The sequence below is a fragment of the Ranitomeya imitator genome, chromosome 5, assembly GCF_032444005.1.
Source record: "Ranitomeya imitator isolate aRanImi1 chromosome 5, aRanImi1.pri, whole genome shotgun sequence".
NCBI classification, from domain to species: domain Eukaryota; kingdom Metazoa; phylum Chordata; class Amphibia; order Anura; family Dendrobatidae; genus Ranitomeya; species Ranitomeya imitator.
Window position 1 is genome coordinate 79,249,625 of NC_091286.1, and position 72,089 is coordinate 79,321,713.

The window sequence follows — 72,089 nt, forward strand, 5'->3', positions numbered from 1 at the left end:
GGTTCATTATGTATGAAGCATTATATGGGTCCATTATACTGGCAGCTTAATTAAATAGTGCACACAAAACGCCAGTGCCAACGTCTACAGTGAAGAGGTGACTCTGGGATGCTGGCCTTCAGGGCAGAGTGGCAAAGAAAAAGAGAAAAAGCCATATATGAGACTGGCTAATAAAAGGAAAAGATTAATATGGGCAAAATAACACAGACATTAGACAGAGGAAGATTGGAAAAAAAAGTGTTATGGACAGACTAATCCAAGTTTGAGGTGTTTGGATCACACAGAAGAACATTTGTGAGACGCAGAACAACTGAAAAGTTGCTGGAAGCGTACCTGACACCATCTGTCAAGCATGGTGGAGGTAATGTGATGGTCTGAGGTTGCTTTGGTGCTGGTAAAGTGGGAGATTTGTACAAGGTAATAGGGATTTTGAATAAGGAAGGCTATCACTCCATTTTGCAATGCCATGCCATACCCTGTGGACAGCGCTGGATTGGAGCCAATTTCATCCTACAACAGGACAATGACACAAAGCACACCTCCAAATTATGCAAGAACTATTTAGGGAAGAAGCAGGCAGCTGGTATACTATCTGTAATGGAGTGGCCAGCGCTGTCACCAGATCTCAACCCCATTGAGCTGTTGTGGGAGCAGCTTGACCGTATGGTACGCAAAGAGTGCCCATCAAGCCAAACCAACTTGTGGGAGGGGCTTCTGGAAGCATGGGGTGACATTTCTCCAGATTACCTTAGCAAATTACCTGCTAGAATGACAAAGGTCTGTAATTCTGTAATTGCTGCAAAGGGGGCATTCTTTGACGAAAGCAAAGTTTGAAGGAGAAAATGATTTCAAATAAAAATCTTTCTTTCGAACCTTGTCAATGTCTGGACCAGATTTTCAATTCATTTGGCAACTCAATTGATTAATAAAAGTATGAGTTTTCATGGAAAACACAAAATTGTCTGGGTGACGCTAAACTTTTGAACAGTAGTGTATGTCACTCATTATACTGTATGGAGCAATATATGAGGCTCATTCTGTATGAAGCACTATGTGGCTCATTATACTGTATGGAGCATTATACGAGGCCCATTACACTGTATGGAGCAATATGTGGTGCCCATTAGTCTGTGTGGAGCAATATATGTCACTGCTTAGTCTTATCAGTCTGTATGGAGCAATATATGGGGCTCATTATTCTGTATGGAGCACTATGTGGTGCCCATTATACTGTATGGAGGACTATACTGTCTGGTTTCTGAGCTATTGTAGAATTTACAATAGATATCACTGATGTAATGAAAGAAGTAAGTGAAATCTTTGGCATTGTACTATATCTATATATGTCTGCTGTATCTCTGCATCATGAATTGTGGTATGTGTTAAAGGGGCCCACTGAGACTTTTTTGACTGGTGTCCATGAAAACCTGGAGCCGGCCCTGTTCTTCCACATCAAACTCCCCCAACCATGCCTTTATTGATCTTGCTTTGTCCATTCAGGCATAATCATGCAGAAACAAAAGCAAACTGTAACTATAAAGGTGGAAGCTACAATTGTCCAAAAATGTTTTGGTATGCTGAAGTATTAAGATTTTCCTTCTACTGGAACTAAGAGCCAGTGTCAGTCAGGGCCCAGGGTGCGGTCCCAGCGGCGGCTCTGTATAATCGGAGCGGTGACTGAACCGGCACTGCCTGCGTGACTGAAACCGAATGCTGGCGGGGATAATAAGGAGCATTTTCTCCCCACTGCAATCGGCTGTGGGCAGGCGCCGGGCAGCATCTAATTACAGGGTGGCATTAGAGCGCTATTTTTTCCTTTTGGAGGAACGCTAATTTGCACTCCTATGGTGACAGGATAAAAGAAAGCAGGATAAGGTTGGGCACCACCACAGGAAAGATAAAAAGTGTATATCACAAATGCTTTAAACAATTTTCTCCCCCACATAATTCTGGCATTTGGCACATATTAATAATTCTGGTAATCCTAATTGACCTAAAACCGGAAAGGTTTATTTGGATTTCATGTCAGATATTGAGGAAAAACCTGCAGCTGTGTCTTTTTATAAAGTGTATGTAAACTTCTGGTTTCAACTGTGCACAATGCAGCAGTATATATAATATACCTAGATTATATACAATACTGCTCTATAAATTATCCAGGCCATTAGAGCCAAAAATCTCTACACCACTTATCAGAACAGTTGGAGCTGTGGGACTCCCAAGACATAATGGCCACTCGTGTGCCGAAAGGACAGGTTTGTGGCAAGCAGCTGAATGTTTCTGATTTTGGGCTCCCCAGCCGCCTATGGGTCTACAGGTATTGTGCAGTGAACAGAAGAAGAGTGAATTGAGCGGAAATTAGTCATGGCCGTTTTGCAAGGATGACCACTCCAAGCCTGACCGATCTGATATATCACCTTCCTGCATGTGGGTACATGATATCATTGGTTCTCGGAAGATGAAAACTTCTGTTTCGTGGATGATGGCGCCAATCATTTCTCTTAGTCGCATTCGTTAAATATAGAAGGATCCAGGTCCTCACTTCCTTCACAGTCATCTTCGTCCCCTATTAACTAGAAGAAATCAGCAGAGCAGCCTTGTCTGATGACGCCTGAGACAAAGGGGCTCCGATGACCCAAAATTAGAGCTAAAGCCTGAAAGCGGAAAATCCTAATCTGTGTCCTATGCAGACGCGTGTAGTCTGATCCCACAGTATCACGCCTACATTGTAGTCTATGGAAAGTATTTTAGCAATGAGTAGGTGACAGACAGAAGATAATAAGCAGCGCTGCAATGTTTTCAATCATACATGAATAATATAATAACAGCGTAAAATTCAATGTCAACACATAAACGCCAATAAAAGCGTTCTTCAGTTACACAACCATGAACATTATGCATTTTGGAGAATAAATCATGTCTAGAGTTGATCATCAAAGTTTATCATTATAGGATCATGACCCGTCTTTTTCAAAAAGGCGACAAACTCGTCTGGAGTCATCCCCATTGTTGCAGAATTGGTCATGGGGTGGAAATAGACCTTCTCATGGCCGCCTTCTAGAAACTTAGAATCCAGGACAAACTTGACGTCTCCTTTGGCATCACAGAAGAGGGCGAGTGGGGTGGCGCAGCCCTGACCCACTTTCAGTTTTTCAATCATGGAAGCTTCATCTGCAAACCTGAGATTTCCGCTTCCAACGTTCAACCTTTTTGCTAGATCGTTCAGGTTTACTTGGCGGTCGTGGAGCACGGTGACCAGCCACAGCCCTTTCTTCTTCTTATCTTTCAGGAACAGGTTTTTACTATGTGCCCCGTTGAGATGCTGGACATGTGGCATCATCTCTTCCACTGTGAAGACCTGGAAGACACAATTCAATATAAACATTGGGTGGACCAGGTTCCATCTATGTGGCTGCAGACTCGAGAATCAGGATTCTCCGGGGCCGGAAGCGTGCGGTCATGTGACCTCCAGTAAGGAATATGCATGCTCCCCGACACAGTCTGACTAGACATGCACGGCCTAGCTTAATACAAGTGAACGGAGCAAGGCCGCGCACGTCTAGTTGGAATGTGACCTCCAGTAAGGAATATGCATGCTCCCCGACACAGTCCGACTAGACATGCACGGCCTAGCTTAATACAAGTGAACAGAGCAAGGCCGCGCACGTCTAGTTGGAATGTGGCCGGAAGTAGAGTGGCACGATTTTTTCTCATTTGTCATCGGTATACAATTCAATTTTTACAGCAGGAGCAGCTATTAATCATTTACACGACCATTGTGTTTCCTATGTTACAGAACTGCAATGCATCCGTTATAATCAGACGCTAGACTGTAACATCCGATTTTTTTTTCTCGCACTCAGACTTGAATCGTCCCATTTGCATCCGATATTCAGATGGCACTTGGCCATGCAAGTCAATGGATCTGATTTTCATGGACTGACAAAATGGAGAAATTTCTTTTTCCATCTTCACATGTGAGAAAGTTCTAATTCTAAGTTATACCACAAAGCATCATCCATAATAGTAATTGAAGGTTCTGCTCTGCGATACCTGTGTGTTGCGCCATTCCTCTTATTTTCTGTGAAAACAAAACTAATAAATTGATAACTGGGTGTTCCCATCCCTTTGTCAGATGGTCGTGTACGTATGATTGGTCAGCATCAGAAAGTTCATAGACACACTCCTAACTAGTAACAGCTAAAAATCCAATTTATTAAAAACATTCCGGTAGGAAAAACAGAGGGAAAAGACTTGCAATCATTTTGTTTGGACAGGTGACAGCAGCCATTAGGACCAGCAGAGGGCGCTGTACACAGCGTAAACTTCATACAAAAGAAAATATAGAGATACAGCGCCCTCTGGTGGCAACATGTATAGCACAACGTGGCACAGACGGAAGAACCGACGCTCCATGTGTATACAGTACAGCCCCGGTGCCGGTGTATTAGCCGGTCACAACCATGCCTGCATTTTGTGAGGTGACCCCGTGCAGCCCTGACCTACCTCCGGGTGCTCCACACACACTGGCTGAATTCCCAGCTCCTGGAGATACTGCTGCAGCTCATCCCTTAGAGAAGACATGTTGTTGCTCTGCTGCCCCCTGCTGTTCAATCAGGGCTGTGGTCTTTTTTTTTAATTAAAACTTTATTATATCCAAAGTGCAAACAAACCCATTGTGTAGAATTTTGAGCAGTGCGTATACGGATAGTACGCGCGCTGCGTAGTCTGTATGTACTGCCGTATCATGGACACACGGTCGCTGTTCATATCTCAGTGCGGGTCTATGAGGTAAATCCCTAACAATAAGTCGGGGCTATATTGTATCTCTGGCCGCAAGGTCAGTCACAGCTTATTGTATCTGAAGGAGGCCATGGACGACCCATGAGGAACTGTGAGGCGCAAATTATTCAAATCATCCAAGTTTTTTGAAGCAATTTGCATCATGACCCCATTCACTTACACCGCGCTGGCGCTGGGATGTAGCAGCGGCAGAGCACGATTTTTTTTGTCTTGTGACATATTGTGGACAAAAATCACTGAGTAGCCCCAGACAACAAGAACAACTGTATACTTCCATGCCGCTCAGTATCTTGTATCCCTGAAAATCTCTAAAAGCGTTATTTTCATTATATTAAATGAACAAAGATGCAAAGTCCGTATAAAAATAAGCACCTTTGCAATTTACCAGCATCATAGCAGCGCTTCCAAGTTCTATAAGCTTGTAAGCACTGCGCTCATTGCCTAGGAGACTGGCCACCTCCAATACGCTACAGCAGTGGCCGGTCTCCTAGGTAATGAGCACAGCACTTACAAGCTCTCTTTTAATAATACAGCTTGCAAATGCTGCTCTGAAGCCGACTGGATCGCTGGATTTCCGGATCACTCCTCTGATGCTCCAAAGGAAAAGCTGCTGCTGCTTGCACAGGCCTGGAGCGCAACAACCCAGCTGCTCCGAACTGTCATCCAGGAGTGTATTGCTGCTCCGAGCTGTCAACCGGGAGTGCACTGCTGCTCCAAACTGTCAACCAGGAGTGCACTGCTGCTCTGAACTGTCAACCAGGAGTCTACTGCTGCTCCGAACTGTCAACCGGGAGTCTACTGCTGCTCCGAACTGTCAACCGGGAGTGTACTGCTGCTCCGAGCTGTCAACCAGGAGTGTACTGCTGCTCCGGTCAACCAGGAGTGTGCTGCTGCTCCGAACTGTCAATCAGGAGTGCACTGCTGCTCCAAACTGTCATCCAGGAGTGTACTGCTGCTCCGAACTGTCATCCAGGAGTGTGCTGCTGCTCCGAACTGTCAACCAGGAGTGTGCTGCTGCTCCGAACTGTCAATCAGGAGTGCACTGCTGCTCCAAACTGTCATCCAGGAGTGCACTGCTGCTCCGAACTGTCAACCAGGAGTGTACTGCTACTCCGAACTGTCAACCAGGAGTGTGCTGCTGCTCCGAACTGTCAACCAGGAGTGTACTGCTGCTCCGAGCTGTCAACCAGGAGTGTACAGCTACTCCAGTCAACCAGGAGTGTACTGCTGCTCCGAACTGTCAACCAGGAGTGTACTGCTGCTCCGAACTGTCAACCAGGAGTGTACTGCTGCTCTTAACTGTCATCCAGGCATGTACTGCTGCTCCGAGCTGTCAACCAGGAGTGTACTGCTGCTCCGAACTGTCAATCAGGAGTGCACTGCTGCTCCGAGCTGTCAACCAGGAGTGTACTGCTGCTCCGAGCTGTCAACCAGGAGTGTACTGCTGCTCCGAACTGTCAACCAGGAGTGTGCTGCTACTCCGAACTGTCAATCAGGAGTGCACTGCTGCTCCGAACTGTCAACCAGGAGTGTACTGCTGCTCCGAGCTGTCAACCAGGAGTGTACAGCTGCTCCAGTCAACCAGGAGGGTACTGCTGCTCCGAGCTGTCAACCAGGAGTGTACAGCTGCTCCAGTCAACCAGGAGTGTACTGCTGCTCCGAACTGTCAACCGGGAGTCTACTGCTGCTCCGAACTGTCAACCGGGAGTGTACTGCTGCTCCGAGCTGTCAACCAGGAGTGTACTGCTGCTCCGGTCAACCAGGAGTGTGCTGCTGCTCCGAACTGTCAATCAGGAGTGCACTGCTGCTCCAAACTGTCATCCAGGAGTGTACTGCTGCTCCGAACTGTCATCCAGGAGTGTGCTGCTGCTCCGAACTGTCAACCAGGAGTGTGCTGCTGCTCCGAACTGTCAATCAGGAGTGCGCTGCTGCTCCGAACTGTCAACCAGGAGTGTACTGCTACTCCGAGCTGTCAACCAGGAGTGTACAGCTGCTCCAGTCAACCAGGAGTGTACTGCTGCTCCGAACTGTCAACCGGGAGTCTACTGCTGCTCCGAACTGTCAACCGGGAGTGTACTGCTGCTCCGAGCTGTCAACCAGGAGTGTACTGCTGCTCCGGTCAACCAGGAGTGTGCTGCTGCTCCGAACTGTCAATCAGGAGTGCACTGCTGCTCCAAACTGTCATCCAGGAGTGTACTGCTGCTCCGAACTGTCATCCAGGAGTGTGCTGCTGCTCCGAACTGTCAACCAGGAGTGTGCTGCTGCTCCGAACTGTCAATCAGGAGTGCGCTGCTGCTCCGAACTGTCAACCAGGAGTGTACTGCTACTCCGAGCTGTCAACCAGGAGTGTACAGCTGCTCCAGTCAACCAGGAGTGTACTGCTGCTCCGAACTGTCAACCAGGAGTGTACTGCTGCTCCGAACTGTCAACCAGGAGTGTACTGCTGCTCTGAACTGTCATCCAGGCGTGTACTGCTGCTCCGAGCTGTCAACCAGGAGTGTACTACTGCTCCGAACTGTCAATCAGGAGTGCACTGCTGCTCCGAACTGTCAACCAGGAGTGTACTGCTGCTCCGAGCTGTCAACCAGGAGTGTACAGCTGCTCCAGTCAACCAGGAGTGTACTGCTGCTCCGAACTGTCAACCAGGAGTGTGCTGCTGCTCCGAACTGTCAATCAGGAGTGCACTGCTGCTCCGAACTGTCAACCAGGAGTGTACTGCTGCTCCGAGCTGTCAACCAGGAGTGTACTGCTGCTCCGAACTGTCAACCAGGAGTGTGCTGCTTCTCCGAACTGTCAATCAGGAGTGCACTGCTGCTCCGAACTGTCAACCAGGAGTGTACTGCTGCTCCGAGCTGTCAACCAGGAGTGTACAGCTGCTCCAGTCAACCAGGAGGGTACTGCTGCTCCGAGCTGTCAACCAGGAGTGTACAGCTGCTCCAGGCAACCAGGAGTGTACTGCTGCTCCGAACTGTCAACCGGGAGTCTACTGCTGCTCCGAACTGTCAACCGGGAGTGTACTGCTGCTCCGAGCTGTCAACCAGGAGTGTACTGCTGCTCCGGTCAACCAGGAGTGTGCTGCTGCTCCGAACTGTCAACCAGGAGTGTACAGCTGCTCCAGTCAACCAGGAGTGTACTGCTGCTCCGAACTGTCAACCGGGAGTCTACTGCTGCTCCGAACTGTCAACCGGGAGTGTACTGCTGCTCCGAGCTGTCAACCAGGAGTGTACTGCTGCTCCGGTCAACCAGGAGTGTGCTGCTGCTCCGAACTGTCAATCAGGAGTGCACTGCTGCTCCAAACTGTCATCCAGGAGTGTACTGCTGCTCCGAACTGTCATCCAGGAGTGTGCTGCTGCTCCGAACTGTCAACCAGGAGTGTGCTGCTGCTCCGAACTGTCAATCAGGAGTGCACTGCTGCTCCAAACTGTCATCCAGGAGTGCACTGCTGCTCCGAACTGTCAACCAGGAGTGTACTGCTACTCCGAGCTGTCAACCAGGAGTGTACAGCTGCTCCAGTCAACCAGGAGTGTACTGCTGCTCCGAACTGTCAACCAGGAGTGTACTGCTGCTCCGAACTGTCAACCAGGAGTGTACTGCTGCTCTGAACTGTCATCCAGGCGTGTACTGCTGCTCCGAGCTGTCAACCAGGAGTGTACTACTGCTCCGAACTGTCAATCAGGAGTGCACTGCTGCTCCGAACTGTCAACCAGGAGTGTACTGCTGCTCCGAGCTGTCAACCAGGAGTGTACAGCTGCTCCAGTCAACCAGGAGTGTACTGCTGCTCCGAACTGTCAACCAGGAGTGTGCTGCTGCTCCGAACTGTCAATCAGGAGTGCACTGCTGCTCCGAACTGTCAACCAGGAGTGTACTGCTGCTCCGAGCTGTCAACCAGGAGTGTACAGCTGCTCCAGTCAACCAGGAGTGTACTGCTGCTCCGAGCTGTCAACCAGGAGTGTACTGCTGCTCCAGTCAACCAGGAGTGTACTGCTGCTCCGAACTGTCAACCAGGAGTGTACTGCTGCTCCGAACTGTCATCCAGGAGTGTACTGCTGCTCCGAACTGTCATCCAGGAGTGTGCTGCTGCTCCGAACTGTCAACCAGGAGTGTACAGCTGCTCCAGTCAACCAGGAGTGTACTGCTGCTCCGAACTGTCAACCAGGAGTGTACAGCTGCTCCAGTCAACCAGGAGTGTACTGCTGCTCCGAACTGTGAACCAGGAGTGTACTGCTGCTCCAGTCAACCAGGAGTGTACTGCTGCTCCGAACTGTCAACCAGGAGTGTACTGCTGCTCTGAACTGTCATCCAGGCGTGTACTGCTGCTCCGAGCTGTCAACCAGGAGTGTACTGCTGCTCCAGTTAACCAGGAGTGTACTGCTGCTCCGAACTGTCAACCAGGAGTGTACTGCTGCTCCGAACTGTCAACCCGGAGTGTACTGCTGCTCCGAACTGTCAACCGGGAGTGTACTGCTGCTCCGAACTGTCAACCGGGAGTGTACTGCTGCTCCGAACTGTCAACCGGGAGTGTACTGCTGCTCCAGTCAACCAGGAGTGTACTGCTGTTCCGAACTGTCATCCAGGAGTGTACTGCTGCTCCGAACTGTCAACCGGGAGTGTACTGCTGCTCCAGTCAACCAGGAGTGTACTGCTGCTCCGAACTGTCAACCAGGAGTGTACTGCTGCTCCGAGCTGTCAACCAGGAGTGTACTGCTGCTCCAGTCAACCAGGAGTGTATTGCTGCTCCGAACTGTCAACCGAGAGTGTACTGCTGCTCCGAACTGTCAACCGGGAGTGTACTGCTGCTCCGAACTGTCAACCGGGAGTGTACTGCTGCTCCAGTCAACCAGGAGTGTACTGCTGCTCCGAACTGTCAACCAGGAGTGTACTGCTGCTCCGAGCTGTCAACCAGGAGTGTACTGCTGCTCCAGTCAACCAGGAGTGTATTGCTGCTCCGAACTGTCAACCGAGAGTGTACTGCTGCTCCGAACTGTCAACCGGGAGTGTACTGCTGCTCCGAACTGTCAACCGGGAGTGTACTGCTGCTCCGAACTGTCAACCGGGAGTGTACTGCTGCTCTGAACTGTCAACCGGGAGTGTACTGCTGCTCCGAACTGTCAACCGGGAGTGTACTGCTGCTCTGAACTGTCAACCGGGAGTGTACTGCTGCTCTGAACTGTCAACCGGGAGTGTACTGCTGCTTCGAACTGTCATCCAGGAGTGTACTGCTGCTCCGAACTGTCAACCGGGAGTGTACTGCTGCTCCGAACTGTCAACTGGGAGTGTACTGCTGCTCCGAACTGTCAACCGGGAGTGTACTGCTGCTCCGAACTGTCAACCGGGAGTGTACTACTGCTCCGAACTGTCAACAAGGAGTGTTGTTATGATAAGCAACTCAGTAACACAATGTACATAGCGATCAGAGCACATACAGTGATCTGACAATAACCCAAAATAATAGAACGAGCTCTGAGACGTGGAAACTCTGTAGACCGCAATTCCTGATCCTCTCCAAACACAACTAGAGGCAGCTGTGGATTGCGCCTAACGCTCCCTATGCAACTCGGCACAGCCTGAGAAACTAACTAGCCTGAAGATAGAAAAATAAGCCTACCTTGCCTCAGAGAAATACCCCAAAGGAAAAGGCAGCCCCCCACATATAATGACTGTGAGTAAGATGAAAAGACAAACGTAGGGATGAAATAGATTCAGCAAAGTGAGGCCCGATATTCTAGACAGAACGAGGATAGGAAAGATAACTTTGCGGTCTACACAAAACCCTAAAGAAAACCACGCAAAGGGGGCAAAAAGACCCTCCGTACCGAACTAACGGCACGGAGGTACACCCTTTGCGTCCCAGAGCTTCCAGCAAAACAAATAGACAAGCTGGACAGAAAAAATAGCAACAAATAGCAAAGAAGCACTTAGCTATGCAGAGCAGCAGGCCACAGGAATGATCCAGAGAAACACAAGTCCAACACTGGAACATTGACAGGAAGCATGGATCAAAGCATCAGGTGGAGTTAAGTAGAGAAGCAGCTAACGACCTCACCAGATCACCTGAGGGAGGAAACTCAGAAGCTGCAGTACCACTTTCCTCCACAAACGGAAGCTCCCAGAGAGAATCAGCCGAAGTACCACTTGTGACCACAGGAGTGAACTCTGCCACAGAATTCACAACAGTACCCCCCCCTTGAGGAGGGGTCACTGAACCCTCACCAGAGCCCCCAGGCCGACCAGGATGAGCCACATGAAAGGCACGAACAAGATCGGGAGCATGGACATCAGAGGCAAAAGCCCAGGAATTATCTTCCTGAGCATAACCCTTCCATTTAACCAGATACTGGAGTTTCCGTCTTGAAACACGAGAATCCAAAATCTTCTCCACAATATACTCCAATTCCCCCTCCACCAAAACCGGGGCAGGAGGCGCAACAGATGGGACCATAGGTGCCACGTATCTCCGCAACAATGACCTATGGAATACGTTATGTATGGAAAAAGAATCTGGAAGGGTCAGACGAAAAGACACAGGATTAAGAACCTCAGAAATCCTATACGGACCAATAAAACGAGGTTTAAACTTAGGAGAGGAAACCTTCATAGGAATATGACGAGAAGATAACCAAACCAGATCCCCAACACGAAGTCGGGGACCCACACAGCGTCTGCGATTAGCGAAAAGTTGAGCCTTCTCCTGGGACAAGGTCAAATTGTCCACTACCTGAGTCCAAATCTGCTGCAACCTGTCCACCACAGTATCCACACCAGGACAGTCCGAAGACTCAACCTGTCCTGAAGAGAAACGAGGATGGAACCCAGAATTGCAGAAAAACGGCGAAACCAAGGTAGCCGAGCTGGCCCGATTATTAAGGGCGAACTCAGCCAAAGGCAAAAAGGACACCCAGTCATCCTGATCAGCAGAAACAAAGCATCTCAGATATGTTTCCAAGGTCTGATTGGTTCGTTCGGTCTGGCCATTAGTCTGAGGATGGAAAGCCGAGGAAAAAGACAAGTCAATGCCCATCCTACCACAAAAGGCTCGCCAAAACCTCGAAACAAACTGGGAACCTCTGTCAGAAACAATATTCTCTGGAATGCCATGCAAACGAACCACATGCTGGAAGAACAAAGGCACCAAATCAGAGGAGGAAGGCAATTTAGACAAGGGTACCAGATGGACCATCTTAGAAAAGCGATCACAGACCACCCAAATGACTGACATCTTTTGAGAAACGGGAAGGTCAGAAATAAAATCCATAGAGATATGTGTCCAAGGCCTCTTCGGGACCGGCAAGGGCAAAAGCAACCCACTGGCACGAGAACAGCAGGGCTTAGCCCGAGCACAAATCCCACAGGACTGCACAAAAGTACGCACATCCCGCGACAGAGAGGGCCACCAAAAGGATCTAGCCACTAACTCTCTGGTACCAAAGATTCCAGGATGACCAGCCAACACCGAACAATGAAGTTCAGAGATAACTCTATTCGTCCACCTATCAGGGACAAACAGTTTCTCCGCTGGGCAACGATCAGGTTTATTAGCCTGAAATTTTTGAAGCACCCGCCGCAAATCAGGGGAGATGGCAGACACAATTACTCCTTCCTTGAGGATACCCGCCGGCTCAGATAAACCCGGAGAGTCGGGCACAAAACTCCTAGACAGAGCATCCGCCTTCACATTTTTAGAGCCCAGAAGGTACGAAATCACAAAGTCAAAACGGGCAAAAAACAACGACCAACGAGCTTGTCTAGGATTCAAGCGCTTGGCAGACTCGAGATAAGTCAAGTTCTTATGATCAGTCAATACCACCACGCGATGCTTAGCTCCTTCAAGCCAATGACGCCACTCCTCGAATGCCCACTTCATGGCCAGCAACTCTCGGTTGCCCACATCATAATTTCGCTCAGCAGGCGAAAACTTCCTGAAAAAGAAAGCGCATGGTTTCATCACTGAGCAACCAGAACCTCTCTGTGACAAAACAGCCCCTGCTCCAATCTCAGAAGCATCAACCTCAACCTGGAACGGAAGAGAAACATCTGGTTGACACAACACAGGGGCAGAAGAAAAACGACGCTTCAACTCTTGAAAAGCTTCCACAGCAGCAGAAGACCAATTGACCAAATCAGCACCCTTCTTGGTCAAATCGGTCAATGGTTTGGCAATACTAGAAAAATTGCAGATGAAGCGACGATAAAAATTAGCAAAGCCCAGGAACTTTTGCAGACTTTTCAGAGATGTCGGCTGAGTCCAATCATGGATGGCTTGGACCTTAACCGGATCCATCTCGATAGTAGAAGGGGAAAAGATGAACCCCAAAAATGAAACCTTCTGCACACCAAAGAGACACTTTGATCCCTTCACAAACAAAGAATTAGCACGCAGGACCTGAAAAACCGTTCTGACCTGCTTCACATGAGACTCCCAATCATCCGAGAAGATCAAAATGTCATCCAAGTACACAATCAGGAATTTATCCAGGTACTCACGGAAGATGTCATGCATAAAGGATTGAAACACTGATGGAGCATTGGCAAGTCCGAACGGCATCACTAGATACCCAAAATGACCCTCGGGCGTATTAAATGCAGTTTTCCATTCATCGCCTTGCCTGATTCTCACCAGATTATACGCACCACGAAGATCTATCTTAGTGAACTAACTAGCCCCCTTAATCCGAGCAAACAAATCAGATAACAATGGCAAGGGGTACTGAAATTTAACAGTGATCTTATTAAGAAGGCGGTAATCTATACACGGTCTCAGCGAACCATCCTTCTTGGCTACAAAAAAGAACCCTGCTCCTAATGGCGACGATGACGGGCGAATATGCCCCTTCTCCAGGGATTCCTTCACATAACTACGCATAGCGGTGTGCTCAGGCACGGATAAATTAAACAGTCGACCTTTTGTAAATTTACTTCCAGGAATCAAATTGATAGCACAATCACAATCCCTATGCGGAGGCAGGGCATCGGACTTGGGCTCATCAAATACATCCCGGTAATCAGACAAGAACTCTGGAACCTCAGAAGGGGTGGATGACGAAATTGACAGAAATGGAACATCACCATGTACCCCCTGACAACCCCAGCTGGACACCAACATGGAATTCCAATCCAATACTGGATTATGGGCTTGTAGCCATGGCAACCCCAACACGACCACATCATGCAGATTATGCAACACCAGAAAGCGAATAACCTCCTGATGTGCAGGAGCCATGCACATGGTCAGCTGGGTCCAGTATTGAGGCTTATTCTTGGCCAAAGGTGTAGCATCAATTCCTCTCAATGGAATAGGACACTGCAAGGGCTCCAATAAAAACCCACAACGTTTAGCATAATCCAAGTCCATCAAATTCAGGGCAGCGCCTGAATCCACAAACGCCATGACAGAATACGACGACCAGGAGCATATCAAGGTAACGGACAGAAGAAATTTTGACTGTACAGTACCAATGGCGGCAGACCTAGCGTACCGCTTAGTGTGCTTAGGACAATCAGAGATAGCATGAGTGGAATCACCACAGTAGAAACACAGCCCATTCAGACGTCTGTGTTCTTGCCGTTCAACTCTGGTCATAGTCCTATCGCACTGCATAGGCTCAGGTTTAATCTCAGGTAATACCGCCAAATGGTACACAGATTTACGCTCATGCAAGCGTCGACCGATCTGAATGGCCAAAGACATAGACTCATTCAAACCAGCGGGCATAGGAAATCCCACCATGACATCCTTAATGGCTTCAGAGAGACCCTTTCTGAAAATGGCTGCAAGCGCAGATTCATTCCATTGAGTGAGCACGGACCATTTTCTAAATGTCTGGCAATATAGCTCTATCTCATCCTGAGCCTGACAAAGAGCCAGCAAATTTTTTTCTGCCTGATCTACTGAATTAGGCTCATCGTACAGCAATCCAAGCGCCAGGAAAAACGCATCGATATCACTCAATGCAGGATCTCCTGACGCAAGAGAAAATGCCCAGTCCTGAGGGTCGCCACGCAAAAAAGAAATGACGATCCTAACCTGTTGCGCTGGGTCACCAGAGGAGCGAGGTTTCAAAGCCAGAAACAGTTTACAATTATTCTTGAAACTCAGAAATTTAGTTCTATCTCCAAAAAACAAATCTGGAATAGGAATTCTCGGTTCTAACAAAGAATTCTGAACCACAAAATTTTGAATATCTTGAACTCTTGCCGTGAGCTGATCTACACATGAAGACAGACCTTTAATGTCCATTGTAACACCTGTGTCTTGAACCACCCAAATGTCTAGGGGAAAAAAAAGACAAATCACAGTGCAAAGGAAAAAAAATGGTCTCAGAACTTCTTTTTTCCCTCTATTGAGAATCATTAGTACTTTTGGCTTCCTGTACTGTTATGATAAGCAACTCAGTAACACAATGTACATAGCGATCAGAGCACATACAGTGATCTGACAATAACCCAAAATAATAGAACGAGCTCTGAGACGTGGAAACTCTGTAGACCGCAATTCCTGATCCTCTCCAAACACAACTAGAGGCAGCTGTGGATTGCGCCTAACGCTCCCTATGCAACTCGGCACAGCCTGAGAAACTAACTAGCCTGAAGATAGAAAAATAAGCCTACCTTGCCTCAGAGAAATATCCCAAAGGAAAAGGCAGCCCCCCACATATAATGACTGTGAGTAAGATGAAAAGACAAACGTAGGGATGAAATAGATTCAGCAAAGTGAGGCCCGATATTCTAGACAGAACGAGGATAGGAAAGATAACTTTGCGGTCTACACAAAACCCTAAAGAAAACCACGCAAAGGGGGCAAAAAGACCCTCCGTACCGAACTAACGGCACGGAGGTACACCCTTTGCGTCCCAGAGCTTCCAGCAAAACAAATAGACAAGCTGGACAGAAAAAATAGCAACAAATAGCAAAGAAGCACTTAGCTATGCAGAGCAGCAGGCCACAGGAATGATCCAGAGAAACACAAGTCCAACACTGGAACATTGACAGGAAGCATGGATCAAAGCATCAGGTGGAGTTAAGTAGAGAAGCAGCTAACGACCTCACCAGATCACCTGAGGGAGGAAACTCAGAAGCTGCAGTACCACTTTCCTCCACAAACGGAAGCTCCCAGAGAGAATCAGCCGAAGTACCACTTGTGACCACAGGAGTGAACTCTGCCACAGAATTCACAACAGTACCCCCCCCTTGAGGAGGGGTCACTGAACCCTCACCAGAGCCCCCAGGCCGACCAGGATGAGCCACATGAAAGGCACGAACAAGATCGGGAGCATGGACATCAGAGGCAAAAACCCAGGAATTATCTTCCTGAGCATAACCCTTCCATTTAACCAGATACTGGAGTTTCCGTCTTGAAACACGAGAATCCAAAATCTTCTCCACAATATACTCCAATTCCCCCTCCACCAAAACCGGGGCAGGAGGCGCAACAGATGGGACCATAGGTGCCACGTATCTCCGCAACAATGACCTATGGAATACGTTATGTATGGAAAAAGAATCTGGAAGGGTCAGGCGAAAAGACACAGGATTAAGAACCTCAGAAATCCTATACGGACCAATAAAACGAGGTTTAAACTTAGGAGAGGAAACCTTCATAGGAATATGACGAGAAGATAACCAAACCAGATCCCCAACACGAAGTCGGGGACCCACACAGCGTCTGCGATTAGCGAAAAGTTGAGCCTTCTCCTGGGACAAGGTCAAATTGTCCACTACCTGAGTCCAAATCTGCTGCAACCTGTCCACCACAGTATCCACACCAGGACAGTCCGAAGACTCAACCTGTCCTGAAGAGAAACGAGGATGGAACCCAGAATTGCAGAAAAACGGCGAAACCAAGGTAGCCGAGCTGGCCCGATTATTAAGGGCGAACTCAGCCAAAGGCAAAAAGGACACCCAGTCATCCTGATCAGCAGAAACAAAGCATCTCAGATATGTTTCCAAGGTCTGATTGGTTCGTTCGGTCTGGCCATTAGTCTGAGGATGGAAAGCCGAGGAAAAAGACAAGTCAATGCCCATCCTACCACAAAAGGCTCGCCAAAACCTCGAAACAAACTGGGAACCTCTGTCAGAAACAATATTCTCTGGAATGCCATGCAAACGAACCACATGCTGGAAGAACAAAGGCACCAAATCAGAGGAGGAAGGCAATTTAGACAAGGGTACCAGATGGACCATCTTAGAAAAGCGATCACAGACCACCCAAATGACTGACATCTTTTGAGAAACGGGAAGGTCAGAAATAAAATCCATAGAGATATGTGTCCAAGGCCTCTTCGGGACCGGCAAGGGCAAAAGCAACCCACTGGCACGAGAACAGCAGGGCTTAGCCCGAGCACAAATCCCACAGGACTGCACAAAAGTACGCACATCCCGCGACAGAGAGGGCCACCAAAAGGATCTAGCCACTAACTCTCTGGTACCAAAGATTCCAGGATGACCAGCCAACACCGAACAATGAAGTTCAGAGATAACTCTATTCGTCCACCTATCAGGGACAAACAGTTTCTCCGCTGGGCAACGATCAGGTTTATTAGCCTGAAATTTTTGAAGCACCCGCCGCAAATCAGGGGAGATGGCAGACACAATTACTCCTTCCTTGAGGATACCCGCCGGCTCAGATAAACCCGGAGAGTCGGGCACAAAACTCCTAGACAGAGCATCCGCCTTCACATTTTTAGAGCCCAGAAGGTACGAAATCACAAAGTCAAAACGGGCAGAAAACAACGACCAACGAGCTTGTCTAGGATTCAAGCGCTTGGCAGACTCGAGATAAGTCAAGTTCTTATGATCAGTCAATACCACCACGCGATGCTTAGCTCCTTCAAGCCAATGACGCCACTCCTCGAATGCCCACTTCATGGCCAGCAACTCTCGGTTGCCCACATCATAATTTCGCTCAGCAGGCGAAAACTTCCTGAAAAAGAAAGCGCATGGTTTCATCACTGAGCAACCAGAACCTCTCTGTGACAAAACAGCCCCTGCTCCAATCTCAGAAGCATCAACCTCAACCTGGAACGGAAGAGAAACATCTGGTTGACACAACACAGGGGCAGAAGAAAAACGACGCTTCAACTCTTGAAAAGCTTCCACAGCAGCAGAAGACCAATTGACCAAATCAGCACCCTTCTTGGTCAAATCGGTCAATGGTTTGGCAATACTAGAAAAATTGCAGATGAAGCGACGATAAAAATTAGCAAAGCCCAGGAACTTTTGCAGACTTTTCAGAGATGTCGGCTGAGTCCAATCATGGATGGCTTGGACCTTAACCGGATCCATCTCGATAGTAGAAGGGGAAAAGATGAACCCCAAAAATGAAACCTTCTGCACACCAAAGAGACACTTTGATCCCTTCACAAACAAAGAATTAGCACGCAGGACCTGAAAAACCGTTCTGACCTGCTTCACATGAGACTCCCAATCATCCGAGAAGATCAAAATGTCATCCAAGTACACAATCAGGAATTTATCCAGGTACTCACGGAAGATGTCATGCATAAAGGATTGAAACACTGATGGAGCATTGGCAAGTCCGAACGGCATCACTAGATACTCAAAATGACCCTCGGGCGTATTAAATGCAGTTTTCCATTCATCGCCTTGCCTGATTCTCACCAGATTATACGCACCACGAAGATCTATCTTAGTGAACCAACTAGCCCCCTTAATCCGAGCAAACAAATCAGATAACAATGGCAAGGGGTACTGAAATTTAACAGTGATCTTATTAAGAAGGCGGTAATCTATACACGGTCTCAGCGAACCATCCTTCTTGGCTACAAAAAAGAACCCTGCTCCTAATGGCGACGATGACGGGCGAATATGCCCCTTCTCCAGGGATTCCTTCACATAACTACGCATAGCGGTGTGCTCAGGCACGGATAAATTAAACAGTCGACCTTTTGTAAATTTACTTCCAGGAATCAAATTGATAGCACAATCACAATCCCTATGCGGAGGCAGGGCATCGGACTTGGGCTCATCAAATACATCCCGGTAATCAGACAAGAACTCTGGAACCTCAGAAGGGGTGGATGACGAAATTGACAGAAATGGAACATCACCATGTACCCCCTGACAACCCCAGCTGGACACCAACATGGAATTCCAATCCAATACTGGATTATGGGCTTGTAGCCATGGCAACCCCAACACGACCACATCATGCAGATTATGCAACACCAGAAAGCGAATAACCTCCTGATGTGCAGGAGCCATGCACATGGTCAGCTGGGTCCAGTATTGAGGCTTATTCTTGGCCAAAGGTGTAGCATCAATTCCTCTCAATGGAATAGGACACTGCAAGGGCTCCAATAAAAACCCACAACGTTTAGCATAATCCAAGTCCATCAAATTCAGGGCAGCGCCTGAATCCACAAACGCCATGACAGAATACGACGACCAGGAGCATATCAAGGTAACGGACAGAAGAAATTTTGACTGTACAGTACCAATGGCGGCAGACCTAGCGAACCGCTTAGTGTGCTTAGGACAATCAGAGATAGCATGAGTGGAATCACCACAGTAGAAACACAGCCCATTCAGACGTCTGTGTTCTTGCCGTTCAACTCTGGTCATAGTCCTATCGCACTGCATAGGCTCAGGTTTAATCTCAGGTAATACCGCCAAATGGTACACAGATTTACGCTCATGCAAGCGTCGACCGATCTGAATGGCCAAAGACATAGACTCATTCAAACCAGCGGGCATAGGAAATCCCACCATGACATCCTTAATGGCTTCAGAGAGACCCTTTCTGAAAATGGCTGCAAGCGCAGATTCATTCCATTGAGTGAGCACGGACCATTTTCTAAATGTCTGGCAATATAGCTCTATCTCATCCTGAGCCTGACAAAGAGCCAGCAAATTTTTTTCTGCCTGATCTACTGAATTAGGCTCATCGTACAGCAATCCAAGCGCCAGGAAAAACGCATCGATATCACTCAATGCAGGATCTCCTGACGCAAGAGAAAATGCCCAGTCCTGAGGGTCGCCACGCAAAAAAGAAATGACGATCCTAACCTGTTGCGCTGGGTCACCAGAGGAGCGAGGTTTCAAAGCCAGAAACAGTTTACAATTATTCTTGAAACTCAGAAATTTAGTTCTATCTCCAAAAAACAAATCTGGAATAGGAATTCTCGGTTCTAACAAAGAATTCTGAACCACAAAATTTTGAATATCTTGAACTCTTGCCGTGAGCTGATCTACACATGAAGACAGACCTTTAATGTCCATTGTAACACCTGTGTCTTGAACCACCCAAATGTCTAGGGGAAAAAAAAGACAAATCACAGTGCAAAGGAAAAAAAATGGTCTCAGAACTTCTTTTTTCCCTCTATTGAGAATCATTAGTACTTTTGGCTTCCTGTACTGTTATGATAAGCAACTCAGTAACACAATGTACATAGCGATCAGAGCACATACAGTGATCTGACAATAACCCAAAATAATAGAACGAGCTCTGAGACGTGGAAACTCTGTAGACCGCAATTCCTGATCCTCTCCAAACACAACTAGAGGCAGCTGTGGATTGCGCCTAACGCTCCCTATGCAACTCGGCACAGCCTGAGAAACTAACTAGCCTGAAGATAGAAAAATAAGCCTACCTTGCCTCAGAGAAATACCCCAAAGGAAAAGGCAGCCCCCCACATATAATGACTGTGAGTAAGATGAAAAGACAAACGTAGGGATGAAATAGATTCAGCAAAGTGAGGCCCGATATTCTAGACAGAACGAGGATAGGAAAGATAACTTTGCGGTCTACACAAAACCCTAAAGAAAACCACGCAAAGGGGGCAAAAAGACCCTCCGTACCGAACTAACGGCACGGAGGTACACCCTTTGCGTCCCAGAGCTTCCAGCAAAACAAATAGACAAGCTGGACAGAAAAAATAGCAACAAATAGCAAAGAAGCACTTAGCTATGCAGAGCAGCAGGCCACAGGAATGATCCAGAGAAACACAAGTCCAACACTGGAACATTGACAGGAAGCATGGATCAAAGCATCAGGTGGAGTTAAGTAGAGAAGCAGCTAACGACCTCACCAGATCACCTGAGGGAGGAAACTCAGAAGCTGCAGTACCACTTTCCTCCACAAACGGAAGCTCCCAGAGAGAATCAGCCGAAGTACCACTTGTGACCACAGGAGTGAACTCTGCCACAGAATTCACAACAGAGTGTACTGCTGCAGTGATGTTCATTTACATATTGCAGCTAGGGCTTGTTGTATGCATGAACGTATTTTCAGTACGAGTGCGGTCTGTGAAAAAAATGGACTGTCTTTAGACCAATGTTATTCAATGGGGCAGCACTGATAAGTGATTATTTTTCATTGGCCGAATCTACATGTGAAATAAATCACAGGGTTCACAAGTTTCCACTGTAAATCGGATGAGTCACCGCCCATTCAAGTCTATGGTGTGTAAAAAAATGAGCTGCCGTATGGAGCCACAGTATAGGATCTGATTATTATGGATACATTACAATTCTGTAGCATAGGAAGCTGTAAATGGTTAAGCGGCTGCTGTAAAAAACGGATTGTACACGGATGACAAGTGAGAAACAAATCGTCGCACAAATGGGGATGAGACATCTCGGCATAATCTACCGAGATCGGACACTACGATAATCACAGTGCATCACGTAATCATGGAGCCAGACATGCGCTTCTACTTAGTAGTTCTGTACTTTTCTTTCCTTCTTTGGAATGTCCTTCGGATGTTCCTCTCCCATCCTGCAGGTCGGATGTTGCACTTTCAGAGGTAACCACAAGACTTCCTACAAGTATTTATGGATATATTCATATTGAGTTTTGGAGGCGGAAAGATCCAATGAGGTTTTCAAGAGGAATCTACTTCGCTGCCTTTTCATTTAGCTTTTTTTTTCTACACACAGGGTCGAATTCATCAAAACTTTTACAGCATAATTCTGGTGTAAAAAGTTTGTGAAAAGTCACAAACTTTGGCGTAACTCTAAGATGTGCTAAAGTTTTGCAGGTATGCGGACAGCGGATAGTCACATGTATTCTCTGCAGCACGAATGTTACTCCAAGGTAATAGAAGACGCCGGTATCCTGTGCTGCTGGTTGTGGAATGGAGAAAATCCAGTACACGGCGTGTGAGGAAGAGCGCAGTTTAATCTCTACACGTTTCTAGGTTTTGACTTCTTCATCAGGAGAACCAGAGATCTTTGAAGTCAGAGAACTATGAGGGTATGTGCACACGTTTAGGATTTTTTGCGGTTTTTTTTCGCGATAAAAACGCATACATATGCATCCTATCATTTAGAATGCATTCTGCAATTTTTGTGCACATGATGCGTTTTTTTCCGTGAAAAAAAACGCATTGCGGTAAAAAAAAAGCAGCATGTTCATTAATTTTGCGGATGTTTCGCGTTTTCCTGCTATTTAATGCATTGGGAAAAAACGCACCAAAAACTCGCAAAAAAAGTATCAAAAACGCAAAAAAAATGCATGCGGATTTCTGGCAGAAATGTCCGTTTTTTGTCAGAAAATTTATGCAAGAAATCCTGAACGTGTGCACATAGCCTGAAACACGTAGAGATTAAACCGCGCTGTCCCTCACGCACTGTGTTCGGGATCTCCTTGATTCTACAACCAGCAGTGCAGGATACCACCATCATCTATGACCTTGGATCCTCCAGCCTGGATATCATCCTCATTCTCTGCTGGTGCTGTGCCTCACACATCCCGTCCGGTGTGCAGTACCGCACTACTCCCCATACTGTTCTCTGGATAACAATTGTCCCCACGGCTTTTCCTCCACAAATCTTACCCCAGCAGAGACTAGAGTAAGATTTCTAGAAAGGCGCACAGCACTCGCCCTACGCCTCTTAATGAATCAGGAGCCTCGCTCTCCAGCACATCCCCGATCATGACCACCATTAAAGGGAATCTGTCAGCAGGTTTTTGCTATGTAATCTGAAGACAGCATGATATTGGGGCAGAGACCCAGACTTCAGCGATGCCTCACTTATCAAGCTTCTAGGTTTTGTTTGCCTGCAATGATTGTATTAGCCCCAGGAGGTTATCATTGCTGTGCCTCCTGGCCCGACATGCCCCCTCTTGTGATAAGCAGTAGTGATGGGTAGTTCGTGAGTGAGTAGTTCAAAATGAACTAATCTTCAGAGTGAACTAGTTCATCTAGTTCACCATCCTGACAGAGATTAGTTCATTATGAACTAAACAGCAAGTGGGAGGAGACAGAGTGATCCCTGACTGAAGATCCCTGCTCTCACACTTGCTCTTTATAGCTCCTGATGCTGGAAAAGAAGGTAGTAAAACACTATACCACACATCAAATAGGAAATACAAATATAATAGTAATAATAAAAACTGAAATTGTACAGTAGACAGACACAGCTCGTGTGTATGAGAGCGAGTGTTTCTGTGGTGGTTCATGCCCCTCACCAGTCTGTGTGATAAGATCCGCCTCCTGTAGAGGATCGGCCTCAATAGAGAACATCTAGTTCAGCAGTTCATATAGTTCATTAGTTCACAGGTCACATGACATGATGCATTTCCTATCAGCTCCTCCCAGGATAGGGTGGAGAATTATCAGGCTGTCTAATAGAAAGATTTTCTTTGCCCCATAGCAACCAATCACAGGTCAGCTTTCTGATACTGCAGTAGTGCCGTGCTCTGGCAAGTGAAATCTGAGCTGTGATTGGTTGCTATGGGCAGCCAAAGGTCCATTTACTGTGCGGCAGCTGGTAAATCTGTAGTTCTGTGTAGTTTCACCACATCTCTTCCATTTGCCGCCTATTGCAGTGGTGTGAAATGAATCCTGTCTGACTGCTCAGTGCTCAATACCAGAGACTGCAAGTGACCATAATGTGTGCAGATAATACACTGAAGAGACAGGAGCCAGGAATGGAATCATTTCACACTTAGGCTACGTTCACATTTGCGTTGTGTGCCGCTGCATCGGCGACGCAACGCACATAAAAACGCACCAAAACGCACGCAAAAATGCTGCATTTTGCGACGCATGCGTCCTTTTTTGCCGAAATTTGGACGCAAGAAAAATGCAACTTGTTGCGTTTTCTGCGCCCAACGCTTGCGGCAAAAAAAACGCATGCGTCGCACAACGCATGTCCATGCGTCCCCCATATTAAATATAGGGGCGCATGACGCATGTGTCGCCGCTGCGTCGCCCGACGCAAACACGCAAAACACTAATGTGAACGTAGCCTTAGTGGAGATCAGAAGAAAGCAAAATGTTCCTACTGCTCAAATGTGATAAGTGTAGCTTGCGGTTCTGTGGATAATCTGTCACGCCATTTAAATAATATTAATAATAATATATATGTCACAAAGAAAAAAAGAAATGACTAACTTGAATAAATAACTTTTGATTTTTTTTTCTCCAGACTGAGTACCCCTTTATGACCGGGGGATTTTTCGTTTTTCCGTGTTCGTTTTTCGCTCCCCTCCTTCCCAGAGCCATAACTTTTTTATTTTTCTGTCAATTTGGCCATATGAGGGCTTATTTTTTGCAGGACGAGTTGTACTTTTGAACGACATCATTAGTTTTAGCATGTCGTGTACTAGAAAACGGGAAAAAAATTCCAAGTGCGGTGAAATTGCAAAAAAAGTGCAATCCCACATTGGTTTTTTGTTTGGCTTTTTTGCTAGGTTCACTAAATGCTAAAACTGACCTGCCATTATGATTCTCCAGGTCATTACGAGTTCATAGACACCAAACATGACTAGGTTATTTTTTATCTAAGTGGTGAAAAAAAATTCCAAACTTTGCTAAAAAAAAAAAAAAAAAAAAATTGCGCCATTTTCCGATACTCGTAGCGTCTCCATTTTTCATCATCTGGGGTCGGTTGAGTGCTTATTTTTTGCGTGCCGAGATGACGTTTTTAATGATAGCATTTCGGTGCAGATACGTTCTTTTGATCGCCCGTTATTGCATTTTAATGCAATGTCGCGGCGACCAAAAAAACGTAATTCTGGCGTTTCGAGTTTTTTTCCCGCTACGCTGTTTAGCGATCAGGTTAATACTTTTTTTTATTTGATAGATCGGGCGATTCTGAGCGCGGCGATACCAAATATGCGTAGATTTGATATTTTTTTTATTGATTTATTTTGATTGGGGCGAAAGGGGGGTGATTTAAACTTTTATGTTTTTTTTATTTTTTTCACATTTTTTTAAACTTTTTTTTTTAACTTTTGCCATGCTTCAATAGCCTCCATGAGAGGCTAGAAGCAGGCACAACCCGATCGGCTCTGCTACATAGCAGCGATCTGCTGATCGCTGCTATGTAGCAGAATTGCACGTGTGCTGTGAGCGCCGACCACAGGGTGGCGCTCACAGCGACGGGCAATCAGTAACCATAGAGGTCTCAAGGACCTCTATGGTTACAATATACAAGCATCGCCGACCCCCGATCATGTGACGGGGGTCGGCGATGACGTCATTTCCGGCCGCCCGGCCGGAAGCGGTAGTTAAATGCCGCTGTCTGCGTTTGACAGCGGCATTTAACTAGTTAATAGGTGCGGGCAGATCGCGATTCTGCCCGCGCCTATTACGGGCACATGTCAGCTGTTCAAAACAGCTGACATGTCCCGGCTTTGGTGCGGGCTCACCGCGGAGCCCTGCATCAAAGCAGGGGAGCCGGCATCGGACGGTATAGTACGTCCGATGCCGGTAAGGGGTTAACAAGAGTTTGTTATGTAATGATCAGATGTATTAACTATTTCTGGTCATTTTAACAAAACTATAACTCATCCTAGGAGCCACAGCTTCTGTGTAACGAACTAGAACTGATCCATCTCTTCTCAGCAGAATCCAGAGAATGACTGAACTAAATGAACTAATCACCAAAATGAACTAGATTTCCCATCACTAATAAGCAGCTCACTGTCTATGGACTATGTACACTGACAGCCTAGAGTGGGCGGGGTTAGCTGTGATGTGGGCGGAGTTAGCTTTCTCTGCTCTGCTTCATTCTAAATCTAAAAGCTCTGATTGTGTGAGAACGGCTGCACCCAGTAATCTAAGTGATACATCGCTGGAATCAGGGTCTCTTTCTCTACATCAGGCTGCTGTCAGATGAGGTAGCAGAAACCTGCTGGCAGATTCCCTTTAAGATGGCCGGCATTGATGAATTGGGGCTAGGGTGTTTTCCAGCCTTCGGACAAGAGTATAAGGGTATGTGTACACTATGTATTTGTAAAGCTGGTCCTCCCCAAAACGCCACCTGAAAAAAGAGCCCTGAAAAGGCCGCGCATGCATCTGCCTGTAAAGTCTCGCTGTACGTGTGCCGTCCTGTCGCCATATTTTATTCGCTTCAGATCACATGAAGTCACTGATTTTATATATAAAAACCCGCTGAAAAGATGCCAATAACAGGCGCTTCACCAAATCCACCACCGGCGCTCTCCTGAGGGGACCTGCTGCTGGAAAGCCCTGGGGGCTGTGGATGGCCACCAGCAGGGGCCTGGCCAAATGTACAGGGGGTTAGACCACTTCTATCCCTGCCGTGTACGCTCTGTACCAGTGCCACTAATGACAGCTGACTTCTTCCTTCCCGCCCATATCCCCACACACAATTTCATCTTTATCCCCCAGTAACACAGCACAGCAGCGCCGCCGCCGCCATCTTGTCGTCGGAGCCTGCTTTTATATCCTCGTAGCAGTGACGTCATCGACTGCTCCATCAGTGCTGTTTGCATCTCACATGCCGATTGGCGGGTTACTAAAAAATGGGTGTGGTCAACATGCAGGAAGGAGTTCTTCTGGGTTACCGTATATCTCCTTCACTTCCGGTACGCACCGTAATCATCTGTGAGGGAGCGACACAGTGCGGCGCTGTACCGGATTACACGGTACAGCCGCGAGGTACGTGGTCACACCCCAGTCACACGGGCTGAGCTGTCAGCTGCAGGCGTCAGTGCGGGTGTCTGTGTGTGCGAGCCGCGCTACACCGGGGCCTATTGCTTGTGGCCGCTGATGTTCAGCCTCAGTGTACACATGACAGCAATAACAGCACAAAGCCTGGATCCTGCGGTCACGTGTCTCTGGAGGTCACATGATCTGGATTCTCTCTACTATGGTATCTGCAGTACTGAGCAAACAAAAGCCGCAGCTGCCCGTAGGCTGCGGGGGCTCTGCCCGTAGGCTGCGGGGGCTCTGCCCGTAGGGTGCGGGGGCTCTGCCCGTAGGGTGCGGGGGCTCTGCCCGTAGGGTGCGAGGGCTCTGCCCGTAGGGTGCGGGGGCTCTGCCCGTAGGGTGCGGGGGGCTCTGCCCGTAGGGTGCGGGGGCTCTGCCCGTAGGGTGCGGGGGCTCTGCCCGTAGGGTGCGAGGGCTCTGCCCGTAGGGTGCGGGGGGCTCTGCCCGTAGGGTGCGAGGGCTCTGCCCGTAGGGTGCGGGGGCTCTGCCCGTAGGGTGCGGGGGGCTCTGCCCGTAGGGTGCGGGGGCTCTGCCCGTAGGGTGCGAGGGCTCTGCCCGTAGGGTGCGAGGGCTCTGCCCGTAGTGTGCGGGGGCTCTGCCCGTAGGGTGCGGGGGCTCTGCCCGTAGGGTGCGGGGGCTCTGCCCGTAGGGTGCGGGGGCTCTGCCCGTAGGGTGCGGGGGCTCTGCCCGTAGGGTGCGAGGGCTCTGCCCGTAGGGTGCGGGGGCTCTGCCCGTAGGGTGCGGGGGCTCTGCCCGTAGGGTGCGGGGGCTCTGCCCGTAGGGTGCGGGGGCTCTGCCCGTAGGGTGCGGGGGCTCTGCCCGTAGGGTGCGGGGGCTCTGCCCGTAGGGTGCGGGGGCTCTGCCCGTAGGGTGCGGGGGCTCTGCCCGTAGGGTGCGAGGGCTCTGCCCGTAGGGTGCGGGGGCTCTGCCCGTAGGGTGCGGGGGGCTCTGCCCGTAGGGTGCGGGGGCTCTGCCCGTAGGGTGCGGGGGCTCTGCCCGTAGGGTGCGAGGGCTCTGCCCGTAGGGTGCGGGGGGCTCTGCCCGTAGGGTGCGAGGGCTCTGCCCGTAGGGTGCGGGGGCTCTGCCCGTAGGGTGCGGGGGGCTCTGCCCGTAGGGTGCGGGGGCTCTGCCCGTAGGGTGCGAGGGCTCTGCCCGTAGGGTGCGAGGGCTCTGCCCGTAGTGTGCGGGGGCTCTGCCCGTAGGGTGCGGGGGGCTCTGCCCGTAGGGTGCGGGGGGCTCTGCCCGTAGGGTGCGGGGGGCTCTGCCCGTAGGGTGCGGGGGGCTCTGCCCGTAGGGTGCGGGGGGCTCTGCCCGTAGTGTGCGGGGGCTCTGCCCGTAGTGTGCGGGGGCTCTGCCCGTAGGGTGCGGGGGCTCTGCCCGTAGGGTGCGGGGGGCTCTGCCCGTAGGGTGCGGGGGGCTCTGCCCGTAGGGTGCGGGGGGCTCTGCCCGTAGTGTGCGGGGGCTCTGCCCGTAGTGTGCGGGGGCTCTGCCCGTAGTGTGCGGGGGGCTCTGCCCGTAGGGTGCGGGGGGCTCTGCCCGTAGGGGTGCGGGGGCTCTGCCCGTGGCCCAAACACGGGGCGGCCCGGACTCTGGGCTCATGTCATATCTACAAATGGTTAAAGCGTTCACCCGGGATGTTTAAACTAGTTTTCAGCCTCCATATGGTAGCGGACACATGGCTGACCACTGGGGGTCTGACCACTGGGACCCCAGTCATGCCGCGACCAGTTGTCCGGCACTGATAATCTCATACAGCGAGTCTTTATAGGCAGACGTATGCTCCATCTTTTCAGCCTTTCCTGGGCTATTTCAGGTGGCGTTTTGGGGAAGACTGGCTTTAAAAATATGTGGCGTACAGCTGACACCCATGGGAATGGCAGCCGCCTGGCACCGCCATTCCCTTATTCCCGATGGCTGCTTTAAAATGACAAAGTGGTAATAAGGTCCCATATCGGCGGTCGTTAAGGGGTTAATACGATTAAGAAGCCTAGGGGTAAACATTTTGGTAAGGCCCTGTTCACACGGCAGCATTAGTAAACCAAAACCAGGGCTGTGGAGTCTGAGTCAGTATAAAATGGACCAACTCCTAAAATATATAATACATTGGGTATAGTAGTTCAGTGCAGGATGTGCTGTAAATGTTTCCATAATAATTTGGGAAAGTTCTGAAATGTCCTATAAGTGCCTGTTCTGTTCCTGAGCTAAGGATCTCGGCTTTCTGTGGAGATGAATCTGTGCTGCACTTTATGCACATGCTCAGTAGTGACCAGTGCTGTGGAGTCTGGAGTAGAGATGAGCAAACTTGTTTGGGGCCCTGCTTATTCGGCAAGCTATAGCGCTTACTGAATAAGCTGCAGAGGGAACCCGGATACCTGGAGCGCTCAGGCTGATGGGCGCCACAGCTGCATGTGTCGCGGCTGTGTCACTGTCACAGCACAGGCATGGAGAGCTTGTGCTGAACACCGATTGTTCATAGACCCTGTGCTGCCCTAATGATATGAAGCGAGTGGCGGCTGAGAAGCTATAACCTCACTTTCTCCCTGCAGCTGCACTTCCTAAAATACAGCTACACATGTTTAAAGGGACACTGTCACCCCCTCCAGCCGTTAGAAACTAAGAGCCACCTTGTGCAGCAGTAATGCTGCATTCTGACAAGGTGGCTCTTTTAGTTATTCGTGCAGTTAAAGCCAAAATAAAGCGTTTTATAATTTTGCCAAAATACCTCTCTTTAGACAGGGAGGCAGGTCTTAACCCCCCTGCTGAAAACGCCACACTGCCGTCACTCAAATCTTCTTCAGCGCCGCCCCCTCCACGCTGTTTTCCACTGAAATCCGGCGCCAGGCGCAGTGAGCGCTGCCCGTCTGACCTCGGATGCAGACTCGCAGACTGCGCCTGTGCGGCTGCCCAGCTTGTGAGTCCCAGCCCCGCACTCTGCATAATGCATAACACACTGCGGAGCTGGGATTTACAAGCTGGGCGGCCGCACAGGCGCAGTCTGCGAGTCTGCATCCGAGGTCAGACGGGCAGAGCTCACTGCGCCTGCCCCAGCCAGTACTAAACAGCGCAGGCGCCGGATTTCATTGGAAAACAGCGCAGAGGGGGTGGTGCCTGGCGCCGAAGAATATTTGAGTGACTGAAGTGTAGCGTTTTCAGCAGGGGGGGAAAGACCTGCCTCCAGGACTAAAGACAGGTATTTTGGCGAAATTATAAAACGCTTTATTTTGGCTTTAACTGCACCAATAACTAAAAGAGCCACCTTGTCAGAATGCAGCATTACTGCTGCACAAGGTGGCTCTTTTAGTTTCTAATGGCTGGAATGGCTCTTTTAGTTTCTAATGGCTGGAATGGCTCTTTTAGTTTCTAATGGCTGGAATGGCTCTTTTAGTTTCTAATGGCTGGAGGGGGTGACAGTGGCCCTTTAAATTGTATATTTACCTGCACATTATCACTGTGGTTGCAACTAAACACTTTTTTTTGTTTGTTTTTGCAGGCAGGTACCATTGTCACAGTTTTTACACTTTTGACAAACAACATTAAAATATGAATGATAAAGACTTATCCCCCCAAACCTATAAATGTTCTGTAATTAATCAAATAATAATGGAAAACCGCATGAACCAGATACACAAAGTGAACCATTGTGGTGGGGGATTAGATCTGCAACTGATCATTATCTCCCTCCTTGAGTGGAAAAAAGAGCCCCCTTCCTAAAGGTACCGTCACACTTAGCGACGCTGCAGCGATACCGACAACGATCCGGATCGCTGCAGCGTCGCTGTTTGGTCGCTGGAGAGCTGTCACACAGACCGCTCTCCAGCGACCAACGATGCCGGTAACCAGGGTAAACATCGGGTAACTAAGCGCAGGGCCGCGCTTAGTAACCCGATGTTTACCCTGGTTACCATCCTAAAAGTAAAAAAAACAAACACTACATACTTACCTACAGCCGTCTGTCCTCCAGCGCTGTGCTTCTCTGTACTGGCTGTGAGCACAGCGGCCGGAAAGCAGAGCGGTGACGTCACCGCTCTGCTTTCCGGCTGACCGACGCTCACAGCCAGTACAGGAGGAGTGCAGAGCACAGCGCTGGAGGACAGACGGCTGTAGGTAAGTATGTAGTGTTTGTTTTTTTTACTTTTAGGATGGTAACCAGGGTAAACATCGGGTTACTAAGCGCGGCCCTGCGCTTAGTTACCCGATGTTTACCCTGGTTACCAGTGAAGACATCGCTGAATCGGTGTCACACACGCCGATTCAGCGATGTCTGCGGGGAGTCCAGCGACCAAATAAAGTTCTGGACTTTCTTCCCCGACCAGCGATATCACAGCAGGGGCCTGATCGCTGCTGCGTGTCACACTGGACGATATCGCTAGCCAGGACGCTGCAACGTCACGGATCGCTAGCGATATCGTCTAGTGTGACGGTACCTTTACACTAAACGACTTACCAACGATCACGGCCAGCGATACGACCTGGCCGTGATCGTTGGTAAGTCGTTGTGTGGTCACTGGGGAGCTGTTACACAGACAGCTCTCTCCAGCGACCTACGATCAGTAGAAAGACTTCGGCATCATTGAAACTGTCTTCAACGATGCCGAAGTCCCCGGGTAACCAGGGTAAATATCGGGGTACTAAGTGCAGGGCCGCGCTTAGTAACCCGATATTTACCCTGGTTACCATTGTAAAAGTTAAACAAAACAAAAAACAGTACATACTCACATTCTGATGTCTGTCACGTTCCCCAGCGTCCACTGTGTCAGTGCCGGCCGTAAAGCAGAGCACAGCGGTGACGTCACACACGCCGATCCAGCGATGACAGCGGGTGATCAGCGACCAAAAAATTGTCCTGATCATTCCCCAATGATCTCCCAGCAGGGCCCTGATTGTTGGTCGCTGTCACACATAACGATATCGTTAGCGGGATCGTTGCTATGTCAACAATAGAGTGACGTTTCAACAATATCGTTAACGATATCGTTATGTGTGACGGTACCTTAAGTCTGACAGAGTGTATCTACCCCCAATCTGTAAGAGGGGGTGATAACATGTAGCAAAGTCCCTGTTTGTCCCTCCATCACTGTAAGACGTGAGCCCCCCATACACACTAGACTATTGGCCAAAGCCCTTGTCATTAGCAGGTTCAGTCGATATTGGTCTAATGTGTATGGGGGCTGGAGGATTTATAGGAGGACCGACAAAACCAGATACCATTTTTTTTTTTTTCTTGATTGTAAATGATATTCACCATCGTTGTCCTCCTTCTCCTCTATGCACAGGGAAGTGATTTTGTACTTTCAGCCTTCTGTAGGTGTCATGTTTGCTATGGACATGCCTAATAATGGTCCTGTCTCGATAGTTCAGCATTGTACACAAAGTATGGTCAATATCTAGATCTATCTAGACCAGTGGTCCTCAACCTTTATTACCGTGCGAGCCACATCCAGTGCCCTCCAACACACACCGTAGTGGCCCCCAGAACTCTCATTAGCAGTTTACTGACAACCTAATCTTCCCCACAGAAATCCCACTGAGATCTTCCACCCCGTCCCTTATCAGCTGTATACTTATATCCATTGGGTTATCACTCTACACTCGTTGCATATTCTTACATCAAGCACTCCCTCCACACTATTGTGTCCAGCTTTAAACTTCTTCTAAATGGTAGTAACATCCTATCTCCAGCTTACCCTATTTATCACCCCCTTTCCCCTCATTATATGCACACCCTGGTCTGTTCTGTGCAGGGCTATTCACTAGAGTCACCACCTGGAGACCTGCTCTTCATAGCGTTTTGCTCCATCAAGTACTGATGCACCAAGTTGTCAAGACAGGTGCAAGCCACACCATGGACCGTTGAGCCACATGTGATAGATGGGGAGCCCTGATCTAGACTGACAGTGCTTATGTCTCCCGATTGTCTCTATATACATTGTGTGTTATTGATTATGGTTCTTTTTCTACCAGGTTAGGACAAGTCTACTATGATGGAAAGCACGGCTGTTCTGCTTGAGTCCAAATCCTTGCCTGTCCGCCTTATGAATGAAATGCACCAACTTCGCATCCACGGTCATTTATGTGATGTGACCGTGATAATAGAACATCAGGGGTCCAGAGTGGAGTTCACTGGCCACAAATCTGTCCTCGCTGCCTCCAGCAAGTACTTTAAGGAGGTATTTATGAATGAGTCTGATGGTGGTGGCACCATTGTACTGAATGAGATATCCACTACTGACTTCTCCTCATTCCTGGAGTTTGTGTATACAGCGAGGATAGAAGTGTTCGAAGACCAAGTGCAACGGATGATTGATATTGCCGACAAACTGAAATGTGCTGACCTTGCAGAAACTTGCAGGCAGCATAAAAAGCAGCTGGACGATTCGGTTTGGTTGGACTTGCAAAATATTGTTGAATCACAAGAAACTGATGAAGACATGCAAGAACTGGCAAACACTGTCCAGGAGATCCAAAGCAAGGAAGAGGTCCTAGCAACCATTAATACCACCAGCTTTCCTAATCCTCCTGAGGGAAAAAGTGGAAGTGAATTGTGTCCAGGGTCTACCACAGATGATGGAAATAATTCTGAGGAAGCACAAGATCCCTTAATGTTTCCGAAACCCAAATCAAGAAGGTTAAGTGGCCGCCTGGCCGGCAAAAAAGCTGTTGTCGAAATTCCAAAGAAAAAGTACACGCGTCGTCTGCGAGAGCAGCAGGATAGTGAAGAAGTCATTTCCTTGTTGAGTGGTCTAGGTAATGAAGGAAACTCGTGTAATGAAGAGCCCATGGATGAGCAGACGGACTGTAGTATAAAGGCAGAAGATGATGAAGACAGTCCGTGTGAGTTAGATGAGGCTGATCAGAAATCTGAAGAAGAAAGATACAAAACTGGTGACTGCTTTACGTGCGCCATCTGTGGAGAGAACTTCACAGATGAAGAAACTTACTTGAAGCACTCCAAAGAGAATCATGGCGGCTCTGAAGAGATTTTTCTCTGTGAGATTTGCAATCAGACATTTGCAAACAGGTGTAATTTGAAAAGCCACCAACGTCACGTGCACAGCAGCGACCGTCAGTTTCCATGTGAACTTTGTGGTAAAAAGTTTAAAAGGAAAAAAGACATCAAGAGGCACATTCTGCAGGTCCACGAGGGCGGAGGAGAAAGACATTTCTGTCATCTGTGTGGGAAGGGATTGAGCTCCAAGACTGCGCTGAGGCTCCATGAGAGAACGCATACAGGAGACAAACCGTTCGACTGTAGCCAGTGTGACGCCAAGTTTTCCCAGACGTCCGCGCTGAAAACGCACATGAGGTAGGAGCTGCCCTTGCATCAACGATTGCTATACTAGTAAATACAAGGAAGTCTTCGCCGAATTTTGGAACGTCTCCTCTATGCTTTTCCTTGTACTGGAAGTACATGCCCTGCTGTCTTTATTTTATCCTTTTTTTTGTTACCTTTGATTCATAAATGGGCGCTTCCAAAATCACAGCATGTCATGTGGTGATCAGTGAGACCTTCCGCGATCAGACACTAGTGATGAGCGAGTGTACTCGTTGCTCGGGTTTTCACAAGCACGCTCGGGTGGTCTCAGAATATTTGACTGCTCAGGGATTTAGTTTTCATCGCGGCAGCAGAATGATTTACAGCTACTAGCCAGGCTGAGTACATGTGGGGGTTTCCCGGTTCCTAGGGAATCCTCACATGTACTCAGTCTAGTTAGTAGCTGTAAATCATTCAGCTGCCGAGATGAAAACTAAATCTCCAAGCAGTCATAAATACTTAGAGGTCACCCGAGCGTGCTCGTGAAAACCTGAGCAACGAGTACACTCGCTCATCACTATCAGACACATATGACTTACCCTGTGACATGGGAACAACCCCCTAAACCATAAAGAGGCTTGTATGTCAAACTTTTTTCAATATCTGACCACTGGGACTCCCAAACAGATTCCAAGTCCTCCGCTCTTCACAGTCACTTAAAAAAAAAAAAAAAACTCCAAAAAACAGTTGTACTTTATTTCACCAATGCATGTTCCCTGTGTGTAGTAAAATACTGATAGGCTTACATTAAGGGCGCCTGCTGATGAGCATATAAAAAAATCTTCCGAGTTCATCAAGTAAACTCGGACGACTTATTTTTCTAATTTTCATCTGATTTTAATTCATGTGCCGTCCGTGAATCGTCTTTTTTATGTCCAGGTGACGTCCGTGTACTATCAGTTTGCAAACAAGTACATTCAATCATGTACATGATCACATACAGTTTCCTTGGTTTGTATTCGAAATCTTTCTGTAAAAATCAGATACCATGCTAATGGCACAAATGGGATCTGATTATTTTTATTCCCGCACCCATATACTTGGACAGCTGAGACTCGAATGAAAGTAGTGCGTGCTGTGATTTTTGTTTTTCTCAAGGACAGTCGGACCGAGAAAAGATCGTTCATCTTAACAACCCGACTGAATTACATGAATCGATGTGCTGTCTGTGTGCTAGTCAATTAAAAATCGGATGTCTGATTTATACGCTCTTCTGTACACACCCTAAGAGAGATGGTAACAGCTGTGACTTGTGGCCAGTCGGAGGTACGGTCATAACATGGCAGAGAGGGATCGGAGCGGCAACGGAAACAGTAGAAGACAGCCACCAATAGGTATCGTATGTTCAGGACCAGAAGACACACCCCTAAATAAAATGGCCGTCTTAATAGTAGCTTATGGGGGGGTTGGTGAGGGGCGGCGGTGAGCAGGGTCGCTGTTTCAGGAGGCTGCAGCCTAGGGCCCACTGCATTGCCCTACTCCTGCCGCCGGCCTCCTGAAACAGCGACCCTGCCTCCCGTGACCATGCTCCACCGCAGCTGCCCATCTGGTAAGCTACCTTCAGGTTATAAGACACACCCCCATTTTCCTCCCAATTTTTGTTGGGAAAAAGTACATCTTATAATCCCAAAAATACGGTATTCTACTACACAGGAAACATACATTATTGATACCTATCTGATGGTATGGATAAAAAACCCAAAAACCCAGGAGTGGTAGTATGTTTTAACAGCCAGGTTCTATTACAGCTAATTTTGTATCATCCATTTTAAAGGGGCTATCCAGAACAATTTCATTTTTTTTTTAGTTTTTTTTTTACTATGGCCATAAAAAGTAACTGGCAGGTACTTGCTAATTAGCTGTAAGTTCTGCCCAGCGTCAGCTCAGTGGTCATCTACTGCTCTTGCCAGTGATACAGCTGCTTCATTTCAACACAGCAGCTCTTCCTCTTCTGGGCTGCTCTACCGACTGGTAACATCATGCTGATTAACAGCTGGCTCCCCGCAATAAGACAGCGGGGAGCTGGCAGTCAGTAATCTGACAGGGAGAAGGACTTGGGGATCCTAGTTAATGATAAACTTACCTGGAGCAGCCAGTGCCAGGCAGCAGCTGCCAAGGCAAACAGGATCATGGGGTGCATTAAAAGAGGTCTGGATACACATGATGAGAGCATTATACTGCCTCTGTACAAATCCCTAGTTAGACCGCACATGGAGTACTGTGTCCAGTTTTGGGCACCGGTGCTCAGGAAGGATATAATGGAACTAGAGAGAGTACAAAGGAGGGCAACAAAATTATTAAAGGGGATGGGAGAACTACAATACCCAGATAGATTAGCGAAATTAGGATTATTTAGTCTAGAAAAAAGACGACTGAGGGGCGATCTAATAACCATGTATAAGTATATAAGGGGACAATACAAATATCTCGCTGAGGATCTGTTTATACCAAGGAAGGTGACGGGCACAAGGGGGCATTCTTTGCGTCTGGAGGAGAGAAGGTTTTTCCACCAACATAGAAGAGGATTCTTTACTGTTAGGGCAGTGAGAATCTGGAATTGCTTGCCTGAGGAGGTGGTGATGGCGAACTCAGTCGAGGGGTTCAAGAGAGGCCTGGATGTCTTCCTGGAGCAGAACAATATTGTATCATACAATTAGGTTCTGTAGAAGGACGTAGATCTGGGTATTTATTATGATGGAATATAGGCTGAACTGGATGGACAAATGTCTTTTTTCGGCCTTACTTACTAACTAACTAACTAACATGACATTACCAGTCACACCCCATTAACTGAGCAGAGTGGGAGAGAAGCCGCTGCTCTATCGATCGTGACGTCAGCGGAAGTCACAGAATTGCTGGCACGAGCGGTCTGTTACCGCTCTGTCCCGACAGAGATTGGTGTCAGATACTACAGACAGGCAGTTAGCAACTACCGTACCTGTCCGTTAATTCTCAGGCCAATACTAAAAATAATAATGCCTTTTAACCTTTGTGTTGCAATAACAACAATTTTCATTCAAATTACAATATGAATTATAAAATGAAAACTATTAGTTTCCCTACCTTCATCTTCACACCTGACAATTTACAGTCATTGGAGCCACCTTGCAACTTTGGAACCAACAACAAATATTTAGCGCCTATCTAAAGGCTTGGGGATTGTATGATGGCGGGGGTCTGACTGCTGGATCTTCCATTAATCCAGAAAATTGGGGTCCCATGTAGTGCACATGCATGACCACCACTCCACATACTACCGTAGGACTATGGGACAGTGGTAGCTTTGCATGTGACCACTAATTCCATACACAGTGAATGGAGTGGTGGCTATTTGTGATGAGTGAATGTGCTCGGATAAAGGTGTTTTCCAAGGATCTTGGACGTGTTCGGGTAATATGTTCGAGTTCCAACAGCTGCATATTTTGTGGCTGTTAGACAGCTGCAAGACATGGATATTGCGTATTATCCAAACACGTCCAAGATACTCTGCTGACTCCCGAGCATGCTTGGTTAACACGTTATCCGAGCACGTTCGCTCATCACTAGCAGTTATACATAGAGACACTGCTTCATTCACAAGGGGGTTATACCAACAACACTTATTTATCCCAGCCAATGGGACCCCCACCAATAATAACAGTGGTCCCATTGGTTGGGAAAGATAAGTGTTATTGGGATAACCCTTTAACTTTACTTTAGAAAATGAAGTATGTAAAGCCTATTTGTTGAAGAACCCTCTTCTCATTCCCCACTTTTGGCCCCCATTAAAATAAAAGAATATACTCCCCTTTTGTGCTGGCACTTTTCTGGCGGTGTCGGCACTCGTGGTCCCGGTGCATGACATGTGGTACCCTGCGCCCAATAAGTGCTAGTGTTGCTGTCTCGGCCTTCTGACAAATCGACCATGAAGGCGAAGTCCGGGCAGAAGCTCGTCTGACTTACTCTTTATGATCACTTTGACAGAAGGTGGGGACAGTGACGCCAGCCCTGATCGGACGCCGGGCATCACGTGCCATGCAACCTCAGTGTAATATTTTTTATATCCATATATAATCTTGATTTTTGCATTTATTTTCCTTACCACACAGAATCCACACTGGAGAGAAACCCTTTGCCTGTGAGGAGTGCGGAGCTAAATTCACACAGAATCATATGCTCATTTATCATAAAAGGTGTCACACAGGTAACAAATATCATCCACTATTAATGATAATCTTTATATGGTGCCAACATATTCCGCAGCGATGTACAACTGGAATAGTAACATACAAATAAAATAAAAAATGATAAAAATGATCTATTATATAACTGGACGCAGATAACTTTGGGTCTAATCTGTGTATACTGTAGACACACAGAGCATGCTGACAACTATTTTGTTGAGTGAAGGGATTTTCTCATGTTCCCATCTTAGGGAGTGCACTGCTCCTCTACCTCCCGGTTTCCTGCCTGACTAGGAGCGGTGCGCTCTTGACAAATGACCGTTCAGGCTGCCATGTACTGCGGCAGTGCGCTCTCTCTGTATGGAGCGGACTCGGGAGCTGACACTGCTCCTTGCACCGTGGCTGACGGCCCTGTTACATAGACGGGACCCAACCGCAACTGAGGTGATTGAGTTCGCTAACTCCAATAGAATTAATTTAACCCCATAAATGCTTCAATCATGATAGCGGCATTTAAGAGTCTTCAACATGGCTGTCGTCAGTTCTGACGCCCGTGGGCACCTCATGTGATATAATCGGGGGAGGGTGCCGATTGGTTGCCATTCCTGCTGTATGAAATCTAGGAAGCACAGCCTGTGGAGACCAGCGATTTCACAGTACAGTACATAACTATGGTATTGCAGTGTATAATATTGGCAGTAACGTGACTGTAGGTTCCTTAAAGGGAAATGTAAAAAAACTATATCCCCCCCCTCCACCCAAAAAGCAAATTTATATATATATCCTCTTTTCCCCAAAAGCAAAATGTAAAAAAAAAAGCGATATTTGATAGTAAGCGTAATCGCATGAATTATCGGGCAGCACGGTGAAGCTTTGTAGCACTGGAGTCCTGGGTTCAAACCCCACCAAGGATGACATATGCAAGGAATTTGTATGTTCTCTCCGTGTTTGCGTGGGTTTCCTCTGGATTCTCCCATTTCCTCCCACACTCCAAAGACATACTGATAGGGAATCTAGATTGTGAGCCCCTATGGATACAGTAATGACGATGTCTGTAAAGTGATGTGAAATTAATGGCGCTAAATGAAGGTGTAAAATTAAATATATTCTAATTTATTTTTATTTATCTCATAAGATGAATACTAAGACGCAAAAATTCAAAACACCAGAGCTGACTTATTGTGCTACCCGCAATTCCCCCCCCCCCCAAAAAAAAAATGCAAAAAAGGATCAAGATGTCATGTACCCCAAAATGGTATCAAGAAGCACTTTAGCTCAACGCTCAAAAAAAAACCTCTCACACAGGTTCATCAACGTAAAAAATTAAAAAGTTACGGGTCTAAGAAAATGGCAACACAAACCAAATTGTGTATGTATTTTTATTTATTTAATTATTTTTTTTGCAAAGTTTAAATTTTTTTCTAAGCAATAAAATATAAAAAAGAACCTTATACGTTTAATATCACCATAATTGTGCTGACATGGAGAATCCTATTACCAGATAATTGTTTACAGCCCAATATATGCCGTAAAGGCAAAACAATGGCGTAATTTTATTTTTTTTTTTTCTCACCACACTTATATTTTTTTTTTTTTTCATTTTTCTGTATAAAAACAAATGGTGTCATTCAAAACTACCAACTTCTCTCGCAAAAAGTTATGGCTCTTGGAAGCAGGGAAGGAATAACCAGAAGCGCATAAACTAAAAAGATTGCCTGATTCTTAAGAAACTCCTTGTCTGATTAAACTCCATCAATGAGCCCTTTTCTCTGCCCCAAGACCATGATCACATCATATTTTTCCCTTACATTTTGGCTTGTACACATGGAAAGCTCCCGAGGCTTCCATTGTCGTACGGAGGCCACTGACTGGTCCATATATGTTGGTATTCTAAAAAAAAAAGGCAGAATTAATAGATGACATTAGGCAGGCTTCATTAATATATGTATTGAAACAGTATCATCAGAATATGTTAAATATGTCCGAGTGGCCTGTCTGCCACATAGACCCATGGTAGTAAAACGACTCCGGATACATGGAATATAACACTATAAACACAGAGCCAACATAGTCTGTTACAAAATATAAATGTTTCTTTATTAAATTGTGACAACAATGAATGTAGGCAATCACATCTATTTCATTAAAAAAAGGCCAGAAATTAATAATAAGACTCAGGTACTAGGGGTAGAAGCCCCCTGAGGAAGCCCACGCGAAACGGGCATTGGGGCACTGCGGGGGTCAGGTGTCACACTGGGGTAGATGTGATTGCCTACATTGTTATGATTTAATAAAGATACATTTTATATTTTGTTAATGGGCTATGTTGGCTCACTGTTTATAGTGTATGTAATAGAAGCATCTGTGTGAACAGCTCCATAGTGATCAGTTGTTTTCTCTCCCGCCGGTGCTGACGTAGGAGAGAGGCCTTTCATGTGTGAGACCTGTGGGAAAAGCTTCGCCTCCAAAGAATATCTAAAGCATCACAATCGCATCCATACCGGAGCCAAGCCGTTTAGGTGTGATATCTGCTTCAGGACGTTCGCGCAGAGGAATTCTCTCTACCAGCATAATAAAGTGCACACCGGTAACACAAGTCTGTCGTCTGTCTGGGAGGAACCTGGTTATGACAGTGGTGTCTCTTCAGTTGTCGTTTCAGAATAATCTGTGTATGAGGATTTATGTTGTTTCTGGTCATTATATGACTTGTATCTGCATTTTTCACCAATTTTCCCCTCTGCAGGTCTTATCTCTAATTTTCACTGGGGGAAGACTAGGTTGTGTGATGTCGCCAATATATACAGTACACAGAAAAGAGGAGATCTGCTCCCCGATCTCTTTGTAGCAGATTTGGGATCGGCAGCAGCATGGAGGCAATAACCAGAGAAAGAGGACTAAATATCCTCCAAAAATACAAAAATTGATACAGCAGAAAAAGGGGCAGCAGTTCCTACTAGCGATGAGCGAATATACTCGTTGCTCACGTGATCTCCGAGTATTTGTTAGTGTTCGGAGATTTAGTTTTCATCGCGGCAGATGAATGATTTACAGCTATTAGCCAGGCTGAGTACATGTGGGGGTTGCCTGGTTGCTAGGGAGTCCCCACATGTAATCAAGCTGTCTTAATAGATGTAAATCATTCATCTGCCCAGATGAAAACTTAATCTCCGAACACTAACAAATACTCCCGAGCATGCTCTGGAAAACCCGAGCAACGAGTATATTCGCTCATCACTAGTTCCTACCTGTCCAGATCTCCCAAACAAATGCACTATCATAATGCAGTGGACCCATGTAGTAAAGATGGTGGCAACACAGGTGCAAAATACTGATAAGATAACTACTCACTCACAGCCGACCACTTCATGGAGGGGGTGATCGCTCAGTATGTGATTGCACAAAAGTGGCCTGTATAGGGCGCTGTTCACATGCAGGTAATGCACAGTAACCTATTAGGGACGCCCATATTATTCGATCAGGCGAGCTGGCCAGAAGTATCTAAATGCATCCCATGTGGACACCCCAATATACAAGACCTAACGTGCTGGGCATTTGTTCGGAGAGCTGGGCAGGTAGGCACTGCTGCCCCTTTTTCTTCTAAGACAATAACCAGCAGTGTAAGTGTGGAGCCCCACTGTGGTGACATCCAACGCTCACGTAAAGCTGCAGCTCTGGTTTTTTGTGTCTCTACACTTGTTCTCTTCTTTCCCTCTTATCCTGTGGGCAGCATGCAACCGGATCCCTTGACTTAGCTGTATTATATGGTGAATAAAGGCTTCAGGAAGCAGCAGCAAAAATTGCGGTCTCCTTTTGAAGCCTTCCATACAACCCTCAGCTGTCCTCGCAACCCATCGTCAACCAGTGATCATGTCACGGGCGTGCCGATGGGCACTTAGAATGGCATGTTCCCATGCCGGTGTGCTGTTATTGCCGCTGTCTGGACTGCTGTCAGGACCTGCCTTCTATAATTGCCACCCACGATTGTCAGAGGCACGTCCTTGCTGCAGCACAGTCATTACCTGTTGAGTATGGGGCAGGCTCACCCTGTGAGCCCGCTCCATACACGCACTTCTGACTTGCACCATACCTGTACGCCGCTTGTCGTGAAGGGGTTAAAGTATGATTGTGTTTGGCATGAACTCTCATTGATGTATAGGGGGCCATGGGCTTTTCTTACAAGTGTTTTTGACAGACATCTGGTACAAAACACGTTGAAGTCCCAAAAATTTTGCACAACCCGAGGTTACGGTGGTTTCGCACCAGTTTCCCCAGTTCTGCCATAATGGGCTGGTCGGAGGTGTGACCCCACAGTTCATTAATTCGTGATATACCTTACGCCGGTCCCTGACTAGAGGAAGATTTAAGGTGAGGAGCACATGCCCCTTTTCCCTTTCTTGGGCGCTTTTGATTCTACACCCCTCATCAAGACCGGTGTGAATAATGGTGGTAATAATGAATTGGGGCTATGTTATGTGTGTAATTTTTTTATATATGTATTCTGTGCTTACATTAATACATGCACAATGACTTTTTTGCTGTTAAAGGGGCTACCCTCATCATAAATCTATTTTAAAGGGTAAACTATTTCCTGTCCAGTGTTGATAGAATAAGATTACTGTTACGTGGAGGGGAGACCCTGAGCTGGAACCAGGGCGGGTGAGTAATGCAATTTATTTTTTTTAAACAAGCTGCAGTCGGGGGGACACAGGTTTTCTAAAACTGGAAAACCTCTTTAAAGTAATGTCTCGTAAAGGCCGCTCCTTCCTCACAAAGCAGGGAGTGTAAGGGTATGTGTCCACGTTCAGGATTGCATCAGTATTTGGTCAGTATTTTACATCAGTATTTGTAAGCCAAAACCAGGAGTGGAACAATTAGAGGAAAAGTATAATAGAAACATGCACCACTTCTGCATTTATCACCCACTCCTGGTTTTGGCTTACAAATACTGATGTAAAATCCTGACCAAATACTGATGCAATCCTGAACGTGGACACATACCCTTAATGTGCAGCTTCTGCTGCGGCTAGCTCTAGGTTCCCTATATCATATTTATGTGTTCTATGTAAGACACTTTGTGCTAGATCCATATCTTTGTCAACTCCCTAACCAAGATGTTACGCACATTTGGATTTTAGAGATTTTTGTTTGCTTTTTTCATGCTGTAGTTCTATCTTTAGGACTTATGCACCCCAGGTTCTGCTTGGATAGTCTTTTTGAGTCAGAAACATGAATATTAAGACCATTCTTCCTAAAATTATGCTTTTTCACAAAGTGCAAGATTCTTAGTTTTGTCAAATATATAGGAATAGGTTAAGACAGATACCCGGGTCACTGAGGAGTCAAATTTACATTCTGCCTATAGAAATCCATGGAAACAGAAGCGGAGTGTTGGGCGGGGGAAAACCAGAGGGAGAGAAACAGACTCTGATGCTGCTTTCTAGTAAGTGTTTTACTTCATTCAGAGCTGGATTCACAGCTACACAGTTGCTCAGTGCTTCGGTATAATACCCTCTATGTTGCTTAAGCCTGTGGTACAGACAGTGGAGCAGGATCTCTGCTTCTTCTCTGCTGTTTATTGAAGACATTACAGCAGGTGCTTCCCATCCCCCATGCCGATTAGCTCAAAAGCATTTGAGAATTAGAACTGGAGCCTGCCTAGGGAGAAATTGTCAAAAATGCAGGATACAAGTCACATAATGGCAGCAAATAATGTTATTTCTCGTGTACATACTATATACTTATAGCAGATTATCCTGAAAAGTCATTTGAAAAGGGATGTAAGCTTAAAGGAGACTTATTTACAGCAATGTGTCATTGTGGTTAATTCTGTATAATATTCTTCTTAGGAGAACGTCCATATTGTTGTAATCAATGTGGAAAGCAGTTTACTCAGCTGAACGCACTGCAGCGGCACAAACGGATCCACACAGGAGAGAAGCCATTCATGTGCATTGCATGTCAGCGGACCTTTACGGACAAGTCCACCCTCCGCAGGCACACCTCAGTAAGACATTTCTTCTTCTGTGTGGACCACCATAACCGTATATAGGGGCCATTGATGGCCTGTGACTTTTTTTTTTTTTGTACCGTGAAGGTTTGCCGTTTTTTTTCCTTCTTTCAGTAGCCAAAACTAATATTGATTCCAGGAAAGTCAAGTTTATAAGTTCTTATGTTTTCCTTTCTGTTTAGGTTACACTTCTGATTTCCAGTTAGGACAGCGTAGTATCGGGACAAGTCCACTTTAAATTGTAAATTGGACATTCACTCCAAAATTGGCTGCGTTCTTTATACGTTTCTCTGCATTGTTGAAAATGGGGTCTGTTCCTTTTACCCCGTCACTCTTCTCTACAGCCTGTGTGTGGCTGGTGAAGCAGCTCGGCCTTATTTGAATGAATGGGAAGAGCTTTATTATCGGGTACATTTGTGTACTGTAGCCCTTTACGGGGACAAATCAGCAGAACCTCGTTTGTAAGACCGGTGCTGCGCTGTGACTCTGGACCCCATATAGGTTACCTTCTGAAAGGTGAACTGTGACAAGCAAGACGCAAAAAGTCAGAGCAAGCTGGATCATTGTGCAGTATCTTGTGGGCTGCAATGTGACCTCCTTCACCTGCATTTGGGCTCGTTCACATAACCTTATTTTCGGTCAGAGTGCTGTCTGTGATGAAAAATGGATCTCACTTGGACCAATGTCATGCAATGGGCCAATGAACATTTTTTGCCACTGATCGAATCTGCATGTGCCATTGTTTGTACCATAAATCGGACTCCCCCCCCCCCCCCCCCCAAGTCCATGGGAGGGATAAAAAAAAATTGGATGCCATATAGATCCACAGTATCTGATTTTTATGGATACATTGTAATCTTGTAACATAGGAAACTGTATCTGTAAATGGGGTTGTAAATGATTAATAGCTGCTACTGTAAAAACGGGTTTCACTTTTGTGGATGAAAATCTGACCCTTTTTTTTTCTAAATGCGCTTGTGTGGACCAGGACAGCGTGTAAGGACGGCGTTCACTTTCGTCATGCGATCAGTATGGCCAATGTCACCATGTAGTCCAAGCCCAAAATGAAGAACTCCTGTTCATGTTCTCGCAGATTATGACCTTCTCACTGGTGATGTGATCCCCTCTATGAGCTCTTATAGTTTTTTCTCACGTATTATTTATTACAGATCCATGATAAAAATACACCCTGGAAATCCTTCCTTGTTGTTCTGGATCCAAAAGCAGAAGAAGGGCACAAATCAGATCTCACTGAAGATGATGGCGAAGAATCCCCAAAACCTGCAGAGAAGATGACTTATCCAGAAAATGGTCACTACCAGAACCTGACTGTGGTGCCAGGAACTGTGCAGTTATTACAAGAAAACAATACTACCTCTATTCTAGGCAGTAAGACGGACTGCACCATAATACCTCAAGAAGTGTATATAGCCACAACACTGAGCCACCTGACTGTCCTCCATACACAGTCTGAATCCATACAGGCAATGGTCAACCTAGAGTGATCCACTCCTGACTGCTGCAAGCAGATGGGGACATGGTGACCGTGGCATGGACAAGAAGAGTCCCAGCACCTGTGTAGGATACATGAACAGTTTGTCACCGAGGGAAGGCTCCATTATTTTTGTATACAAACTATTTTAGTTGTTGTTAGTTCATTATCCTAAATGTCGTCTCCATCTGCTATAAATTTACATTCCAACAGGTGATGTGTTTTTTTTTTTTTTTTTTTCAGTGTCTCATATCAGTATCATGTCCGTCTCCACAGAACAATCACTATCCAAATCAAAGAAGATCCGCAGCTCTCCAGGAGAGGTCCACAAGGGAGCGGATCATCTTTTATTGGGATTGTGTTTATCTACAGCACAAAGCTCCTGAAGTCCACCAGGGCTCGTGCCGGGGATATTCTGGTGACCCGGAGCAGTGTTTCTTTATAGAGGTGCAGAATTTTCTGTGCAAAATCCGCATCTCCTGGCAGATTCCGCAGCCGCAGATTTTGTGCGGTTTTTATGCGGATTTTCTGCAGTTTTTGCCACTGCGGATTTTTATCATGGAGGGGTGCAGAAACGCTGCAGATCCGCACAAAAGAAGTGACGTTCACTTCTTTGAAATCCACAGCAATTCCGCACTGATTTTTCTGCACAGCTTTTTTTGTTATTTTTTCAATTGATTAACATTGTACTGTACATCACAGTGCGGATCTGCAGCGTTTCTGCGTGGAAAAATCCGCTGCGGATCTGCAGCAAATCCGCATCGTGTGCACATAGCCTTAGGGTGCCGTCACACTATCAGTATTTGGTCAGTATTTTACATCAGTATTTTTCAGCCAAAACCAGGAGTGGGTGATAAATGCAGAAGTGGTGCATATGTTTCTATTACACTTTTCCTCTAATTGTTCCACTCCTGGTTTTGGCTTAAGGCCCCTTCACATTAAGCGACGCTGCAGCGATACCGACAACGATCCGGATCGCTGCAGCGTCGCTGTTTGGTCGCTGGAGAGCTGTCACACAGACCGCTCTCCAGCGACCAACGATGCCGGTAACCAGGGTAAACATCGGGTAACTAAGCGCAGGGCTGCGCTTAGTAACCCGATGTTTACCCTGGTTACCATCCTAAAAGTAAAAAAAACAAACACTACATACTTACCTACCGCTGTCTGTCCTCCAGCGCTGTGCTCTGCACTCCTCCTATACTGTCTGTGTGAGCACAGCGGCCGGAAAGCAGAGCGGTGACGTCACCGCTCTGCTTTCCGGCTGACCGACGCTCACAGCCAGTACAGGAGGAGTGCAGAGCACAGCGCTGGGGACAGACAGCGGTAGGTAAGTATGTACTGTTTGTTTTTTTTACTTTTAGGATGGTAACCAGGGTAAACATCGGGTTACTAAGCGCGGCCCTGCGCTTAGTTACCCGATGTTTACCCTGGTTACCAGTGAAGACATCGCTGGATCGGTGTCACACACGCCGATCCAGCGATGTCCACGGGAGATCCAGCGACGAAATAAAGTTCTGGACTTTGTTCAGCGACCAACGATGGCCCAGCAGGGGCCTGATCGTTGGTCGCTGTCACACATAGCGATTTCCTTAACGATATCGTTGCTTTTGGTGACGTTGCAACGATATCGTTATGTGTGAAGGTACCTTACCAAATACTGATGTAAAATACTGACCAAATACTGCTAGTGTGATGGCAGCCTGATACTATTATACATCTGAGATGGCTCACAGACCTGTTGGAGATTTTGCATTGGAGTCCATGGCTGTCAAGTTATGCCTCAGCTAAGGACTTCCGGGAAAAGGAAGGCGCTATGAATAGTCAACTGCACGTCCCATACAGGCAGAGTAATATGAGTGCATACGTTACAAGCACGAAATTTGAGAATGTAGGCAAGGTGGTATGTTATCACTCATTTTATGTAACCCCCTGCCTGAACTCTTGTGTATTAGGTAATGTTAGGTGCTGAGGTCATATTTCGCACATATGTCTTATGCATATTTCTCTGGCAGTGGTAAATGAGATGCAATAAATTGTTTTTAAAACTTTTTTTTTTTTTTTACTGGCCCCTTCGTACTAATATGTGAACACTAAAATCGTTCTTGATCATTAACAACATCCACCGTCTGGATACAATCATACCAGCACAGGACTTGAAGGAGAAGACCTGACACTTCAAACGAAGCTATCATTAGTACCACATGTCGGGCGTTCCGTGTCCTGACCCTACGTGGGATGTTTTACATTAGGTCATAGCTTTCAGGATGGCAAATTCTCAATCCATTGGAAAAAGTAATAAGATCAGTATTGTATATGGTTGCTACATGATTTGTAATGGAGGGTTTATGGTTCTGACAACAATTCTAAGAAATAGCCTTATGATTATGTTTTACAGCAAGTTCCTATCCTTAGGACTGATTCCTATTTATTGTCAGGCCACGTTCACACAGGACTGATGCAGTTTATGGTCAGATCTTGTAGGTTGGCACATCTAATCCCTGCAAAGCTATTGGCACTCCGAGTGCTGCCATATGAGGTCTCCACCAGGCACTATATTCTCTTCTACAGTTGTGACCAAAAGTTTTTAGACCTCCACAACTTTTCATTTTCACAAAGTTTGCTAGTATCATGTTTTTAAATCTTTTAGGCAGATGTTTCTATGGTTACTTAAGAACAATTATTAGCATTTCGTAGGTTTTTAAACTTCTACTAAGAAATACATCAAGTTTACGAAAACACTTCATATTTACAGTGTTGGGCCTAAAGATACCGTCACATTTAGCGACGCTCCAGCGATATAGACAACGATCCAACCTAAACTAGATCGCTGGAGCGTCGCTGTTAGGTCGCTGTAGAGACGTAAAACACAGCAACTCCAGAACGATGCAGGAGCGATCCAGTGACGTACTTATTGTTCTCGCTGGTTGTTAGCTCCATGTAAAACATTGCTGGCATCGTTGCTTTTGCTGTCAATCATGACGAATCACGCCGACCTGTCGACCAAATAAAGTTCTGGACTTCTAGCTCCGACCAGCGATGTCACAGCAGGATCCAGATCGCTGCTGCGTGTCAAACTCAACGAGATCGTTATCCAGGACGCTGCAACGTCACGGATCGTTGTCATTCTCGTTGTAAAGTTGCTCAGTGTGAAGGTACCTTTAGTATTCAAGACTTCTACAGTTCTTCAGGGGCTTTATTAGAGAAAATCACTTTGTATAAAGTACAGAGATGGGACTGTAGAGGACTGGGGTAAATTTAATTTCTCTGAGGAAGACCCTTCAGACTAGAAAATCTGGATGACTCACTGGAGAACATAAGATCAGGGCTGGGGTGAGCAGGTAGGTAGGGTAGGCACCCGCCTAGAGCAGAGGTCCCCAACTCCAGTCCTCAAGGCCCACCAACAGGTCATGTTTTCAGGATTTCCTTAGTCTTGCCCAGGTAATAATTGCATCACCTGTGCAATGCAAAGGAAATCTTGAAAACATGACCTGTTGGTGGGCCTTGAGGACTGGAGTTGGGGACCTCTGGCCTAGAGCACTATCTCCTGCCTACCTGAGGATGGCGCACATTGAGGGCAAAAAAAAATAAGACATTTTTATTTTGCGGTCTATAGTCCAGCTGTGGCTGTGGGGGGTGAGGAGGTGGAGGAGCAGGTCACAGGAGGTAGGAATTGGCTGCTGCGGCTAACACTTGTGCCCGCTATTAAAGAAAATTAATATTCACTGCTCCCCACGACCATAGTCCCGCTCACCTATATGCACTGAAGCCGGCACTGAGGGATAGACGAGACTATGGGAGTGGGGAGCAGTGGATATTCATTCTCATTAATAGCGGGCACAGTGTTCGCCGCAGCAGCCTCCTGCAGTGACTGAGTGATCACATGTGCTCGCTATTAAAGAGAATGAATAGTCACTGCTCTCCACACCCATAATCGTGAAGTCAGCTGCCAGCATCAGAACAGGAAGCTGTGCTGTGAGGAAGAAAGAAGGTGAGTATAATTTTTTTTAATGTGTGCGGCACGATGGTGGGCCTTATATACCTGGATAGGAGAGCTATATATACCAGGATGGTGAGCCATATGTGCCAGGATGGAGGGGGCCAAATATACCAGGATAGTAAGCCATATATTCCAGGATGGGGGGGGGGGGGGGGGGGGGCATCTATATCAGGAAGGGCCACAGGATGGGTTACATTAGTACAGAATTGGGGGACATTACCCCTATAACAGTGTCACCAGCAGATTCCTCCCCCCCCCCCCCCCAAATGGTATAGGCCAGGGCTGATAGTATAGCGGTTATAGCTGATTATGGCAGTGTGGTAGGTGCAGCTCATAAAGGTGGACAGTATGGAGGCTATATACTATAGGAGGCTTATTTAGGTCATAATATGGACAGATATATTTTATGCACAGGGCATTTTAATAATACTTATTTTTAAAGGGCACCCTGTCAGGATCTGTTGCAGAATACTGGGGAGGAGAGAATTTGGACAGATGAGCTGTGGATGTCATCATGGCGTCCGGACAAGATGGAGAAGAAAAAACTCAATCAGAGAAGAGATCACCTATAAGTTTCCTGGATGTAAATGTTTACTTGTTGATAATGACTATGTCTCATCAGTACTGTGGTTCCAGTATGGTCTGCAGTCCGATAAAGGCTGATAACTCCCGGTATCTCCTTACCATTGTAAAAAGGCATACTGGGAGTTGTAGGTTCATGAGACACAAATCTATGTGGGCCTGACTTAGAAGGATTCAGCTCGTCAGTGATTAATCATGTGATATCATAGAACTAATGGAAACGGAAAGAATTAGCTGGGTAGAAAGGGAAAACGAGCAATTGTAAGTGCGGTGCTGTATAACATGATTGCAATATATTAAAGGGTATATCCGGGAAAGTAAAAAATGTGTCAAAGCACTAACAGGCACGTTAGTTAATGGGCGGGACTTCCGAAGTGATTCTGATTGACAGTTGTATTCCCGCTGCCTAAGGCCGGCGTCACACTAGCAGTATTTGGTCAGTATTTGTAAGCCAAAACCAGGAGTGGAACAAGTAGAGGAAAAGTATGATAGAAACATATGCACCACTTCTGTATTTATCACCCACTCCTGGTTTTGGCTGAGAAATACTGAGGTAAAATACTGACCAAATACTGCTGGTGTGACCGCAGGCTTACTGCCCTTCTCCATTAACAGAGTGAAGTGGGAAAGAATCCAACACTTTGTGGATGTGATGTCGGCAGAGGCAGCTGAATCCCTGGCAGGAGTGATCTGTGACCGCTCTGTGCTGGGGAACTACGCCATTGGCCACAACAGGCAGGTAAGTAGCAAAAACCTGCCTGTCAGGCTGCCGTCACACTATCCGTATTTGGTCAGTATTTTACCTCAGTATTTGTAAGCCAAAACCAGGAGTGGAACAATCAGAGGAAAAGTATAATAGAAACATATGCACCACTTCTGCATTTATCACCCACTCCTGGTTTTGGCTTCCAAATACTGATGTAAAATACTGACCAAATACTGCTAGTGTGACGGCAGCCTTAGTGTTTGGGCACATTTTTTGTTTTTCAAAAAGTCCCAGATCTCCCCTTTAGGCCACGTTCACACATTCAGTATTTTACCTCGGTATTTGCTAAAATCAGAAGAGGAACACTCGGAGGAAAAGTATAATAGAAACGTTACCACTTCTGTATTTATCACCCACTACAAGTTTTGGCTATCAAATATTGATGTAAAATACTGAACGTGTGAACGTGCACTTACGGGGATAAAACCTTTGATAAGCGTGCTTCTTTACAAACAAGCATACACATCTGTATTTTTTATCTATAATGGGGTCTGTTTAGTTTCCATTAGGGCATCTGCCAAATGCTGGAAACCAAACAGCCCCCATTATAGTTAAGTCCCATTAGTTTCCATGACCGTCCTTGGGTCTGACATATGAAATACAGGACATAAGGGATAAATATTGCGATTTATCCCTCGTATTGTGTAAATGGTGTACATACAATGACTGATTCCATATCTATCTTTGAAAACTCACCTCTGTTGAGCCTCATCCCTGTTGTACATCACTTTTTTTTTTTTTTTTTACTTTGCTTGTATTTTTTGGTGAAAAGGGGGGTACTGTAGGGGTCCTATTACTTTAGTGGAGCGCCCCCAGACACAGGGCCACAGGTTACTCGGTACCGGTCCTTTCTGTCTCAGTTCTGGGGTTGTCACGGTGGCTGGACCCGGTCCGTGACCCTGCTAAGGGGCGTCCAATGAAAGGTGATGCGAGTCTGTCAAGATTTCGTGACGCCACCTGTGGTATTTGGTCAGGGTGACCGACGCTGCTTGGGGTCCGCTGGGGTGATGGCATGGCAGCTAGATGGTATACCTTCCCACAGGTGAAGTATGTCCCCAGGGCTTCCCAGTAATGTAGATGGTGATGGTGTGAGGTGCAGACAATAACGAGGACACAAGGTTGCAGTCTCTTTACCTCTTTACTGAAGACTTCAGGATCCACAATCCAGAGCACAGTTAACAGGGCTGTCTGAGACCGGCCGGTCCGATGGCACATCCAGAGTTCCTTTTGCAGGTGGAAATCGTTGCCTACCTCTAGCGCCTGTGTGTTGTAGTGCTACCCTGCTGAGCATTCGGAATAGTCCTCACAACTTCTGTTCTAGTTCGTTCGTTCTTTCTAATTCTTTCTCTTTCGTTCCAGATGTCTCTAGTTTCTCGTCCCCCAGGTATGTTATGGCTAGGACTCACCTGTATGACGGGAAGGCTCGGAGCTCTTTCGGGACCCTAGAGATGCCCCTCTCCACGCGTTGCCCCCTATGTCTGCGTAGGAAATTTAAGGTAGACAGCCAACCTTGTTATGGACCTGGTGGTTAGGAGCACCCGGCACGACCTGATAGTTAAACTGACACAGGACAAGCTCTGGGATGTGGGAGCTCTGCTGACCGCAACCCCTAATCCTATCACAACAACTAGAAATAGCCGTGGAGCGTTCCTGACTCCCTAGACGCCTCTTCACAGCCTAAGAGCTAGCCAGCCCTAGAGATAGAAAATAAAGCCTACCTTGCCTCAGAGAAATTCCCCAAAGGAAAAGGCAGCCCCCCACATATATTGACTGTGAGTAAAGATGAAAGTCACAAACGCAGAAATGAAACAGGTTTCAGCAAAGGGAGGCCAGACTTACTAAACAGACAGAGGATAGGAAAGGTATCTTTGCGGTCAGCACAAAAAACTACATAAGACCACACAGAGTGAGCAAAAAGACCTCCGCACCGACTAACGGTGCGGAGATGCCACTCTGCATCCCAGAGCTTCCAGCCAGTAAGGCAAAATCATGATATCCAGCTGGACAAGGCAACAATGAACAAATAATAACTGGCAGGAACTTAGCTTCTGCTGGAGTAGACAGGTCACCAGAAAGATCCAAGAGCGAACTGAACAAATGCAGGAACATTGACAGCTGGCATGGAGTAACGATCTGAGTGGAGTTAAATAGAGCAGCCAACCAAAGGATAAATCACGTCACCTGTGGAAGGAACCTCAGAAGCAGCAGCTCCACTCACAGCCACCAGAGGGAGTCCATGGACAGAACTCGCCAAAGTACCATTCACGACCACAGGAGGGAGTTCGACAACAGAATTCACAACAGTACCCCCCCCCTTGAGGAGGGGTCACCGAACCCTCACCAGAGCCCCCAGGCCGATCAGGATGAGCCAAATGAAAGGCACGAACTAGATCGGCAGCATGAACATCAGAGGCAAAAACCCAGAAATTATCTTCCTGACCATAACCCTTCCACTTGACCAGGTACTGGAGTTTCCGTCTCGAAACACGAGAATCCAAAATCTTCTCCACCACATACTCCAACTCCCCCTCGGCCAACACCGGGGCAGGAGGATCAACGGAGGGAACCATAGGCGCCACGTATCTCCGCAACAACAACCTATGGAATACATTATGGATGGCAAAAGAAGCTGGAAGGTCCAAACGAAATGACACAGGATTAAGAACTTCAGAAATCTTATATGGCCCAATGAAACGAGGCTTAAACTTAGGAGAGGAAACCTTCATAGGAACATGACGAGATGACAACCAAACCAAATCCCCAACACGAAGTCGGGGACCAACACAGCGCCGGCGGTTAGCGAAACATTGAGCCTTCTCCTGGGACAATGTCAAATTGTCCACCACATAAGTCCAAATCTGCTGCAACCTGTCCACCACAGTATCCACACCAGGACAGTCCGAAGGCTCAACCTGCCCTGAAGAAAAAACGAGGATGGAAACCAGAATTACAGAAAAAAGGAGAAACCAAAGTAGCCGAGCTGGCCCGATTATTAAGGGCGAACTCAGCCAAAGGCAAGAAGGACACCCAATCATCCTGATCAGCAGAAACAAAGCATCTCAGATATGTTTCCAAAGTCTGATTAGTTCGTTCGGTTTGGCCATTAGTCTGGGGATGGAAAGCCGAAGAAAAAGACAAATCAATGCCCATCTTAGCACAAAAGGACCGCCAAAACCTCGAAACAAACTTGGAACCTCTGTCCGAGACGATGTTCTCCGGAATGCCATGCAAATGAACCACATGCTGGAAAAACAATGGCACCAAATCAGAGGAGGAAGGCAATTTAGACAAGGGTACCAAATGGACCATCTTAGAGAAGCGATCACAAACCACCCAAATGACCGACATCCTTTGAGAAACAGGGAGATCAGAAATAAAATCCATGGAAATATGCGTCCAGGGCCTCTTCGGGACCGGCAAGGGCAAAAGCAACCCACTGGCACGAGAACAGCAGGGTTTAGCCCGAGCACAAGTCCCACAGGACTGCACAAAAGAATGCACATCCCGTGACAAAGAAGGCCACCAAAAGGATCTAGCCACCAAATCTCTGGTACCAAAGATTCCAGGATGACCAGCCAACACCGAACAATGAACCTCAGAGATAACTCTACTAGTCCATCTATCAGGGACAAACAGTTTCTCCGTTGGACAACGGTCAGGTCTATCAGCCTGAAACTTCTGCAGCACGCGCCGCAAATCAGGGGAGATGGCAGACAAAATTACCCCCTCTTTAAGAATACCCGCCGTCTCCGGAACACCCGGAGAGTCAGGCACAAAACTCCTTGACAGGGCATCAGCCTTCACATTCTTAGATCCCGGAAGGTATGAAACCACAAAATCAAAACGGGAGAAAAAGAGCGACCATCGAGCCTGTCTAGGATTCAACCATTTGGCAGACTCGAGATAAGTCAAATTCTTGTGATCCGTCAAGACCACCACGCGATGTTTAGCTCCTTCAAGCCAATGTCGCCACTCCTCGAATGCCCACTTCATGGCCAACAACTCTCGATTGCCAACATCATAATTGCGCTCAGCAGGCGAGAATTTTCTAGAAAAGAAGGCACATGGTTTCATCACCGAGCCATCAGAACTTCTTTGTGACAAAACAGCCCCTGCTCCAATCTCAGAAGCATCAACCTCGACCTGAAACGGGAGCGAAACATCTGGCTGGCACAACACAGGGGCAGAAGAAAAACGACGCTTCAACTCCTGAAAAGCCTCTACAGCCGCAGAGGACCAATTGACCACATCAGCACCTTTCTTGGTCAAATCAGTCAACGGTTTAGCAATACTAGAAAAATTAGCGATGAAGCGACGGTAAAAATTAGCAAAGCCCAGGAACTTCTGCAGGCTCTTCACAGATGTCAGCTGAGTCCAATCATAAATGGCCTGAACTTTAACAGGGTCCATCTCGATAGTAGAAGGGGAAAAAATGAAACCCAAAAACGAAACCTTCTGAACTCCAAAGAGACACTTTGACCCCTTCACAAACAAGGAATTCGCACGAAGGACCTGGAACACCATTCTGACCTGCTTCACATGAGACTCCCAATCATCCGAAAAGACCAAAATGTCATCCAAATATACAATCATGAATCAATCCAGGTACTCTCGGAAGATGTCATGCATAAAGGACTGAAACACAGATGGAGCATTAGAAAGCCCGAATGGCATAACCAGGTACTCAAAATGGCCCTCGGGCGTATTAAATGCTGTTTTCCATTCATCGCCCTGTTTAATTCGCACAAGATTATACGCCCCTCGAAGATCTATCTTGGTGAACCAACTAGCCCCCTTAATCCGAGCAAACAAATCAGACAGCAGCGGCAAAGGATACTGAAATTTGACTGTGATCTTATTGAGAAGGCGGTAATCAATACAAGGTCTCAAAGAGCCATCCTTCTTGGCCACAAAAAAGAACCCTGCTCCCAATGGTGACGACGAGCGAATATGACCCTTCTCCAAGGATTCCTTTATATAACTCTGCATAGCAGCGTGCTCTGGCACAGATAAATTAAACAGTCGGCCCTTAGGAAACTTACTACCAGGAATCAAATTAATAGCACAATCGCAATCCATATGAGGAGGTAGGGCACCGGATTTGGGCTCTTCAAATACATCCCGGTAATCTGATAAAAACTCAGGGACCTCAGAAGGAGTGGAAGGCGAAATTGACAACAATGGAACATCACCATGTACCCCCTGACAACCCCAGCCGGACACAGACATAGATCTCCAATCCAACACTGGATTATGGACCTGTAGCCATGGCAACCCCAAAACGACCACATCATGCAGATTATGCAACACCAAAAAGCGAATATCCTCCTGATGTGCAGGAGCAATGCACATGGTCAATTGAGTCCAGTACTGAGGCTTATTCTTGGCCAAAGGCGTAGCATCAATTCCTCTCAATGGAATAGGATACTGCAAGGGCTCCAAGAAAAAACCACAGCGCCTGGCAAACTCCAAGTCCATCAAATTCAGGGCAGCGCCTGAATCCACAAATGCCATAACAGAATAGGACGACAGAGAGCAAATCAGAGTAACGGACAAAAGAAATTTAGACTGTACTGTACCAATGGTGGCAGACCTAGCGAACCGCTTAGTGCGCTTAGGACAATCGGAGATAGCATGAGTGGATTCACCACAGTAAAAACACAGCCCATTCCGACGTCTGTGTTCTTGCCGTTCAGCTCTGGTCAAAGTCCTATCACACTGCATAGGCTCAGGCCTATGCTCAGAGAATACCGCCAAATGGTGCACAGCTTTGCGCTCACGCAAGCGCCGATCGATCTGAATGGCCAAGGACATAGACTCATTCAGACCAGCAGGCGTTGGGAAATCCCACCATGACATCCTTAAGGGCTTCAGAAAGACCCTTTCTGATGCCGCCAGGGCACACTCATTCCACTGAGTAAGCACAGACCACTTTCTAAACTTCTGACAGTACACCTCCGCTTCATCCTGACCCTGACACAAAGCCAGCAAGATTTTCTCTGCCTGATCCACTGAATTTGGTTAATCATGAAGCAATCCAAGCACCAGAAAAAAACGCATCAACATCACACAATGCAGGATCTCCTGGCGCAAGGGAAAATGCCCAGTCTTGAGGGTCACCACGCAACAAAGAAATAATGATTTTTACTTGTTGAACGGGGTCACCAGAGGAGCGGGGTTTCAAAGCTAGAAACAGTTTACAATTATTTTTGAAATTCAAGAACTTAGATCTATCCCCAGAAAATAAATCAGGAATAGGAATTCTTGTTGTGAGTTCTGTTTTTGGGCTCCCTCTGGTGGTTACTGATGGTACTGGGTGATTTGTGTTCTGCTGTCTCTGGTGTCCACCTGTTCTATTAGGATTTGGGAGTTTCCTATTTAACCGGGCTTTCTTGTCATTTCCCCGCCGGCTATCTAGGTTATCAGAGTGTTTTGTTACCTCAGCTTCTGGCTTCAGTATTCTTCAGGACAAGCTAAGTTTTTGATTTTCTTGTTCCACGTTTTGCTTTATTTTTGTCTTGTCCAGCTTGCATATAATTGTTTCTTTGCTGCTGGTTGCTCTAGCGGGCTGTAATTGCTCCTCATGTTCCATGAGTTGGAACATGAGTTCAAGTAATTACAGGATGGTTTTTTGAAGGGTTTTTTGCTGACCGCGCAGTTTACTTTTGTATCCTCTGCTATCTAGTTTTAGCGGGCCTCATTTTGCTGAATCTGTTTTCATACTGTGTATGTGCCTTCCTCTCATTTCACCGTCATTATATGTGGGGGGCTGCTATTTCTGTGGGGTATTTCTCTGGAGGCAAGAGAGGTCTGTGTTTCTTCTAATAGGGGAAGTTAGATCTTCGGCTGGTGCGAGACGTCTAGGATCAACGTAGGCACGTTCCCCGGCTATTGTTATTTGTGTGTTCAGGTTTAAGGTCGCGGTCAGCTCAGGTTCCATCACCCTAGAGCTCGTTGGTGCTTGTCCTTTTGTGATTCCCTGCCATTGGAATCATGACAGTATAGCCGGCCAAAAATGTTTGGGCTGAAGTAGGAGGAAAAGTAGTCTGAGGAAGTTTTTTTTTTTTTTCTCCTCTGAGGTTGCTGCCTAGCCCTAATTGCAGCCTGGCGGATTTTTATTTTTTTTTTCCTCCTCTTAATCCTTGAATGGCTCTGACCTTAGCTGTTTATCATGGACGTCCAGAGTTTAGCTTCCAGCTTGAATAATCTTGCTGTTAAGGTTCAAAATATACAAGATTTTGTTGTACATGCTCCTATGTCTGAACCTAGAATTCCTATTCCAGAGTTCTTTGCTGGAGATAGATCTAGTTTTCTGAATTTTAGGAACAATTGCAAGCTGTTCCTTTCTTTGAAATCTCGCTCTTCTGGAGACCCTGCTCAGCAGGTTAAGATTATTATATCTTTCCTGCGGGGTGACCCTCAAAATTGGGCATTTGCATTGGCACCAGGGGATCCTGCGTTGCTTAATGTGGATGCGTTTTTTCTGGCATTGGGTTTGCTCTATGAGGAACCTAACCAAGAGATTCAGGCTGAAAAAGCTTTATTAGCTCTCTCTCAGGGGCAAGATGAAGCAGAAATATATTGTCAAAAATTTCGGAAATGGTCAGTGCTTACTCAGTGGAATGAGTGCGCCCTGGCTGCAAAGTTCAGAGATGGCCTTTCTGAGGCCATTAAAGATGTTATGGTGGGGTTCCCTGCGCCTCCGGGTCTGAATGAGTCTATGACTATGGCTATTCAGATTGATCGGCGTTTACGGGAGCGCAAACCTGTGCACCATTTGGCGGTGTCTTCTGAACAGGCACTTGAGACAATGCAATGTGATAGAGTTCAGTCTAGAAGTGAACGGCAAAACTATAGGCGGAAAAATGGGTTGTGCTTTTATTGTGGTGATTCAGCTCATGTTATATCAGCATGCTCTAAACGCACAAAAAAGGTTGATAAGTCTGTTGCCATTAGTACGTTACAGTCTAAGTTCATTCTGTCTGTGACTCTGATTTGTTCATTATCATCCATTTCCGTCGATGCCTATGTGGATTCAGGCGCTGCCCTGAGTCTTATGGATTGGTCATTTGCCAATCGCTGTGGGTTTAGTCTGGAGCCTCTGGAAGTCCCTATTCCTTTGAAGGGAATTGACTCTACACCTTTGGCTATGAATAAACCTCAGTACTGGACACAAGTGACCATGCGTATGACTCCCGTTCATCAGGAGGTGATTCGCTTCCTGGTATTGTATAATTTACATGATGTTCTAGTACTTGGTCTGCCATGGTTACAAACTCATAATCCAGTCCTTGACTGGAAAACAATGTCTGTGTTAAGCTGGGGATGTCAGGGGGTTCATGATGATGCACCTCCGATTTCTATCGCTTCATCTACTCCTTCTGAGGTTCCTGTATTTTTGTCGGATTATCGGGATGTTTTTGAGGAGCCTAAGCTCAGTTCGCTTCCTCCTCACAGGGATTGCGATTGTGCTATAGATTTAATTCCTGGTAGTAAATTTCCTAAAGGTCGTTTGTTCAATCTGTCAGTGCCAGAGCATACTGCTATGCGGGATTATGTTAAGGAGTCCTTGGAAAAGGGACATATCCGTCCATCTTCGTCCCCTTTGGGAGCAGGTTTTTTTTTCGTGGCCAAGAAAGATGGGTCCTTGAGGCCTTGTATAGATTATCGTCTTTTGAATAAGATTACCGTAAAATATCAGTATCCTTTGCCTTTGTTGACTGATTTGTTTGCTCGCATTAAGGGGGCTAAATGGTTCACTAAGATTGATCTCCGGGGTGCGTATAATCTTATACGAATAAAGCAAGGTGATGAGTGGAAAACCGCATTTAATACGCCTGAGGGCCATTTTGAGTATTTGGTAATGCCTTTCGGACTTTCTAATGCTCCTTCAGTCTTCCAGTCCTTTATGCACGATATTTTCCGTGAATATCTGGATAAATTTATGATTGTGTATTTGGATGATATTTTGGTTTTTTCTGATGACTGGGAGTCTCATGTTCAGCAGGTCAGGAAGGTGTTTCAGGTCCTGCGGGCTAATTCCTTGTTTGTAAAGGGCTCAAAGTGTCTCTTTGGAGTCCAGAAGATTTCTTTCTTGGGGTATATTTTTTCCCCTTCTACTATTGAGATGGATCCCGTCAAAGTTCGGGCTATTTGTGACTGGACGCAGCCTGCATCTCTTAAGAGTTTGCAGAAGTTCTTGGGCTTTGCTAATTTCTATCGTCGTTTTATAACTAATTTTTCTAGTGTTGTTAAGCCTTTGACGGATTTGACTAAGAAGGGTGCTGATGTTGCTGATTGGTCTCCTGCGGCTGTGGAGGCCTTTCAGGAACTTAAACTCCGGTTTTCTTCTGCTCCTGTGTTGCGTCAGCCTGATGTTTCGCTTCCTTTCCAAGTTGAGGTTGATGCTTCCGAGATTGGAGCGGGGGTGGTTTTGTCACAGAGAAGCTCCGATTGCTCGGTGATGAAGCCATGTGCGTTCTTTTCTAGAAAATTTTCGCCCGCTGAGCGGAATTATGATGTGGGTAATCGGGAACTTTTGGCCATGAAGTGGGCATTTGAGGAGTGGCGTCATTGGCTGGAGGGTGCTAGACATCGTGTGGTGGTCTTGACTGATCACAAAAATCTGATTTACCTTGAGTCTGCCAGGCGTCTGAATCCTAGACAGGCTCGTTGGTCACTGTTTTTCTCTCGTTTCAATTTTGTGGTTTCGTACCTGCCAGGTTCAAAGAATGTGAAGGCGGATGCTCTTTCTAGGAGTTTTGTGCCTGACTCCCCTGGAAATTTTGAGCCCACTGGTATCCTTAGGGATGGGGTGATTTTGTCGGCCGTCTTCCCAGACTTGCGACGTGCTTTGCAGGAGTTTCAGGCGGGTAAACCTGATCGTTGTCCGCCTGAGAGACTGTTTGTTCCGGATAGTTGGACCAGTAGAGTCATCTCCGAGGTCCATTCTTCTGCGTTGGCAGGTCATCCTGGAATATTTGGTACTAGAGACTTGGTGGCCAGGTCTTTTTGGTGGCCTTCCTTGTCGAGGGATGTGCGTTCTTTTGTGCAGTCTGGTGAGGTTTGTGCTCGGGCTAAGCCTTGCTGTTCTCGAGCCAGTGGATTGTTGTCACCTTTGCCTATCCCGAAGAGGCCTTGGACGCACATTTCCATGGACTTTATTTCGGATCTCCCTGTCTCTCAAAAAATGTCCGTCATCTGGGTTGTGTGTGACCGCTTTTCTAAAATGGTTCATCTTGTACCCTTGCCTAAGTTGCCTTCCTCCTCTGAGTTGGTCCCTCTGTTTTTCCAGAACGTGGTTCGTTTGCATGGGATTCCGGAGAACATCGTTTCTGACAGGGGATCCCAGTTTGTGTCTAGATTTTGGCGGACGTTCTGTGCTAAGATGGGCATTGATTTGTCCTTTTCGTCTGCATTCCACCCTCAGACGAATGGCCAGACGGAGCGAACTAATCAGACCTTGGAAACTTATTTGAGGTGTTTTGTTTCTGCTGATCAGGATGACTGGGTTACCTTTTTGCCGCTGGCCGAGTTTGCCCTTAATAATCGGGCTAGTTCTGCTACCTTGGTTTCTCCTTTCTTTTGTAATTCGGGGTTTCATCCTCGTTTTTCCTCTGGTCAGGTGGAGCCTTCTGATTGTCCTGGAGTGGACATGGTGGTGGATAGGTTGCATCAGATTTAGAGTCATGTAGTGGACAATTTGAAGTTGTCCCAGGAGAAGGCTCAGCAGTTTGCTAATCGCCGTCGCCGCGTGGGTCCTCGACTTCGTGTTGGGGACTTGGTGTGGTTGTCTTCTCGTTTTGTTCCTATGAAGGTCTCTTCTCCTAAGTTCAAGCCTCGGTTCATCGGTCCTTATAGGATCTTGGAAATTCTTAACCCTGTGTCGTTTCGTTTGGATCTCCCGGCATCGTTTGCTATTCATAATGTGTTCCATCGGTCGTTGTTGCGGAGGTATGAGGTACCTGTTTATCCTTCGCTTGAGCCTCCTGCTCCGGTGCTGGTGGAGGGAGAATTGGAGTATGTTGTGGAGAAGATCTTGGATTCTCGTGTTTCCAGATGGAAACTCCAATATTTGGTCAAGTGGAAGGGTTATGGTCAGGAGGATAATTCTTGGGTGGTTGCCTCTGATGTTCATGCTGATGATTTGGTCCGCGCTTTTCATAGGGCTCATCCTGGTCGCCCTGGTGGTTCTCGTGAGGGTTCGGTGACCCCTCCTCAGGGGGGGGGGTACTGTTGTGAGTTCTGTTTTTGGGCTCCCTCTGGTGGTTACTGATGGTACTGGGTGATTTGTGTTCTGCTGTCTCTGGTGTCCACCTGTTCTATTAGGATTTGGGAGTTTCCTATTTAACCGGGCTTTCTTGTCATTTCCCCGCCGGCTATCAAGGTTATCAGAGTGTTTTGTTACCTCAGCTTCTGGCTTCAGTATTCTTCAGGACAAGCTAAGTTTTTGATTTTCTTGTTCCACGTTTTGCTTTATTTTTGTCTTGTCCAGCTTGCATATAATTGTTACTTTGCTGCTGGTTGCTCTAGCGGGCTGTAATTGCTCCTCATGTTCCATGAGTTGGAACATGAGTTCAAGTAATTACAGGATGGTTTTTTGAAGGGTTTTTTGCTGACCGCGCAGTTTACTTTTGTATCCTCTGCTATCTAGTTTTAGCGGGCCTCATTTTGCTGAATCTGTTTTCATACTGTGTATGTGCCTTCCTCTCATTTCACTGTCATTATATGTGGGGGGCTGCTATTTCTGTGGGGTATTTCTCTGGAGGCAAGAGAGGTCTGTGTTTCTTCTAATAGGGGAAGTTAGATCTTCGGCTGGTGCGAGACGTCTAGGATCAACGTAGGCACGTTCCCCGGCTATTGTTATTTGTGTGTTCAGGTTTAGGGTCGCGGTCAGCTCAGGTTCCATCACCCTAGAGCTCGTTGGTGCTTGTCCTTTTGTGATTCCCTGCCATTGGAATCATGACAAATTCTAGGCTCTAACATCGGATTCTGAACCACAAAATCTTGAATGTTTTGTACCCTTGCAGAGAGATGATCCACACAAGAGGACAGACCTTGAATGTCCATATCTACACCTGTGTCCTGAACCACCCAAAGGTTTAGGGGAAAAGAAAGACAAAACACAGTGCAAATAAAAAAAAATGGTCTCAGAACTTCTCTTATCCCTCTATTGAGATGCATTAATACTTTGGGCCAGCTGTACTGTTATGGACCTGGTGGTTAGGAGCACCCGGCACGACCTGATAGTTAAACTGACACAGGACAAGCTCTGGGATGTGGGAGCTCTGCTGACCGCAACCCCTAATCCTATCACAACAACTAGAAATAGCCGTGGAGCGTTCCTGACTCCCTAGACGCCTCTTCACAGCCTAAGAGCTAGCTAGCCCTAGAGATAGAAAATAAAGCCTACCTTGCCTCAGAGAAATTCCCCAAAGGAAAAGGCAGCCCCCCACATATATTGACTGTGAGTAAAGATGAAAGTCACAAACGCAGAAATGAAACTGGTTTCAGCAAAGGGAGGCCAGACTTACTAAACAGACAGAGGATAGGAAAGGTATCTTTGCGGTCAGCACAAAAAACTACAAAAGACCACGCAGAGTGTGCAAAAAGACCTCCGCACCGACTAACGGTGCGGAGATGCCACTCTGCATCCCAGAGCTTCCAGCCAGTAAGGCAAAATCATGATATCCAGCTGGACAAGGCAACAATGAACAAATAATAACTGGCAGGAACTTAGCTTCTGCTGGAGTAGACAGGTCACCAGAAAGATCCAAGAGCGAACTGAACAAATGCAGGAACATTGACAGCTGGCATGGAGTAACGATCTGAGTGGAGTTAAATAGAGCAGCCAACCAAAGGATAAATCACGTCACCTGTGGAAGGAACCTCAGAAGCAGCAGCTCCACTCACAGCCACCAGAGGGAGTCCATGGACAGAACTCGCCGAAGTACCATTCACGACCACAGGAGGGAGTTCGACAACAGAATTCACAACACAACCTATAATTAACTGTCCTGCGGAGTTTGAAGTAAGGCATAGAGTCAGTTACTTCCTCGGTGTTCCGGCCACCGGCTACGCGCCTCAGTAGGATGTTGCCGTTCTCGGGGCATGACTCCTACTGGCTTTCCTTTGTGCTTGATCTCGTTTCTCACTTTTCCACAATATCCTTCGCTTCGTGTCTCTTTCTTAGGATACCGCCGCGGGACGTGCAGGCGCGGTTCCGTAACGTTCTATTCTGGTCGCTAGGTACCTGTCAGGTTCCCACGCCTGACAGGGACCCCCCTAAATCTTCTCCCTGCAACACCCCCTGCCACGGGATGTTGCCTGAATCCAACCCAGTCAGCTTCTGACTAACTTCCTATCCAATCCCTAGTTTTACCAGTGTGAGGAGTGGCCCAATAAATAAAGCCTTTTTCTCCCCCTAGTGGCCGGAGTGTGAAGTGTAATGTGTTCTGGTGATACCTGGTCAGTAGAATTCCTTTAGTGCCATCAGACGTACCATCACTCCCCTTAGCGGCAGAGCGTCACACTGCAACGACCAGGTCTCTGGGGCGCTGCACTAGTCTCTGTCTCATTCCTTTACTTGGGTGTTAAGGGTTCACCGGGGTGTGGGCGCCGTCATCTTCACCTGCCTAGGGAACCAAAATACCTTGTCCTGGACCTGGATAAGTTGCACGCTGTCATGAGTCCTGTGCATGCCAACAGTAAGGCATCCTGAGACCATGTGTAGGGACTTTTCAGAATCTGATCGATACATCTTCCAAGAGCAATTTTTCCAAGGGCAGAAGTCTTAGAAGATAAGGGACAAAACAAAATATTGCTTCTTTGTAAAAACTTCATATATTTGTTAATAAAACTTTAAAAACTTATGGAAAAACTGATAATTGTACTTCAGTGACCACAGAAACATCTGACTGAGGGTTCTTTCAGATATCCGTGGTAATCGGTCCGATGTTGGATAGCAGTGCAAGGACTGGCGGCACATCTCCCGACCCAAGCTTGATAGCTTCATACAGTACATCACAAAAGTGAGTACACCCCTCACATTTTTGTAAATATTTTGTTATATCTTTTCATGGGACAATACTCAATATATAACACTTTGATACAATGTAAGTTAGTCAGTGTACAGCTGGTATAACCGTGTACATTTGGTGTACCCTCTAAATAACTCGCATACAGCCTTTAATGTCTAATCAGCTGGCAAAAAAGTGGGTACACTCCTTAGTGAAAATGGCAAAATTGAGCCCAGTTAGCTATGTTCCCTAATCGATGTCATGTGACTCATTAGTGTTACAAGGTCTCAGGTGTGAATGGGGACCAGGTGTGTTAAATTTGGTGTTATCTCTCTCATACTCATACTGGTCCCTGGATTTCAACATAGCTCCTCATGGTTAAGAACTCTCTGAGTGTCATGCTGCTGCAGTGCAGTATAGCGCAACCTCCACCAGGGGGAGCTTGAGAGGGAAGCAAGACTGCGCACACAGAGCAGCAGCACAGATGCCACCAAGTGGCAATATAGTCGTCAGACAAGCCGAGTCAAAAAACCGTCAGAAGCAGAAGTACCAATAGTAGCAGCAGTATTCATGGTCAGGAACAAGCCAGGGGGTTCAGCAACGGTCAGAAGCGGATAAGACAAAGACAAGGCAGAAGCGAGTCCAAATATGAGCCAAGTCAAAAACCAGAGAATCAAACCAACAAACAGGGAAACATTGAGAAAAGAGCAGACAGAGGTAGTCAACAGACACGGGGCAAGTCAGGGATCACAGCAGGACAGAGCAAGAGCTACCAGAGTCAGGTTCACACGCCGAAAGCAGAACTATAGCTGACACTGCCAGCAGGATGCATCAGAGCTAAATAGCAAACCTGAACCCAGAATGAGGCAGACCAAAGTTAATCCTTGACATGATCCGCCCGAAAAAAGGGCAGACAGGATTAAAACCTGGAACGGATCATGACACTGAGGATCTGAAAAAAGAATTGTTGATCTACATCAGGGGTGGGGAACCTTTTTCCAGCCGGGAGCCATTTGGAAATTTCTACCATCACCCGTGGGCCACATAAATATGATCACCTTGAAAATTACCCCGGTATATTTACTTAAGCAATTAATTACGCTAACTCACCCTTAAAGTGATGGCTGGAGCTGCTTCTCTTTGGTGCAGCTGTGATGTTCAGTGATACTGATAATGTTGCTTCTCACAGCTGCTTTTCCAGGGGTGGCACAAAGATCACGGGGGGGGGGTGTGGAGGGACAAGGATCAAAGGAGGGCACATAGCTGGGGGACACAGATCACGTAGGGGCACATAGCTGGGGGCAAATAGCTGGAGTGGACAGATCACGGGGCACAGATCACATGGGAGCACAAATATTACAGGGGGTACATAGCTGGGAGGCACAGAGATCACGGGGGGCATATAGCTGGAAGGCACAGAAGTCAGAGAGGGCATATAGCTGGAGGGCACAGTAATCACAGGGGGTACATAGCTGGGTCACAGAGATCACGGGGCATATAGCTGGAGGGCACAGAAATCACAGGGAGCATACAGCTACGGGGGGGGGGGGGGCAGAGAGATCACAGGGGGAACAGAGATCACTGAGGGGCACATAAATCACGGGGCACATAGCTGGGGTGACAGTGATCACAGGAGGGGCACGGAGATGACATGGGGGCACATAGCTGGGAGGCACCGATCACAGGGGACTTATAGTTGGGGGGGAGTAAAGAGATCATATTGGGGCACATAGCTGAGGGGCACAGGGATCACAGGAGGGACAGAGATGACATGGGGCTTATAGTTGGGGGAGTAAAGAGATCATATTGGGGCACATAGCTGAGGGGCACAGGGATCACAGGAGGGACACAGAGATGACATGGGGCTTATAGTTGGGGAAGTAAAGAGATCATATTGGGGCACATAGCAGGGGGGACACAGAGATCACACTGGGCACATAGATTAGCTGAGGGACACAGATCACCTGCAGAGCTGCCAGCACTGAGATGCCCTGGACTCTCAGGCTGCAGCAGCTCCTCTTCAGGGACAGGAGGATGGGAGAGCATTTGGTGCTGGCACCGCCCACCCGGTGCTAGCCCCTGCTACCCGGCGCTAATCACGCCCACCCATCACTAATCCTGCCCACCCCGATGACACAATTCATGTGCAGGGCAGGCAGCGTGCAGGGCAGGATGCGGCTGCCCCCCAGACATTGTGGACTCTGGGGACCATCCCGCAGGCCACATGAAAAGCCCCTGCTCTACATAAAGATGGCCTAGGCTGTAAGAAGATTGCCAACAGCCTGACACTGAGCTGCAGCACGGTGGCCATGACCATACAGCGGTGTAAGAAAACAAGTTCACTCAGAACTGGCCTCATCATGGTCGACCAAAGACGTTGAGTGAATGTGCTCAGCGTCATATCCAGAGGTTGAATTTGGCGACCAGGTGAGGAGTACAAAGACAAGTGTCTTGCCTACAGTCAAGCATGGTGGTGGGAGTAACATGGTTTGGGGCTGCATGAGTGCTGCTGGCTGTGGATAGCGACAGTTCATTGAGGGAACCATGAATGCTAACATGTACTGTGACATACTGAAGTAGAGCATGATCCCCTCCCTTCAGAAACTGGGCCGCAGGGCAGTATTCCAACAGAACAACCCCAAACACACCTAAAAACCACCACTGCCTTGCTAAAAAAACTGAGGGTAAAGGTGCTGGACTGATCAAGCTTGTCTCCAGACCTAAACACTATTGAGCCTCAGTGGAGCATCCTCAAATGGAAGGTGGAGGAGGGCAAGGTTTTCAACATCCACCGGCTCCATGGAGATGTGGAAGAGGATTCTTGGTGTGAATACGTCCATATAATGAAGCATGAACAAATTATCCTCTTATAAAAATTTCCCAGAGCCCACGAGAGGTACAATATGGCCCCATATGGTATATGACGTACCAGCACAGGAGCTGTCTGCTATTTATTTTAATGCACTAGTTTGGACCGGAAATTGAACTGAACTACAATTGTTTTTCACACAAACCTGAGATCCGTGTGAAAAATAGTCTATGCGGGCACATAGAATTTGTGTGTGGTCCGTTGTCTACATGGACATCTCAAGGACTGAAAATACATTCCTCTGAAAGTGCCAAAATAGACTGCAAGAAGGTAATGTAGTTCTCTATTTTACCAGTAGATGGCGGCAAATATTAACATATAAAAGATGTCAGGTTGGATCCTTGTATATAATATTTATTTTAATTATTGAATTTTGTGGTTACATTGTGTTGTTTTTAAATTTCTAATATTTATGTCAATCTTTCTTGAAATAGTTTCCTGTGAAAAAAACAAAGGAAAGCCTATATTAATGGAATCGTTGCGTGATTGTTGGGTCTGACCCCTGAGATCCTGATTGATCATCAGCATGAAGTGATCTGGTCTGATTCATACATATAGAAAAGTCGCTGAGCATCACCAGATTTGGACACAGACAGTGGGCACGGGCCTGTGGGCCTTCACTATACTGATGTCGGTGCAGGAAGGGTTTACAGGGATATTCCAGCTGTCGCATTACTCCTCACAAAGCCCAGTATCAGTATAACTATTGTTAAAATTGTTTTTTAAATTGGTAAAAATGTCTGAAAATAAAATAAATGAACTATTACCCATGGTGCCTAGGTTTCATTCAGTCGTCCGTGATGCACATACATGTTCTGTGCATATTTTTCATTGATAGATCACGTACCCATTAGGCTATGTGCACACGTTGCGGATTTGGCCCTGCAGATTCGCAGCAGTTTTCCATGTACAGCACCATGTAAACCAATGGAAAACCAAATCCGCAGTGCATATGCTGCAGAAACGTAGCTGTTTATTTTCCGCAGCATGTCAATTCTTTGTGCGGATTCAGCAGCGTTTTACACCTGCTCCTCAATAGGAATCCGCAGGTGTAAAAACGCAGGTGAAATCCGCACAAAAAACGCAGGAAACCCACAGGTAATCTTCAGGTAAAACACAGGGCATTTACCTGCGGATTTTTCAAAAATAGTGGGGAAAAATCCACACAGAAATCTGCAACGTGTGCACATAGCCTTATAATCTATGGGGATAGCCACTCATCCGTTTTCTTTTGTGGTGTTATGGATGAAAAGTGCTGTTACAAGTCTATGGGTTTGTAAAAACACACACACACACACACACACACACACACACACACACACACACACACACACACACACACGTGTGGCATCAGTGTACCGTCTATGTGCTGTCCGTGTTTAACATTGCAAATTATAGGAAAAGCTTTGTAATTTATTTATTTAGCAATCCGTGAAAAACAACGATGGTAAAAACGGACACGGACCAAAAAGTGATGACACCGATACCAATTTTTCACGTGTGTGTTTATACACGAAAGAGGCCTTAGTGCCCACATACCATAAAATGTGATTTTCTCGTTTCTGTGTAGTCCCCTTCATCCTGCCGCGCTGCTGGTTTCCATCGTAATACAGCAGGGACCTGTCATTAGTTTAGTATCTGCTGCCCCCTCAGTCCACCATCTTCCCACACCCCAGCCTGACGTCCTGGGTCCTCATCTTTTTGCAGTTTCTACCTCACTCTTGCCTGTGTTGCTTCATCTTAAAAAAGGGTAAAAAATAATTTGCACTCTGCCCTTTTTTATTTTGCCCCATTCCTTTCTTCCAAGTTAAATTCTAAAGGTGTTTGATTTCCCTCCTTACAGCTCGATCTGCCACTCTAGCCATGATTACTGTGCAGTGATGGCTCTATATGCACAATCAGCTCTGCTACACCAAACACAACACACAGTCAGCTCTGCTACACTGCACATCAGAGTCAGCTCTGCTACACCAAACACTACACACAGTCAGCTCTACTACACCAGACACAACACTACACACAGTCAGTTCTGCTACACTGCACATCACGGCCCTGCTACACCAAACACAACACACAGTCAGCCCTGCTACACTAGACACAACACTACACAGTCAGCTCTACTACACCAGACACAACACTACACACAGTCAGTTCTGCTACACTGCACATCAGAGTCAGCTCTGCTACACCAAACACTACACACAGTCAGCTCTACTACACCAGACACAACACTACACACAGTCAGTTCTGCTACACTGCACATCACGGCCCTGCTACACCAAACACAACACACAGTCAGCCCTGCTACACTAGACACAACACTACACAGTCAGCTCTGCTACACTGCACATCACAGTCAGCTCTGCTACACAAACACAATACACAGTCAGCTCTGCTACACCAGACACAACACATATTCAGCTCATCTACGATTGGAGAAAACCCTTCTGGCTGCAGTTAGATTCACTGTTAGATAGAAGATGGAGGTGGGGATGTACTGATTGAAATATTGAGACATCCTCCCATCCCCTTTCCTGCTCATAAAGACTACATGTAGCAGCTCCTCCTCGGCCTGTGTATGCGATATAGAAATGGGCTGTATGCTCTCGCTGTAATTGATTATGTCCTGTCGATGGAGCAGGGCTGTAAGCTTGAGAAAGTCAGTCATTCATGTGACTGCTTGATGTGACCACTAGGGTTGAGCGAAACGGGTCGAACATTTTCAAAAGTCGCCGACTTTTGGCTACGTCGGGGTTTCATGAAACCCGATCCGACCCCTGTGCGGGGTCGGCCATGCGGTACGCGACTTTCGCGCCAAAGTCGCGTTTCAATGACGCGAAAAGCGACATTTCTCAGCCAATGAAGGTAAACGCAGAGTGTGGGCAGCGTGATGACATAGGTCCTGGTCCCCACCATCTTAGAGAAGGGCATTGCAGTGATTGGCTTGCTGTCTGCGACGTCACAGGGGCTATAAAGAGGTGTTCCCGCCGACCGCCATGTTACTGCTGCTGATCTGAGCTTAGGGAGAGGTTGCTGCCGCTTTGTCAGAAGCAGGGATAGCGTTAGGCAGGGTCCATTAACCACAAAACCGCTTGTGCTGCAGCGATTTCCACTGTCCAACACCACCTTCGGTGTGCAGGGACAGTGGAAGCTACATTTTTTTTTTCCCCCTCAGCGCTGTAGCTCATTGGGCTGCCCTAGAAGGCTCCCTGATAGCTGCATTGCTGTGTGTACGCCGCTGTGCAAACCAACTGCTTTTTTCAAAGCACAAATCCTCTTGTTCCTTCCTTTCTGCACAGCTATCTTTTTTGTTTGTCCACACTTTTTATTTCATTTGTGCATCAGTCCACTCCTTATTGCTGCCTGCCATACCTGGCTGAGATTACTGCAGGCAGGGAGATAGTAGCTGCCTGCCATACCTGGCTGAGATTACTGCAGGCAGGGAGATAGTAATTGTAGGACATTCCCTGTTTTTTTTTTTTTTTTTTTTTTGGTGGGAGATTAAGATTGGCAATTTGGCATTTCTGCTAGAGTGCCATCCCTGTGTGTGCCATCTCTCTCACATAGTGGGCCATAGAAAGCCTTTTCATTTTTCTGTATTTTTTTTTGTGGGGTGTATAAATTCTCCCTGATAAAAATACAGTGGGAGATTAATATTGGCCTTTGGGCTTGTGTGCCAGTCCTGAGTGTGCCATCTCTCTCACAAATAGTGGGCCATAGAAAGCCTATTTTATTTTTTTTTGGGTTTTATAAATTCTCCCTGAAAAAAAGGGAGATTAATATTGGCCTCTGGGCTTGTGTGCCAGTTGTGAGCGTGCCATCTGTGCCAGTCCTGAGCGTGCCATCTCTCTCACAAATAGTGGGCCATAGAAAGCCTATTTAATTTTTTTTTTGGTTTTATAAATTCTCCCTGAAAAAAAGGGAGATTAATATTGGCCTCTGGGCTTGTGTGCCAGTTGTGAGCGTGCCATCTGTGCCAGTCCTGAGCGTGCCATCTCTCTCACAAATAGTGGGCCATAGAAAGCCTATTTAATTTTTTTTTTGGTTTTATAAATTTTCCCTGAAAAAAGGGAGATTAATATTGGCCTCTGGGCTTGTGTGCCAGTTGTGAGCGTGCCATCTGTGCCAGTCCTGAGCGTGCCATCTCTCTCACAAATAGT

At 46.9% G+C, this 72,089-nt stretch overlaps 2 protein-coding genes across 4 annotated transcripts; one reads left to right on the plus strand and one right to left on the minus strand.

Annotated features, from left to right (window-relative positions):
• Positions 1-2,776: 2,776 nt before the first annotated feature.
• LOC138681382 (prolyl-tRNA synthetase associated domain-containing protein 1-like) lies at positions 2,777-4,620 on the minus strand. The gene is made up of 2 exons (XM_069768846.1): positions 4,507-4,620; positions 2,777-3,358 (listed from the first exon to the last, which is right to left on the minus strand). Exons 1-2 carry the CDS (start codon positions 4,582-4,584, stop codon positions 2,921-2,923), a joined length of 516 nt encoding a protein of 171 aa, XP_069624947.1. The 5' UTR covers positions 4,585-4,620; the 3' UTR covers positions 2,777-2,920.
• A 21,935-nt stretch (positions 4,621-26,555) lies between these two features.
• GZF1 (GDNF inducible zinc finger protein 1) lies at positions 26,556-45,911 on the plus strand. 3 transcript variants are annotated; one of them, XM_069768849.1, is made up of 6 exons: positions 26,556-26,599; positions 32,685-34,026; positions 38,124-38,218; positions 40,618-40,785; positions 44,045-44,202; positions 45,375-45,911. In XM_069768849.1, exons 2-6 carry the CDS (start codon positions 32,702-32,704, stop codon positions 45,708-45,710), a joined length of 2,082 nt encoding a protein of 693 aa, XP_069624950.1. In that variant the 5' UTR covers positions 26,556-26,599; positions 32,685-32,701; the 3' UTR covers positions 45,711-45,911. The 3 variants fall into 3 exon arrangements, with proteins under 3 accessions (XP_069624950.1, XP_069624948.1, XP_069624949.1); XM_069768847.1 differs by having other exon boundaries at positions 26,570-26,672; XM_069768848.1 differs by lacking the exon at positions 26,556-26,599 and adding an exon at positions 26,831-26,886.
• Positions 45,912-72,089: the final 26,178 nt, after the last annotated feature.

Bases quoted from the DNA above. Each gene is read 5' to 3' on its own strand.
- LOC138681382 (XM_069768846.1), bottom strand. From the start codon at position 4,584: ATGTCTTCTCTAAGGGATGAGCTGCAGCAGTATCTCCAGGAGCTGGGA. The intron at 3,359-4,506 runs GTAGGTCAGGGC...TGTGTCTTCCAG, and splicing joins TGTGTGTGGAGCACCCGGAG to GTCTTCACAGTGGAAGAGAT.
- GZF1 (XM_069768849.1), top strand. From the start codon at position 32,702: ATGATGGAAAGCACGGCTGTTCTGCTTGAGTCCAAATCCTTGCCTGTC. The intron at 34,027-38,123 runs GTAGGAGCTGCC...CTTACCACACAG, and splicing joins GCGCTGAAAACGCACATGAG to AATCCACACTGGAGAGAAAC. The intron at 44,203-45,374 runs GTAAGACATTTC...TATTTATTACAG, and splicing joins CCCTCCGCAGGCACACCTCA to ATCCATGATAAAAATACACC.